Source organism: Brachypodium distachyon, chromosome 4 (assembly GCF_000005505.3).
Source record: "Brachypodium distachyon strain Bd21 chromosome 4, Brachypodium_distachyon_v3.0, whole genome shotgun sequence".
Lineage (NCBI taxonomy): Eukaryota > Viridiplantae > Streptophyta > Magnoliopsida > Poales > Poaceae > Brachypodium > Brachypodium distachyon.
Window position 1 is genome coordinate 15,556,326 of NC_016134.3, and position 69,004 is coordinate 15,625,329.

At 45.5% G+C, this 69,004-nt stretch overlaps 8 protein-coding genes and 3 long non-coding RNA genes across 12 annotated transcripts in view; 6 read left to right on the forward strand and 5 right to left on the reverse strand.

Moving 5' to 3' along the window:
- The first annotated feature begins 3,657 nt into the window (after window positions 1-3,657).
- LOC112272529 lies at window positions 3,658-4,384 on the forward strand. Its single transcript, XR_002966518.1, has 2 exons — window positions 3,658-3,741; window positions 3,897-4,384. It is a non-coding gene; the product is annotated as an uncharacterized LOC112272529 (long non-coding RNA).
- A 7,035-nt stretch (window positions 4,385-11,419) lies between these two features.
- On the reverse strand, window positions 11,420-12,000 carry LOC100827505 (LOB domain-containing protein 29). The gene is given in 3 exon segments (XM_024454559.1): window positions 11,420-11,633; window positions 11,635-11,712; window positions 11,714-12,000. Coding segments are annotated over 3 exon segments (579 nt in total).
- Window positions 12,001-15,176: 3,176 nt separating this feature from the next.
- Window positions 15,177-16,492, reverse strand: LOC100827807. The gene is made up of 2 exons (XM_010240806.1): window positions 16,357-16,492; window positions 15,177-16,270 (listed from the first exon to the last, which is right to left on the reverse strand). The coding sequence occupies exons 1-2, from the start codon at window positions 16,490-16,492 to the stop codon at window positions 15,177-15,179; spliced, it is 1,230 nt and encodes a 409-aa protein (XP_010239108.1).
- Window positions 16,493-18,317: 1,825 nt separating this feature from the next.
- LOC100822894 (CRM-domain containing factor CFM3, chloroplastic/mitochondrial) lies at window positions 18,318-25,569 on the forward strand. Its single transcript, XM_003577356.4, has 9 exons — window positions 18,318-19,069; window positions 20,130-20,613; window positions 20,703-20,833; window positions 23,013-23,360; window positions 23,756-23,912; window positions 24,190-24,482; window positions 24,688-24,747; window positions 24,830-24,919; window positions 25,019-25,569. The coding sequence occupies exons 1-9, from the start codon at window positions 18,353-18,355 to the stop codon at window positions 25,397-25,399; spliced, it is 2,661 nt and encodes an 886-aa protein (XP_003577404.2). The 5' UTR covers window positions 18,318-18,352; the 3' UTR covers window positions 25,400-25,569.
- Window positions 25,570-26,930: 1,361 nt separating this feature from the next.
- On the forward strand, window positions 26,931-31,327 carry LOC100828117 (probable galacturonosyltransferase 6). Its single transcript, XM_003575866.4, has 7 exons — window positions 26,931-27,254; window positions 27,438-27,478; window positions 27,585-27,632; window positions 28,149-28,384; window positions 28,477-28,834; window positions 29,419-29,937; window positions 30,764-31,327. The coding sequence occupies exons 1-7, from the start codon at window positions 27,122-27,124 to the stop codon at window positions 31,037-31,039; spliced, it is 1,611 nt and encodes a 536-aa protein (XP_003575914.1). The 5' UTR covers window positions 26,931-27,121; the 3' UTR covers window positions 31,040-31,327.
- Window positions 31,328-32,451: 1,124 nt separating this feature from the next.
- Window positions 32,452-33,201, reverse strand: LOC100823201 (barwin). The gene has a single exon (XM_003577357.3). It carries the CDS (start codon window positions 33,085-33,087, stop codon window positions 32,632-32,634), a length of 456 nt encoding a protein of 151 aa, XP_003577405.1. The 5' UTR covers window positions 33,088-33,201; the 3' UTR covers window positions 32,452-32,631.
- Window positions 33,202-37,968: 4,767 nt separating this feature from the next.
- Window positions 37,969-38,855, reverse strand: LOC100823510 (pathogenesis-related protein PR-4). The gene has a single exon (XM_003577358.3). The coding sequence runs from the start codon at window positions 38,753-38,755 to the stop codon at window positions 38,312-38,314; it is 444 nt and encodes a 147-aa protein (XP_003577406.1). The 5' UTR covers window positions 38,756-38,855; the 3' UTR covers window positions 37,969-38,311.
- Window positions 38,856-45,529: 6,674 nt separating this feature from the next.
- On the forward strand, window positions 45,530-46,837 carry LOC112272530. The gene is made up of 3 exons (XR_002966520.1): window positions 45,530-45,625; window positions 45,723-46,190; window positions 46,577-46,837. It is a non-coding gene; the product is annotated as an uncharacterized LOC112272530 (long non-coding RNA).
- A 1,217-nt stretch (window positions 46,838-48,054) lies between these two features.
- Window positions 48,055-51,786, forward strand: LOC100823814 (3-ketoacyl-CoA synthase 20). The gene is made up of 2 exons (XM_003577359.4): window positions 48,055-49,075; window positions 50,701-51,786. Exons 1-2 carry the CDS (start codon window positions 48,329-48,331, stop codon window positions 51,496-51,498), a joined length of 1,545 nt encoding a protein of 514 aa, XP_003577407.1. The 5' UTR covers window positions 48,055-48,328; the 3' UTR covers window positions 51,499-51,786.
- Window positions 51,787-60,771: 8,985 nt separating this feature from the next.
- LOC100824332 (GDP-mannose 3,5-epimerase 2) lies at window positions 60,772-65,868 on the forward strand. Of its 2 annotated transcripts, XM_024463624.1 has the most exons (8): window positions 60,848-60,930; window positions 61,095-61,145; window positions 61,938-62,333; window positions 63,501-63,594; window positions 63,693-63,822; window positions 63,916-64,048; window positions 65,122-65,329; window positions 65,438-65,868. In XM_024463624.1, the coding sequence occupies exons 3-8, from the start codon at window positions 61,939-61,941 to the stop codon at window positions 65,591-65,593; spliced, it is 1,116 nt and encodes a 371-aa protein (XP_024319392.1). In that variant the 5' UTR covers window positions 60,848-60,930; window positions 61,095-61,145; window position 61,938; the 3' UTR covers window positions 65,594-65,868. The 2 variants fall into 2 exon arrangements, with proteins under 2 accessions (XP_010237587.1, XP_024319392.1); XM_010239285.3 differs by lacking the exon at window positions 61,095-61,145 and having other exon boundaries at window positions 60,772-60,930.
- A 755-nt stretch (window positions 65,869-66,623) lies between these two features.
- The window catches only part of LOC100828417, a 3,892-nt gene continuing 1,511 nt past the window's right edge, over window positions 66,624-69,004 (reverse strand). The window contains exons 4-5 of the long non-coding RNA XR_002966521.1: window positions 67,444-67,760; window positions 66,624-66,883 (exon numbers count right to left, since the gene is read on the reverse strand). This is a non-coding gene — a long non-coding RNA (uncharacterized LOC100828417). The remainder of the gene's footprint in view (window positions 66,884-67,443; window positions 67,761-69,004) is intronic.

Here is a 69,004-nt window from a genome sequence, read left to right on the forward strand (position 1 = left end):
ACCTAGATATAATTTCATTGGTGGACAAATTAAGCATCTAGCCTGGATATGCATACCCACATAGGGAAATGACGGCCAATTCCTTCCACCTTTCTACCTAACCAGAATAAAGCACAGCATCTATGGAACCAAAGGTACCATTAGCTAGCATGAGCTTGCTACATGGCTAGCACCCTCTCAACAATTAATGGTCACTAGCTTGACTCGCAAGGAAGAAAGGACCAAACAGGATACGGTGGCAAATCCCAGGACCCATCTAGCTACTTGATGACTGATCTGATATGTAACTTCTGTTCAACTCAAGATTAGGCAACACCAGACAACAAATTGCATCGGTTTGTAGCTAGTGAGTGCACCTGGTGTGTTGACCACTGCTGATTGAGCTTAATTCTGGGGCTAATACCTGTGCCTAGGATGGGGTGTGGCACATGCTTTACGATTCGTGTGCAAATTAATCGATCTAGGCCACGGTTGGTTCAAAAGAGCATTCTCTGCTTTCTGTAGCAAAATGAAGATTCACGTGAAAATTCACAAATTCCCGTGAAATTTACTACTGTCAATGCACAGTTTTCAATTTCAGTTTTGGAAATATTTCGGCCACAACTGAAATTGAAGAAATTCGTTGATTTTCAGTGATTAACACAACTGATTAATAATTTCATTGATTTCAGTTTTCATTTTGGCCAAAATAACCGAAATTGATTGAATTCAACCAAAAGTTAAGAAAAAAAAATTACATGTTTTCTGAAAATTATTTGAACTTGTCTGTACTACTAAAATGATTGAAATATTTTCACTTAAAGGCGATTGTTTCAGCATCCTATGAAACGGCCAAAATTTAACGAAAGTGAGAACCATGTCGACCAGTGGCAAGCAACCAAGCATACATGCAAAAGGGTGAGATCAATAGAACAAGAATAAGCCAGGAGCAATGCAAGGAGGAAGAGGTAGGGATACGACATGTTCATTGAACTCTGGAACCCCTTGGGGCTGACCGGCAGACTAAACAATAGTAGCAACAATGCAATAATATGATCGTAATCATGCTACAAATGATTGATTAGCCTTCAACAACAAATCAAACGCATGGTGTACCACCCGGACACACAAAATAGCACCCAAATGCACGTGTGTATGTGTGATCATTGCAGTGGTCATACACGCCACACACCACATACATGTACTTTCAGAATCAAGAACAAAAAATAAACACATGTACTCCAGCACGCCAGTCTTTGTTTGCCCACAAAAGGAATCCACAAAATAATTATAGGCCGGAGAAATCAGAAGAAAATAGTTCTATATCGACTAGAAATCGCTTGCAATGACTTAATTGGACGCGCTAATAAATACATGCATCATGTATTATGCATCGTACTAATTGGTCGCCACCTACTGACGAGATCAGTGAGTAAGATCCTGGCCAAACGTATAAACAGTGGTTGGTTGGTTGCAAGTACTCTTGTACTCCACTAATTAATCCCCGGCCCGGCAAAACCTTGCCGCGACAAGCTACCAAACTGCTCCATTCCATAAGAATTTTATCATCACACACGGCTCGATCATGAGCTAATAATTTTGCGTACGAGTTGACGTCTCCGATCGATCCTTCTAATTTATTTTTGACGGATCAGATTGATTTTGATGGAGTGATTAATTCTGACGAAAGGGAGAGGCCCCAATGGATCGGATGAACAGTTCCATCGCCGAAAGCTCCAAACGATCTGCATGTACAGGGACAAATCCTTGTTCAACACTCGAAATTTCTTTCTTTTCTTTATTGGACCTCGTGTAACAGTCCAGCTACATGTGTGTATGTAGACGTGGAACCTTTTTTGTTTATTTTGGGGGATTAGTTAGTTAAGTTGGCTTTGGCGAATTGAATGGTGAGGATGACGCGTAGATAATGGACTAATTGGAGTGATGATGATTTTAGGGGAATTTGTTTAAAGGGGAACTAGGAGTTAGGACCGGCCCAAGTGCACTATCTACTTAAAAAAAATAGATTCAAGCATTACATGGGCCTCAAAATCAGACGAAACCACAAAAACAGACGTTCACTGCCACAGACGCATGGGGCTGAAAACGAAGTGAAAACAGAAGAAACTAAATGACATAGCATTGTTTCTGCTCTATCTGATTTGAACTAAAACCACGATAAGAATTTAGAAACGGAACGAGTATATTTTTTCAGCGGAAGAGCCAATGAATATGAAAACAGCGAGAAGGAACGTAAAAGTAGGTCTGAACACAGAACTATAACAATAATGACACAAAGATGGGAGCGAATGTTTGTTGGAATACAAAAATCAAGGGGCATAGGACGTTAGAGCGCTGGAGGATGGGCGGATGATGAAGAACGTGTGTGTTGCCCGCTGGCTATGAGGCGCGTTGGTCGAGTGGTCGGTCACTATGATTACACTAAAATGTCGAGTGGCTGAGACACTCTGCAGAGGGACGAAACCCCTCATACGTCAAAGGGCATGCCGAGTGCGGTATCCGGTAACTAACGCGGGTGTAATATCCCATGGAGAATGAGGATTGAGGTACCATGGGGGCATGAAGGCGAGGGGATCGTAAGATGGTCATTAATGGGTTTTGGGAAAGGCATTAGGTATTTATGTTTAATTATCGAGGATTGATAATTGATATGGATAGGCGGCTTAGGTTCGGCGGAACTAAGTTAGGCGCCCCGCAAAAAAAACAATGAACTAAGTTAGGCTACACAGTAAGATAACGAAAGACAGAAAATCTTACTCGACATGTTTCATTCCCTTTCCTATTTCATGGGTAAGATTTTCTTTCCTTTTCCATTCTGCAAAACTCTGTTTCCGATTTCTGCGGAACAGAGAGATCTCAAATTCTCTTCGTGATACATTTTTTGAAGACGTTGAAAACCCGACAGAAACATAGAAAAATCAGTCGGCCGTGCGTGGAATAGACGCACGTACCAGGCCTGACTGTGGATCGAGCTAAACTAGGCAATGCGGTAGTCTGTTTGTTAAAGGCTGCTTCGCCGGTGCCGGCCGGCCTTGCGCGACGAGTCATCTTGGCCATTGACTGACCCAAGCGAATAAGAATGCATACAATGCACGTGCCAGCGCACGCACGTACGTGTGAAAATCGCGCCTTTTAGTTTCTTGATGATCATGCAATGCAAAGTTTTAAGTTTTCGGCTGACAACAGGGGCGTACGTACGTACGTGCTCGGTCGATAACGTCCAAAGCGTGCGCACCACGTATGTACCTACGACCTTATCGATCCAGGGGGTTCGTGGACCGACGACGGCGATGCCCCATCGGCCGGCCCCGGCCCAAGAACGCGCGGTTGCGGCGCTTCTTTCAACGGAGGGATCCCACCACGGAACCGTACTACTACGTGCATACTTGTACCGGCCGGCGGCAGGAGAAAAGACGAGCGAGAGAGACGTGCCCGCTCGACTCTTGTGGCCGGAGAGTCGACGGTCGATCGACGTTGATGGAACGAAGATGGGGCCAAACGTCCCGGTACAGCCCCCCTCCTATGTACTCCACACGTGCTCTTCCCTCTCAGCGTCCCAGGTCTAACTCCACACAGTCGTGTCGTGTTCAAGCGTTCATGCGCATCCGGCACAGCCATATAAGTAAAGAGTTCTTCTCATCCCAAAAGCCCGGACTGATGAGAGAGTGGCTACTCTTCCTTATATGCTGGTCATAACCTCTTCCCACTAGTGAGGTGGGACTAAAGTCACTGCAACGCTTGGTACCTAACATCCCCCACATTTTCTTAATCCTCTCACATGCATGATTAGCAGATGGCTCCTCCCTCTCATATCTCTCAGCGCGTTTCTCTGCCCTCTCTCTCACGTCTCCCACTCTCTCTCTCTCACCCCTGCTCACCCCCACTTCTGGATCCAGCCCCAGGACGCCGCCGGCAGCCACCACGCGTCATGATTAGCAGATTGCTCCCCCGACGTCTGCCGACCCTGTTGTCCCCATCTGCAGCCTCTCGGCTTCCACTCCGACGCTGTCCCGGGCTCCGCCACCACCGCCGTCATCCCGGCTGCCCCCATCGTGCGGATCTTGGTATTGATTTGATTTGTGTATCCCCATCGAAGGACATGGATAAAGGTACATGAGGTATTGTTTTGATTTTTGTATCCCCATTGTGGGCTGTGGACAGTGGATGTTGTTCTCTTGATTTTGATTTTGGATCTCGTGGTTATCTTCGAATGAGAGGTACATGTACTTTGATTGATCCATGAGGTACTTTGGTTGATGAGGTACTGTGATTGATGAGATATTTAGGAAGGTAATGTGATTTTTGAGTGTACCATCATGTACCATGGATACATGAGGAGGTAATAGTTTTTTATGAACGTTTGTGCTGTGATTTTGTCTTGGTACATGATGTACATAATTTGATCTGACGAGGTACCTAGAAACTGTTAAGATACATGTGATGTACCGATGTATTCGTATCATAAGCTAATGTACACGAGGTACATAAAAACCTATAAGATAGACGTCGTATCATAATGTACTTAAAATATGACAAGATACAATTCATATCCATAATGTATTAAATATGTACTTCAAAACGAGAGAGAAACAAAAATTATCAGGTAGTCACGGTGTTAATTCCCACCACTAATTTAATTCAGCCTATGTAGATCGAAAGAGAGAGGGGAAGGGAGAGGATAGCAAATATGTTGATATGACGGGCGCGTAAATCACGGGGTTGACAGCCTCCGCGTTAGGAAGATGGGCTTGGGCGTCGAGAGCGACGTAGCACGCGCTCCTTCCTTTTTGCCGCCGCGGAACGGCGGAAAGCGTGTTCTGGGGCGGGCGCGGTACGGCTGTGCGTCGGGTGTTGGCTCATTGGCTGCCTCGTTAGTAGTTGCGTTGGGGAGCAAAATGGGCGCCCAGGGAGGGCCTGAGGTGGGGCCAGTGGGGCACGCACGTACGTACGGCGTCGGCGCGTATCTTTTAACTGTGGGAGACGCACGTACGTACTAGTACTGGACGCGGATTTAAGCGTACGTACGTAACGTACCCGCGGTCGATGTTGATCGATACTTGCAATTAACTTGCGTTCATGCGTTGCAATGTAGCCAGGGGCATACTGCGCAGTACTCTTTTCGGAAGAAAAAAAACTAGGGGCAGTACCGGCTACGTACTCTGACGTGGCGTGTTGGGAGAGCCGGCGGCCCCATGCGTGTGGCACGAGTATTGGTCAACTGCTACAAGACAGGTTATATGCGACCCCTTTAAAATCAGTCATCGGTGACAGTTCTTCTAAAACCCGCCACTAGTGACTCCTATCAATGACCACGTTGTCAATCGCTGTTTTTATCTCCACGCTATTAGGGTTCTAGGTAAAACCCGTCACTCATGACTCCTCCAAAAACCGTTTAAACTTGAAAAATTCATAACTAATTCATAAAGAATCAGAAAAATGTGATTTTTTTTTTGAAAAAGTTAGATCTTGCCATTCCAAACAATGTCGCCAAATGAGCCATACCGCCGACTCCACCTCTGGTCCACGCCGCCGCCGCCGACTAGATCTATTGAGTCCCCAATGCCTTGCCCTTCGTTACGGTCATGCCGGTGACCGACGAGCCGCCCATTCCAGCGATGTTTTTTTTGAGAAACAGAGGGCTCTCCCTCGGGTTTCATTAAAACCATATGTCTTTTACATAAATAGTCTTGCAGTTAACACAAAAGGAAAGCAACATGATTACATCAAAACTTAGTTGAGCAACCCACACTATCACAGGCAGCAACAAACACACCGTTGCTCCTCCTAGTTTTGTCGACAAGCTCTTATTGCTACAGCACTCACAGCGAGCTCATATCCCCTCAGGCAATTAACCTCAACATTTGTCGGCGCCCATCCTTGCGACCTGCGGAAGGCCTCACCCGTTGCTTGCCACAGCCGCTAAGAATAGCCCTGCAGCAGCTCTTGGGATGATTTTTCCTGCAAGCCGGCCCACGAGCCAATGGTCGAACAAATAACAAACATCACAACAGTAGGGTCATTTGGCCAAATATTACGAAAACAAGCATCGTTTTCGTGTTTTCCAAATTGACCACAGAACAGCAGACACACCAACAAAAACCAAAACAAATTCCTTCCTACAGAAGCACAGCCAGAGATCAAATAAGTCCTGAACGGACACAGGAGCAGACTGAAATCCAAAGCTGGAAAGCACAACTCGCCAGACACACCTAGCAAGCGAGCACGGGAAGAACAGGTGATCAATACTCTCCTTTCTTGCACATAAAAGGCAAAGATCATTCCGGCGATGTGGCATGTCTTTTTCTTAATTCATGAAATTTCTATCTATGTCGGGTGTTTTGTGTCACCCCATCACTGGCGGTACTTTATTTCATCCGCCATTGATGGGCCTTTATGTACTACTCCCTCTGTCCCTGATTAATTGGTGCCGGCTTTTTGCAAAAAAAAACTTGTAAATTTTCAAAATAAACCTGCAGTCCATAATTTCAATTAACCGTGGACTGCGCGTTAATTTCAAAAATTTATAAGGGCTGTTTCGCAAAAGTTCTAATAGAACGTGGACTGCAGGTTTATTTCGCAGATTTACAGAGGTTTCTTTGAAAAAAAAAACGGCACCAATTAATTAGGAATGGAGGGTGTAGTAGTGATTTAGGGACAGATGAATTATTAAGCCAGATCATTCCGGCCATAAAACAAATGAAACCCCCGTATCTCGTGGTCTTGCACAATGTTGATTGCGGCGTGTACGTACGCGCTGACCTAGGATGATCTGAGTGGTCGCGTTCGTCCGCAGAATCACGCGTGCCGTCCGGGCCGTTTGACGTGCGAGGCTGGCGATTCGGATGTCCCGCAACGCGCAGGCAGGAAGCATATGCTTGCCCTTTGCATGACGCATATACTTTATGTACTGTGTTTATTTTCTGTATCACTACTGGTCGGAATCGGATCGTATCACCGCCGCGTTGCTAGAGCAGAGCAGCTACCAACGAACGTACGATCGAGAGAGGAGAGACGACCTTTTCCGGCATCGTATATCTTATCGTATCGTACTACATGATGAGACGTTCCAACGTACGTACGCGGTGGTCTCCTGTTTACCGACCATGCATGCAAATGCAAGTTCGATCGCGTGCCAAAACCGCTGGCTATGAATGAATTTTGGCTGTTGCATGCGAGTGATTTATCCTCCGGGGAGACACGTACGTGCTCAATTTGCCGTGCATGTACAATGCTAATGTTGGCCATTTTGATCAACGAGTTTTCCAAACCATGGGTTGCTTTTTCTTGGTTAGTGCGAATTAGGAGTCATCCCTTACAAACTGACAGGGAGGGGAGAACTCCGATATGTACATTGCTCGATCCAGAATTCCAGACCGTTCATCTCAAAATCAACGGTGGTGGCCATAAATCTCACCTTTGTGTTTCTTTAATCAAGCATTTGTTCTCTATGATTTAGTCGATGAGGTTCATAACTAATGCCGTTGGTTTTGAGATGAGTTGTCTGAATTGAATAATTGAAACCGTGAATTTGCATACCAACCCAGTACGTACTGACAGAGAGAGAGAGGAAGTAGGACCAGACATGAGATTATTCTGTGATTTATGTTCTTTCCTCTCGTTTAAGTGTTGTTTCTTTCTCGAGAATCCTCTTGACAACTATTTCTTGTTTTCCAGAAACAGAACTTTTTCTTGAGATGCAGCTTTTTTTTAGGGGGAGATGCAGCTCCGATTGCCGTTTGGGTCTCGCGTTGTGAAGACCGTCGCATCCAAAGGCCCAACGAAAACCTTTGTGTCTAGCCCAAGTTAGATCAGTTGGCCCAACCTGTGTTTCTTGCCTGGAAATACGGAGTTTGTGTTCAGCAATTGTTTGGGTCTGGCCCAACTGAAACTCGGCCGACCAACGGAAATCACTGATTCCAAACTTGGGCCTGGCCGTAATTTTGGCCCTGGCCCAACTGGTGCCCAGTTCACCGTTGTCCGAGACCGACTCCGACCCGGTTCAGATGTGCCTCCGGACCACCTTTATTAGCCGAGGAACACCATCAATCTCCTTCCCAGATCAAGATTCGAGACCCTCCAGGTACTTTCCAACACGAAAACACTCCAACGGGAAGTCGCGAACCCCCCAAAAGACGAAATCCCATCGCCTCAGCTCTCAGATCGATTAGAATCGCACCAATGGCCGGCAAGCAGGCCCGCAAGACGAGGCCAAGCTCTACCGGCGGCAAGCAGCTGCGCCGCACGCTGGGCAGCCGCCGCACCAACAGAAGGAAGGCGAAGACGGCGAGGTTGACGGTTGTCCGGATCAAGTGCTTCCTGTCAGGTTCGACGATCAAAGAGATCCTCGAACGCAAGAGGCAGCCTTTCTCCCTGGGGGACGACTTCGACGACTTGGAGCCCGAGGAGCAGCGGGTCCTGCTGGAGAAGGCCGCCGAGCACGAGAGGAAGGAGGACGAGCAGGAGGCGTACCAGGCCAAGATCCGCGCCGAGTTCCTCGCCAACGGGTTCGTCTCGCTCCCCGACCAGTATGAGGAGATCTGGGAGTGAGCGTTCTCGGAGATTGGTAGGCCAGTCCAGTCCGGATGAATTCACGGATACGCAGCAGCACGTAGATGTTGATTGCATGCATGTAACGCTGAGATTGTAATTTTAATTACGTGTACTGACTTGTACGGAGTAATTTTTATCCCAAGTCTACGTACCAATAAAATGACATCATGCCAAAAAAATAGTACACTTTTAACAATGTTTCCATATGATTTTATTTTTCCGATTAAACTACTCTAGAAAATGATAAGTAATTATTTTTTACTTAAAAGGTGGTTATTTTAATTCATATTACTCACCATTAATAATAAATTAAACCATAGAAAAACATTAACTCCAAAAGCAAACAGATTATTGCGAAACTTGGTTCGGTATTCAAATTTGGAGATTCACCCGTGAGATTGTCCATCTTATCAAGTATGTACCATTTTAATTTTGTGTATTGACTTGTAATTTTATCCCGAGCTTATATACATATAATTAACATAGCACCGTACCAAGAACTGCACATTTTTAACAAATATTTTGCATTATTTAACTTTTTTTCTATTACTAGCAGAATGCCCGTGCGCTGCCACGGCCCGACAAGCCACTTTTCGATCTTTTTTTTCTCTTTTTTTTTTCCTCTTGGACCACACCCGTTCTCCCTCTTGGGTCAGGTTCCCCAAGAGCGCCCAGCCCATGCCCGGACAAGCGCCCGTGCCCGTCTTCCTCCTCGTGCCAAAAACAGCACACACACGCGTCGGCCGCCGCAATCTCCGCCCTCGACGATGCCTCCTCGGCCCGTGACCCGTCTAGGTGCTCTGAACCGTATCCCATGGCCATTTCCTTCCTTTTCCCCTCCTCAATCATCCCCCATAATCACGGCTGAACCGCTTTAGCGCGCATCGTAGCGGCTCCCGAGTGATCGCCGACGTGGCGAAGACACGAAGTGTGACACTGAGGAGTTTACCCAGGTTCGGGCCACCCAGAGGCTGAGAGAACGAGGTTGTTCCCTTGTTTTCTCTAGAATTAAACAGTGTATGACAAGATGGAGCCTGCATGTCAGAGCCACCGGCTCTCGGATGGAAGGAGGCACCGCATGCTGGACCATATACTGCATCGCAGGATCAATCTACCGTTGCACCTACAGATAACGAGCATCACCAAAGCAGAGAGTAAGGTCGAATGTATGATGAGATATCTTTGGGCTTTTAATTGTGTTTTCTCCGCCGCGTCAGGGGAAGTATTTTTCTTGGATTAGGAAGGGTCTCCTATTGGGGTGCGCCAGGAGAGGGGAGCTCGGCTGTCTGGAGCGGACGAAGGAGTGGTTTGCATGCGGGCGGACGAGGTGGGTCTCAGGGGCTTGACAAAAAAAGGGAGGAAAAAAGGTGAAACTGTCCGTATTTTTTACATTGGTATAGATATAGATATAGATAGATTCAGTGCAGGTAATGGGCCAGCCGGCTTAGTAGGCCTAATATACATACATTTCTAGGGGGCCACAAATTTTATGGGTATATATAGATAGGTTCGATGCAGGTAATGTGCCAGCTGGCTAAATAGGCCTAATATACATGCAATCCTGAGGGCCCACAAATTTTATGAGAAGTTTGACAGACGACGGTGAAAAAAACGGTCCGTATTTTTTAGATAGGTATAGAAAAGCATCTAGAAATTGATAAGTAATTATTTTTACATAAAAGCTGGTGATTTTAATTCATATTATTAATCGCTAACGTCAAATGAATCTCAAGTAAAAAATTTCAACTAAAAACAGATGGTTTACATGATAATTTCAATCAAAAAAGAAATAGGGAAGAAAAGACAAAAACTGAAAAAATTCTTTGTCGTAGGCCAGGCCTACAAAAAATAAAACGGTCAACGTGCTGCCTCGAATCCGCGTCGTCGTGAAGGAATGTCTTGATCATGTCGGTGCTTTCGCACTCCAACGGACAGCGAGCCTCGTGACGGGGCCGCCGACGCCGCCTTCGTCTCCGACGCCGGCGAGTGCGGCCTTAGACGACGAGACAAAGAGGTCGCGCCGGAAGAAGAAGGTGGGGCTATTCTCGTCATAGTATCCTCAAGGTCTAGGGACCTCGTAGACATGAGTCTCGAGGTTGACCGCGCCGGAGGAGGCGAGGAGCGACGGGCGCGAAGTGGAGGGCACAGCAGAGGAGGTTGTCGGGGAGGCCGGAGCGACGGCCTTCAGCGGCGGCCTTGCCGCGCGAGCTCCTGCGAAGCGAGGCGATCCAGAATTCTGGATGGGATCAGAAATTTCGAATCCGGCTGAGGCTGCTGGGCTCGGTGTAATATGATGGGCTTCTCAAAGTCGATTTGGACTTGGATTCGGTGGGCTCGACTAGGCTGGAAAGAGCTTTTATTAGCTTAATTGGGCCTCAAGTCTTTAGCAGAGAATAGATGTTAATTATGCCTTAATTTGGGCTGCTAGATGCAGTAGAACGTCCTTTCTGAAGCACTGAATGTTTTCTCTTTAGGCGAGGCTAGGCGTCGGCTAGGCAGAAGGAGCGCAAGGATCGGCCCCCTCACCAACCGTTCATCACGCCGCATCCCAGACGTTCTATACAGCCTGCATCCTCTCATCTAAACCGAATGAGACTCTGCAACCTAAATCTCTCAGACTTTGTGCCTGATCATTCCACAAGATTGAGTCCACTAGGCTGGTCAGCATCAAGATTACATTTCGAGAAGAATTCTATTGCTCGAAGCTTGCTACTGGTAGTAGTACGTTTTATTTAGCACTAGTACATACTCCATATATATATAACTTGTAGGATCAGAATTAATACTGATAAAAACTTTCAGTACAAGTTTTAATTCCATCTCCTTCCTTCCCATTATCTAGCTTGATCTCTCGTGGCGATCGACTCCATTAGCAGCTAGTAGCCCGAGCCTCGAGAGCATGCAAGTTTGATATCTGTCCTTGTAGATAGATGCCGGAGTAGTTGGAGCTTCTCATCATGGCCTGGGCCAGGTACTGGAGCTCCCCGCCATCCACCTTGCTACAATGCTGCTGCATGGACGACGACATGAGGGAGACGCCGTCGCGGCCCATGAGCTCCGGCAGAGTCGCCGCGCCACCGAAGCTGCTGCCGTTGCAGCGCGCTGATGCTGCTGGCGCTGTCCGGCCACTGGTGCTGCTGCTGGTGGTTGCTCAGGCTAAGAAGAAGTGATTGTGTGTACCTGTTGCTGGAGGGCGAAGATCTGGGCAACGCAGCCGTAGACGGGGTCGCGGAGGCGGGACTGGGCCTCCAAGGTGATGGTGACGACGGCCTCGCGGTGCTCGGCGGCGGGGAGGTGGGCCAGGAGCTTGGCGGCTTTGCTGGCGCCGAACACCTTGTGGATCGCCGCGAACCGAGACTCGCCGTGCTCCGAGCTGAAGTAGGGCGCGACCGCCACGCACCGCCGCCGCAGGAACTTGCAAAGCCACAAAACTGAACGACCGGGCCGCATGAGCCCAATAAAATCCAATTTTTCCGGGCAAGGTTCTCGATTGACATCCCTAACTGGAACACCTAAGTGACCCGATAATCAACGACTGAATTAATTACCGCAGGAGTACTGAGTTCTCGCCAATCACCGTAAAAGAGCTCAAATATGAAATGTCATTTTTCATTTATGCATAAAAAAGCCACATAAATTGCTATTTCTTATTGTAGACAGTCGTGTTTACCTATTGTAAAACAATGTGGCATGTTTGAAAGAAGCATATCAATATTCTCTCTATAGTTCCACAATGCTTGCAGTTGTTTTCCACAGAACATTGATCATCCAATAGAAACTGAAGCTCTGCAAACGACTTGATCTGCAAAAATGGTCAAAGGGGCTCTCCAGTCAACCATTCCTACTTGCATGAATACTTTGCATTATATTTTCAGGTATACAGTTCGGCTAGACAGGAAATACAGTGCATAAGACATATACTTTTGTTGTTTGAGGTGAACCAGCGTCAAGTATATGAAAACCGTAGTACATAGGTATTTTTTAGAAGACTTCCCACAACTGAACAGAGGGGACATTGAACACGCCGAACACCTCATGAGAAATTAATCGACTCACCATTCTCAACTTTCGTACACACCTCACAAGACAGATTGATACAAAATCCTCAATTACAAGCCCACTTGCTATGTAGAGCCACATTTTAATTACTTTTTTCTTTTTCTTTTTTGACCAAACACATGTGAATTACTTTGTTAACCGTGAAGCTGAAACCTCCATAAACCTTTGTGATAATGTATCAGCATTCAGGAAACTCAATTCAAAAAGAAATGTAACGCAAACACTGTCCAGCGGCAGAATTATGAGACTTCAGGACGCGAGCACCGTCCATCCAGACAGGATCTTTAGTGGTACTAAAGCTAAAACGAATTCTAACGGTACAAGATGAAAAGTTGAGATTCAAGATGCAATCAGAATATCAGATCAATCTTTTTTTTCTATTGCTCAAAGTGCATCTTCACTCATATGGAGCTTAAAACATCATGTAAAAGACTGCCAGATGAACAAGTATAAGACCCAGAAGTCCATATGTGTGAGAGAGGATACAGATCTGTGAGAACACCTGAAAAGTTTCCTGGATGCTGTTAAACCAAGATCAGAAGCTGCTTGAATAAATTTTCACATTCCACCAAACATTTGTAACTAGAAGAAAATTCCGCAGAATTTGGTACTTGCCCCAGTCTCCCAGGACATAGCATCACTGACAAGGTGACAACAAGCCACAATAACTGAGCCAGAGGACACTGAAAGAATGAATAATATGTAGCTTCCAGGCAGCCGCAGAATATGCGATGAGATAATAAGTGGACAGACAAAATCATGAACCAAAGAAAGAATACATTTTTCAGAGGATTCTTGTCTGCCTGATGCAGGTTGATTTTGGGTCTTTGTAACTATAGTTCAACACAGCATGAAATTAGGAACAGTAGAAAGTTTTTGCTAACACTTATTACTGAGATTCTTCAAAAATATAGCAAGGTGGAGAATGTGCAACAAGTGTGCACCTTTAGTTCAGTTCTGTACTTTGCTTAGCTGTATTGTCGAAGTGATAAAATACATAAACATGATTGTTATGACTTGTGACGATATGACTGGGGAAATGTTAAATGTGGCAATATGCTTCTTGTACCCAAATTAGGAGGAACACACCTAGGGATGCAAGTGGTAACCGGCATGAAGCCCACATGCATGAATATCTCAAGCCAACCTATACAACGTCCAAGTGAAAAATCACACTATAGGTTGACTTTTCATCTACTAATATGCAGGTGTCCTGAAATGCCGGATTGCTGCCGAAAACACTTTTTGGTTTCTCTAATAGGATATTTAATTGACTACATTTTTCACACAAATCACCAGCACAAAAGTTCGCAGTTGCTGTGTACAGTACTTGCATCTGAATCACATCTAATGCTTCTTCACAGTTTGAGGGCCTCTTTGGATCATAGGAATTGTAAAACATAGGAATAGGAAAAATACAGAAATAGGATGCCATGGCATATTGAAACCTATGGGAATTCAAAAACACAGGAATCGGTAGTACAAGTTGTTTGGTTGCAGCATAGGAAAAATACAGAAATCTTGTATAGACATTAGTGTAAGCCATACTTGTCATAGACACATAGGAATTTTTCCAGGAGGTTAGACCTCTTGCTAAAAATTCCATAGGAATAGGGTGTAGGAAACAAATCCATAGGAAGTACCTGGATACCTATCTCTATTCAATTTGATCATGAAGGTCAGGTCTAGTGAATCTTATGAACCACTTGCTATAGGAAGGATATGTATGGAGGTGTTTTATAGAATGTACAGAACACATTAGTTACAAAGTAACAACTTCTATGGTGATCTCCAAGCAACATAACACTTCAGTTAAAATCTAAAATTTTACCTTATTTATTGAGGAAAAACAATACATCCATAGATATAAAAAAAATAAACCAGAGAATTTCATGTTCCTCAGTAATATCAAGAAAAGAATTTCCTATGTGCCATTGACAAGGAGCCCAGTTCCCTTTATAGTTTAGACCACTGACGAAGGGTTTATTCCCTACATACCCGTGACAACGGTTTTGAGTTCTCTCAAAGCCATTCCGTACCTCCTGTCAGTACAGATCCATCGAGTCACATAAAAGATGTCTTTTTTTTTACATATCAAGAATACCCTTGCCCATACATGTATTATCTGCTGCCCAAACAGAAGAAAATTACTGCCTAACCATTCATATTGGTTCCAAATACTAATTGGTTTAGAGGAAATTATTTTATACTTAGGGGGCACAAAGAGAATTGCATTACAGGTACAATACAAGGGCCAATTGTTCTTTTCATACACTAATGGGGGGTTAATGGAATGGCATTGATAGAACACAACTCAAAACCTTTATCCGATGATGCCTAGGGAACAAACAATTTGTAACACATAAGTGGTCTGACAGAATTTGAACTCCTAAATCACTTATCAGCGGCGCATAGGGAATTCTCAGCCCTATTTTTTTATTTAGTTCATAAATTATTCCTCTGATTTACTTGACAACTCATAAGACAAGGAAAACCTCGAAAACAAGCAGGCCGAGAATGAGGGATGCTGTACCCGCAATAGCATCCTTTACTATAAGCAACTCCCACTAGAAAAGTGAGGGAGTTATCCAAACCGGAGAAGGCCAATTCAACCATGGATGTGGAAGCACGTTGCCATCGAAGCTCTGAAAACTCTCGCTTTTCAGGTCCCAGACACCTATTTCTCGCCAGTTCTGCTCATACATGTTGACATACTCACAAGAGTCATCCGTGATGTTGACGCAGTTCGACTTCAGCATCGGAAAATCGTTGGTAGGAAGACACGTAGTGCCGTTGTAGCCAATAAATAGTGCATGATCCTCCAAGCTTGTCATCTTCACAAGCTTCTGCTGGTCAAGATCGACTTTATATATCTCTATTTCGGTTGTCCTGAGCTCCATAAACTGGAGCATGTCATCTTCATTGTGTCCCTCTGGATCTTCAGGAACCTCCACAGGTGCGGACGAATCATCGTAGTGTCTCCACCTCAATATTTGCAAGATATCACCCCATGGTGCTTGCAGGATATACATGCCGGAAGGGAGAGGGACAGGGACAGACGCGTCCGTTATTCCCTGCATGATCTGTGTCACAACAGGGGATGGCCCGTTGAGATTTAAGGTGAACACAGACCTGCAGTGACAAAGAACGTAGAACAAGCCTTGGTCGTCGTTGTACAGGGCGTCCATGAAGCCCCTGCTGTGGCCGCCCATGCACTGGTGGTCGTCCCGCGAGATCCACGTCCACCGCTCGTCGCCGATTCGGGCGTAGGAGAGCTCGCCAAATGGCATGTGCAAGAGAAGCGAGACGCACGCGCTCCCGGCGGACGGACTGCAGGAGAGGATAGCGCGGTGGTAGATGAAGCCCCGTGCCTCGCGGGGGTTGAAGGGGAGCGGCTCCGGGTCGTCCCTGTCAAAGACGTTGTACATGGGGCGGCCCTCGGCGTCGACGGAGCTCTCGACGTGGTGGAGGGCGGTGATGGGCGGGAGCGCGGCCTGGGCGCCGGTGATGGGGTTGAGGAGGCGGAGGTTGGAGAACTCGTCGGCGGCGGCGAGCCAGCCGTGTCCCGAGCCGACCGTGAAGTAGCGGGTCAGCGGCAGGGGGACTCGGACAGAATCACCGGTGAAGGGGCACCAGAGGCCGGCGGCGTCGGGGGCATAGTCTTTGGATGCGTAGAGCAGGCAGGGGAGCTGCTTCCGGGAGATTGGTAAGGGGAAGCGACGGCGGCGGAAGCAGTATGCCACGTGCTGCAGACAGCGCCGGAGCGGACGAGGTCGGGGATCTCCATCGCCTCCATGAACATCGAGAGCAACTCCTCCGGCAGCCCCGCCCAATCGGGACCGTTACCGATGGCGTCGGCGGCTATTGCGGTAGCATTTGCCATGGTGGGCGGCGGCGGCGATCTACTAGCGCTGGCTGGGCCGTGGCCTCTCAAATAAGCAGGCCTAGAACCGCACCCGAGAAGATGTCCTAAAGATGTCAGCTATGATCCGAGTCCGACTCAACGTGTGAGCACAACCCGGCTCCAACGCCAAGTGGACACTTGTGTTATCTTCCACCTCTACGTACGGCTCTACCGACCAATATTTTTTTTTAGGAACACTTTGTATTTCATTAAGAGGTAACTAGCACACGGCCTCTTAAACACATGCACACAAAATTCATGTTTATGCAAGAGACAAAAATATAATTAGACATTCAGTCAAAAGAACGGAACAATGAGTATTAATCAATCAACACCAGAGTTTATGATTAAACTTGTTGTCATATCAAGTGGATACATCCACATAAGACTAAACCCCAACTTCTACATAGCAAGATATGTAGACACAACCACATATCACCACACGGGCTGAAGTAGAGCAAGAGGAGCGCGTTTGCAACCATGATGTATCTGATGAATTCCTTACTTGTGGCAAGCTCATGCAACTTGATGTATCGGACGAGAGAGGAGTGCGGGACTGCGGCCATGTGAGGGAGGGGTTGCAGCCACGGGAGGAGGAGTGGAGGCAGGGGTAAATCCGTTTTTTGCAGAAAAGTCCAGTTTCGTCCTTAAATAGGACCGCGCATTGATTCTTGAAGTAACGAAGGGCTAAAACGCAAAAAAACATCGACGGACGAAACCCAACGACGGAAACGTTACTCCTTTTATTATTAGTTAGAGACTAGTACAGTGCTCGTGCGTTGCCACGGAACAAGAATGCTCCAATATGTAGCTCAGGTTTTGCAATCATTAAGAAATATCCGAATGGGTCCAACTTAACTATTTATTTTAAGAACTATAGTAGCGAAGCTAATATAAAACATCTATAGCAGGCTCACAAAACAAAAATCATAAATAAAACATCGATTGACTCATGTAAAGCCTTTTATTTAAAACCATAGTTTTTAGGAGGGGCACATGTCATGTGAACAATTTATTTCTTTGATAGCACACTCCTTCCTTGGGAAGTGTTTTATTACAAAAGTACCATGGTTAAAAAGTGTGCTTAATCCAATAAGAGTAATGAACAAGATGGAGCATGGTGGAGAGCAAAACAAAGCCTAAAATTAATCCTTTATCTAAACCTTCAACTACTAGTCCTTTTGCTCGAGGCCTGCCTCTTGGCTAGATCAACATGATGCATCATCGCGTCGAAAAAGTTTATACTAAATCAGCTAAATTAACTTGGATTTGATTAAATAGCATTTTCACAAATGAAACAAGGAATTGGAGGTCAACGTCACGACATTTATCACCGAGATATGTAAGCTCAACATCGAGAACGGTGCGCCCATCACACCGAGCTCGGCACCAAAGCGTGTTTGCATAGTTCGACTTTAAACAACCTTGTTTCAATCTCAGTGTTGTTAAGTTTGACTAAGCTCACATAGCTCAGCGTCACTATGTTTGACGGTGACCTCGAATCTTCACTCGGGATTCAAAAAAAGTTTTCTTTAACGTCGCACGATGTATGGCGTTGACATATAGCCAACCTCGACACCTTGGAGCCTGGCATTAGTAAAAGATTTAGATTAAACTTTTTACAAACGGTATTTTTTTGGTGAATTATATGAAAGAAAAGGGTTAAGTTTTAAATTGTACCTACAGCAAAGATAGCCTTAAAAATTTAGCTCAATAATCCGCATCCATTTCCGATCGGACGCCAGGAGACGACCTGACAAAGATATCCCCAATCCCCTAAACCCCTCCCTCCATTCCCTCCACTCGCCATCATCCACCGGACAGCCACCACCTCCATCCATGGCCACGGCGGCCATGGCCTTCTCCCCGGCCCTCCACCACCCGCCCCGCCTCCGCCACCTTCTCCTCTCCTCCATCTCACTGTCCTCCTCCTCCTGCCCATACCCATGGCTCTCGGCCTGGTCCCGCCCCCGCCGCGGCCTCCGCCCGCCAGCCCCCGCGCTCGACCTCCGCCCAGAGCCCTCCCCCACCTCCGACTCCGACGAAGAGGACTCCGTCGGCACCAGCCGCCACGCCGGCCGCTCCACCATGTCTCTCATCCTCCGCCGCCTCCAGCGCGCGGGCTACTCCCCGGAGCCCCAGGCCGCCCATGCGGCCACCGCCTCCCGGCACCCGCAGCGGGGCTCCGTGGAGGACGTGTTCCGCGCGGACGACGGCGTGCTGCCGAACGCGCGCGGGGGGTTCGACGATGACGCCGAGTCGTCGCTCGTGGACGCGCGGTTCCCGTGGGAGCGGCCCATGCCCCCGCCCGAGGCGGCGGCGCGGGCTACGAAGTCCCCCGTGTGGATGGCGGAGCTCACTCTTCCCGAAGCCGAGCTGCGGCGCCTGCGGCACGCGACGATGAGGATCAAGTCGAGGATCCAGGTGGGTGGTGCTGGGGTCACGCGGGAGATCGTGGCGAAGATCAAGGAGAAGTGGAAGACGGATGAGGTGGTCAGGGTCAAGGTCAGCGGCACGCCTGCGCTCAACATGCGCCTCTTTCATGAGATACTCGAGGTGCGTAGCACATTTCGCCGGAATTGCTTAGCCTGCATCGATTTTGGTCTATTGTAGTAGTTTAGCTTCTTATTGGTGGAAATGCTGGATTCCTGTTACGTTAAGTACCACTTTAGTACTAGTTCACATATACTTGAGGTGTGTTTTGCTGCTTGTATCGATGCCCGCAATGTGAATTAGATTCGGGATGTGATTTTGCGGCTTGTGTGCAGTCTTTCTAAACTTGAGCTGAAGGTTTAGTTGTAAAGTGTGAAACTCAGATGTTTTTCAGTGTACAGTTGTCCCTGAGGAATACTAAGCCTGCTAGATAGCCTCTAAAGCCAATTACTAGGAGTGACAAATTGAAGAATTAATATTGGCATATTGAGAGGGAGTATCATTGTTGATACCTATGATGTTTGTAATTGATACTGTTATCCACTTACCTTAGTTCGTTCCTGTTGTGGAATTGTTTTAAATAGGCACTTGACATCCCTCATTTTAAAATTTAGTCTGGCTGAGTGAAGTCACTAGGAAAAACTTCTTTTAAACTATTGAAAATATTATTTCGGAGAAGGCACAACTAGGACCATTTTTTTTAGCGATTACAGTAATTTTAGTGCACAATAATTGATCTTTGCAGTAATCATGCAGAGCTTGCATAAGCTACCTGAATCTTGAGCTTGTGTAAAACCATTTCTAGAGCTAAGCTGAGTTAAGTGCTCACTTACTAGTTCTAAAGTCGAGTTTGTTTCATGTCCAAATCAAGTCATGGTATTTTGTATGCCATGTACATAGTTTCCTTTTTCTGCAATAATCTAGCTCCCTTTGTTGATTTCATAAAAAATAATCCGTTGACTACCATGTTATTTACCAAACCAAAGGTTAATGTGGACCTTCTAACAAATAAAAGCAAATAAAGTGTACATATTTTTTCAATATGTTTATAAATGACTCATGCCAAAATTAGCTTGTCCGTTCTTTTGTTATCTCTACACAAATCCTGCTAGTTCTAGTCAATATGTTTTTTGGGGTTGTAGTTCTTGCTAATCTATTTTTTTTCTCGGATGATGCTGATTAGAGGAAAACAGGGGGTTTGGTAATATGGAGGTCAGGAACTTCTGTTTCTCTGTACAGGGGAGTAGCCTATGATGTACCTGAGACCACTAAGGGAACAAATAGAAATTGGCAGGCTCTTGGTATGAAGTCCTCAATTAACATCCCACCTATGCCTTCCTCCCTACCTAACGAGAAAGTAAATGGCATGCAAGATAGGGTTGGAGCTTTGGTCGCCGTTACTGAGAATGAGGAAACAGCTGAAACTGTTCCAGAAATCAAATATGAAGAAGAAATCGACAGGCTGTTGGACGAGCTTGGCCCAAGATATAGTGACTGGCCTGGATCAAATCCCTTACCAGTAGATGCAGATTTGCTTCCTGCAACTGTACCAGGTTACAAACCCCCTTTCAGAGTTCTGCCATATGGAGTACGGCGTTCTCTCAGCCGGAAGGACACTACCAATTTACGACGTCTTGGTCGGGGACTACCTCCTCACTTTGCTCTTGGTACCTTCTTATGTTGTTTTAGTCAACTCTTTATTTTCCTTATTAATTTTGTACAGTCTGATGATTTTACCCCTACTGATGAACGTTAGGACGAAGCAGACAACTCCAAGGGTTAGCAGCTGCTATGGTGAAGTTATGGGAGAGAAGTTCCATTGCAAAAATTGCTTTGAAAAGAGGAGTGCAGCTTACCACAAGTGAGAGGATGGCGGAAGATCTCAAAGTAAATATAGAAACTTTCCTTTTAGAGAATTTTTTTACTTGGCGCGCATGGAAAGATTTTTAGATGATAGTTAAAAGTATTCATTAGTCATTGGCAACAGCAGAATACAAATTTATCCATGATGCAATTGAGATGCTTCTGCCTTCTAGACCTTAACTTACACATATGTTACACTCATTTTGTGCACCTTGAAGTTTGCATTTCATTTCTCAGCTTTCATGTTTGAATCTCCTGCTATATTTGTTCTGTCTTAGCTCTTAGGCTCCCAAGTCATATAAAATTTGTCTGAGTTTGCAAGAAGAGAAACCATGGATTTTACCTGAATAGATGAATCATGAACCATGGAATCTGGGATCAAAGTAGAACCAAGCATAGCTTGGGTGGTCAGCCAGCCAGGTGTGCTGGCAGCCCACCAGAGTTCAATCCTCGAAGGTCGCAATTCGGTGTCTCACTTTGTAAAAATTATATATCTATATACTGTCGGACTGCAATCGCGCAGCTCTTACGGTTTAAAGTAAAAAAAGTATTACCATTTCTACTCCAAAAACAATGTCCTAGAATACATGCAATCAACATTTTAAAGTTTTAGCACTTATACAGATAGAGCATAGAAGTGTTCAGGTTTGAGACATGCAAATCACGCCGCACATATATTTTCTTTAGGTGTCAACTGAAAGAATGCGCCTGTAAGTGAAAAGTTACTTGTGAAACACAATACATATTTACATGAAACTCTTCTTATATTTGCTTCAAGATTACCGTGTTTTCTATCTTTCTTAATAAGATTTAAGCCTGCAACTTTGTTCATGTACTAAGTATCACTTCCATTCTAGATTGGTATTGTTAGCAGATGCAGCTGAGAGTCTCTCTTTGAACCTTACAATTGGTGGGATAAGATGCTCTCTTACTGCTTTGGTACATATCTGGATGTGTTTTTAGAATGCACACAGCCTTACTTCATAGTTGAGACGGGGCAGAGAATAATTCTGATTGGGAAATTGAGTTGGTTATGCTTTACTCCAGGTTGAGGGGGTGAAGGTGTTATTTGTGAGGGGGTGTGTGTGTGGGAAGGGTGGGGGGGGGGGGGTATTAATTCCATGTGGTGGTTGGAGGGAAGGCACTACGATGTTGGTTGTGGTCAATGGTGTTACTGCTTTTCTGGTCAGTATGATCACCTTGGTAATGTGAGCAGGAAATGAGGTAGAGTAGGATGAATTATTCTGGTTGCCTAGGTAAAAGTACAGAAGCAACATCAGTACATCACGCATATTTGTCATGATCTGGCTCAAGCTTGGCTTCCTCTACATCAGTGTCGGGGTTTTTTACGAACCTCGTCAAGAGGGCACGGGGTCCTGCATTAATTGGTCTTGTTTAGGAGGAAAACAAGACTGAAAGACCATACACTAACAATGATTTTTTTTAATGGGAACCACGAAAACCCATTAATGCCGCATGAGGACTACTACCAAAAAACAAAACAACAGGGAAGTACCTCGAACAGCAGCAAGCACACATGACAAGCCCTCGCCCCACAGATGGACACAACAGAAACATCCATAGAAAGCTTGTAGATTGTCGAGTGAATACTCACAGCATGTCCCCTCCAATCATCATCATCCCTACTTGGCGCCATCAAACTAGACGACAACCACACTGGCAGGGAGCCTTGCACAAACTGAAAATGAGCAATCATCCAGTTCCTGTGCGACCTTTCCTTTCCCGTTTCCACCCATCCTATTCAACTTCTCTACGTTCTTCACAAGCACGTTGATTGCCTGGATGGATTGCATTGTCAAAGTGTCCTCGGACAACTTCTTGAGCTTGTCACGGGCCTCGTTGTAGACTTTGCCTTAGGGTCGAAGAGGCCCAAGGCACACACAAGCAATCCCGGGGCACAATCTCGGTGCTCCTTGCGACAACTTTCTTCTTCTGTTTCTGCCTCATCCTTGCAGTCTATACAACTTTATGTGTTGTATGTCGGCTCTATACAACTGTACCCCACATCCTGTATATTCGAACCCAAACCTCCAGACAGTTTATCAAATGCAATAGTGCAGTCTCTATTTGATATTAGAGAACCCTCAAGTTCATTAAATTTTTCACCTTCTCAAGTACTTTTTCAAGTCATGTTATGATTTATGACTGATGTATGACCGATGTTTTCTTTGGCCCACACCAGAAATTAACAGGTGGTGTAATGCTTTCAAGGAACAATGACTTTGTAGTGTTCTACAGAGGAAAGGATTTCTTGTCCTCAGAACTTGCTGAGGTGCTACTAGAGAGGGAAAGATCAATGAAGTCTCTACAAGATGAGGAGCAAGCACGGCTAGATAGAACGCCATCTTTCGCTTCCAGCACTGAAGCATTTATAGAGCCCAGTGTTGCTGGCACTCTTGAAGAAACTCTTGAGGCTAATTCTAAATATGGAAATAAAGTGGATGAAAATCACATGGACAAAATGACAAAGACTGTGGAAGCTGCGAAGCATGCTGATGTTGTAAGGAAATTAGAATGGAAGCTCTCACTCGTAAGTGACAAAGACTTTAAATATTAAGATTACTTTGATAGATTTTCTCCTGTGAACAAACCATTTTCTATAACGGGGTATCATTCTTAATCTGCCTATCATAATCTCTTAATGAATTAGATGAGCGCATGTCGTATGGAGTACAGTTGACACTACGACCATGCTACAATTCTATTTCGATAAGATTATAACTTGAAAATTTGTAGTGAAGTCTACTTACATAGCGGACTTGTTTTCTTTTTGCAGAGTGCAGAGCACAATTTTTAGTTGCAGGCCATTTAGTATATATGTATTCAACTAAACTAATGTGATTCAAATGCTTGCAGCACATGAAATGTTCTGAAGATGCAATTTGGTTTGTACAGAAATGGTTTCACCTTATTTCTTCTGTGCAGGCAGAGAAAAGGATAGCAAAAGCTGAAAGAGTGCTTGGAAAAGTCGAAACAGCCTTGAAGCCATCTGAAGATACCAACCCACATGAAACCATAACAGAAGAAGAGAGATTCATGTTTCGGAAACTTGGTTTAAGGATGAAGGCATTTCTGCTCCTTGGTAAAGTCTACTACTCCATCCGGCCGGAATTACTCTAAATCAGTGACAAGTAATTCCGGTCGGAGGGAGTAATATGTTTAGTGCCACTTATTTCCTTTGTTCAGATACTGGAGATATATACTCTTTATTCTAGAACATTATTTTTCCTTGCAATTCCTTTTGTTCTTTTGGGAGGAGTGCTATTTTATTTGCATGAGATCAGTCTGCCCAGATAGTCGTCATATGTATATTTCGACATTATTTAAATCTGTACATCATATTGTCCTACCACTTTCAGGTAGAAGAGGAGTTTTTGATGGTACAATTGAAAATATGCACCTGCACTGGAAATATAGGGAACTGGTGAAAATACTGGTGAAAGTGAAGTCTTTTACAGAGGTCAAGAGAATAGCACTGTCACTTGAAGTTGAGAGTGGAGGTATTTTAGTTTCTGTGGACAAAGTCTCCAAAGGCTATGCCATTGTTGTGTTTCGTGGCAAGGACTATAGACGGCCCTCCATGCTGAGACCTAGGAATCTTTTGTCGAAGAGAAAGGCTTTAGCTCGATCCATTGAGATACAGAGAATGCAGGTACTGTTTTCCTTCTTGTATGGTTGAGGTTGTTTACTAAAATTCAACCTGCATTAGAAAATTAAGTACTCCAGGAAAGAAATTGATTCTTTTAGAACAACTCCCGGTCTTCTGGAAAGCAAAATTTCATCCATTATCCTAAATTGCAGACCTCCATTCATCTCCAATCTTTTCTTCACTAATATGATTCTTCTATTTGTGGCAGGCCCTCAATCGTCATATTGGAAAGCTAAACAGAAGAGTGAATCAGCTCAGATCAGAACTGGTACGTAGAATATCCAACTGATTCAGTTTGAACAAAAAATTCATGTTTCAAATGTGCCATGACAAATATTCATGTCTTGCAGGTCCAAATAGAAGGCGCAAAGGACCAAGGAGACGTGGAGCTATACGCCAAACTAGATTCTGCATATTCGAGCGAAGATGAAGATGTGGAGGTGAGTGCATTACAGGTCCACTACATGCTTGGTTGAACTCACACTTTGTCGATGGCTTCTCGATGGTTTGTAACAAACACCCTCTATGCGATGTACTAGGACGAGGACGATGAGGCTTATCTCAGGAGCTTTGACAGCGCGGTTGGCAGGGACACAACCGATGATGGAAATGAAACCATCCTTCATGACAGCGACTCCAGTTACGAAGATAACGGCGATTACGCTGAAGAAGATGAAGATGACGAATACGAAGAGGACGCAGAAGGTTCTGACTACGAAGATTACGACAATGTGGTCGAAAACAGCGAACCCTCTGTAATTTCTGGTGGTTACATGGATTCGGATTATTCTGCCAGAGATTGCAATAGGCTAGAAGGAGGTAATGAACCAGACGGAGGAAGCAGCGATGCAGATGACAGTAGAAACTCGTCGCCATACAGACACCGGGATCAGCCAGCCAAAGCTGACCAACTCACGTAGCTAGCTAGACGGCCTAGACCGTCCCTGTACAGTCAGTAAATAACCATTCTATTCTATGATCATCCGAGCTGCTTCAATATTGTTCACCCTGCAGCACCGCTCGGTAAGATACGAAAACGGAGATTCCTGTTTTTCTTTTTCTTTTTTGAGAAAAGATTCCTGTTTTGCTGTGGCGCTGGGCCGTATCAAGGGTTAATTACGTCCTGGTCTGACCCAGCGGATCTCTGGGCTGACGGTCTCGTGCTCCGGCGGGCCCTGCCGACGCATCGAAGATCGGAGATCCGGAGGAGCAAGTACGGCGAGGATAAAGGTACTTGAACGAATCGCAGGGTGTCGCCTGCTCCGCGAACCCTGAGCAAATGTGCCCCGGGAAATCTTGCAGGCGTACGCATCTTTTATTATTTTGTTCCGAAAAATACTTCCGTGGTATCCATATCACATTGTGTTTGAAAACATACACGATTTTCTACTCAGGACCTTGTTCACTACACGCCATACACGTGACTCTTGGCTAGCTGCCTAGCTGTGAACCAGAAGAAACGCACCTGCACTTTATCCCATATCTATACCAGCAAACAGACATGGGATAAATCCGGTGGCCGGTGCCCCGCGATACGTCCATCTGTACTTGGCCGGTCCTCACTCACCAGGCTTACTAACTAATGAATCGACCGGCTCTTGACACCCAACGAAAAGGACAAAGAGTGAGGGGGGAAATAGTGCCAGAATCCCAGCGGAATGGCTTCCACGTGACCAACCCACCCAGCGGTGATTTTCCAGCTTCTCGATGGATGGAGCTGCACGTGAGCTGCTCAGACCACAGGGAGCAAAACTCAGTTGAGCAGCTGCAGAGCTAGCTGGACCGTTAAAAATGTCAAACTGGACACTGGAGTACTACATTATCTTTACGATACACAAGACAAACCTGCCACGGTACTTGGATTTTGTAAATACCAAGTTATTATTGTAAAATGATCCCATTTGCTTCTTTTCATACCGAAATTTCTGCCGCTCCATCAAAGGCTGGCAGGGCAGCAACGGTAAGAATCCTACAGTTAGCATCTCTCTCTCAGAATTAGCCCTAGACAACGAAATACAGTATTTGCGTAAACGGCAGAGGCAGCAGGGCACCCATGATGGCTCCACCAAGGAAAGGCGAAACCCATCGCATTCGCCTCGCCAGAAAAGGGCCATCATTTCCAGTCCTCCTCTAGACCACGGTCTGTGAACCTAACAAAGAAACAAAAAGGTGAAAAATGGGGAAGCAGGGAAAAAGAAAAGGATTCTCAGAAGGCGCTTGCTGACAGCTGTCCCTCTCACGAAAGCCACCAGTCGACTCGACTCTGACCGGATCCCCACGCCAAGGTGCCCCACCGTCTGACGCCGACTGTGGGACCAGGTCTCTCTCTCCCGGCCCTTTGCCCCGGCGTGTCAGAGACACGGCGGGCCCTTGGTCTTACGCGCGTCCCCGTACTACTACTCCCGCTGATCTCTCTGCAGACTGCAGTTCTACTCTGGAGTCTGTAGCAGGAGGAGCGGCGCCACTCGCCGCGGCAGTAGGCGAAGCAGCAGCCGAAGTTCCTTCCTTCCAGAGGAGAGCAGAAGACTCGGCAGCCAGCCCCGCTCGGCGGAGCGGTGACCCGCGGCGTGGCGGCGCGGGCGATTCCGCCGCCGCGGGGATCAGGTTTCTCCTCCTCCTCCGCGTCCGCGGGCGCGCCGGCGATGAGGGCTGGCGGCGGCGGAGGGAGGAGGGAGGGGGCGTCGCTGTGGCTGTGGCTGCTGCTGATCGCCACGGCCTGCGGCTTCGTCTTCCTCCTGCTCAACCTCCCCGACCATCGCCACCAGTCTCGCTCCGGTGAGCCGCCCGCCCGCCTGCTCCACCTAATCCCCTCTTCCTGCGGGCCGATAGATGGGATACACGCGTACTGTTCGCGATTCCTGTTGATTGATTCGTCCGCACCCGCGGCCGCTTTCGTCGCTAACAGGGACGGCTTTGTTAGCGGGGCTTCGGTTTAATTGGGTCGTTGGGTGTGTGCAGGTGGGGAGCGGACGGGAGGGGCCCGATTGTCGGCGAATGAAGTGAGTAATCCCAGTCCCCATTCCTAATTCCAGTTCATTTCCTTTTCTGTTCGTTCCGTGCCGTTCTTCCCCAAAAAGTCTTAATTTGTCGTGGGTTTTGTTGCAGAGGCTCCAGATTGGAGAGGTCACGCGGCTAAACGCCCTGCATGAAGAGGTAAATTTGCAAGATATGCTTGCCTGATTGGTTGCATTGGCGTTTTTAGACAACGCTCAAATTGCATTGGTGTGTATAGCAACTAATTAATTTTTGTTTGAATTTGTATACCCACTTAGTTAGGTCGGGTGTGGTTGTAGATTGGGAAGTTTAGTAGTAGCTGATCATTTCACTTCGTGCTGAGGCAGAGTAGGTACAGTGCCAAATTTTCATGCTCTGTGATCTAGCATAACATGAGATGGAAAACAACTGCCCAGGAAACACCTCGGCTTTCGTCAGGCAAAATTAAAGTAGGGGGTATTTTTTTCTGCCTTTTGATAGCTTGGTTGCTTAGGATGTTCCTGTTTGACTCGTTTCTTGGCCCGCGATACAGATATCTCGGTTTTCTTTGATTTGATCCCTTCTGTGAGATAATTGTTCTTCTATGTATGTTTCCGAAATAATTAACGTAGTTTCCTTGACTGGGTTTCAAGTCCAAAATTCCATGTTCTTAAGAGAAATTTACATCTTCTGCAGATAGAAGGGCAAGCCGATGTAATAGCTGCCGAGGAAGATGAAAGAATCTCCAGATCTCCCCCTAGCACTAAAGAGAAGATATGGGTGATGCAAGATCAGCTGATTATGGCCAAGGCTTACTTGCAGTTTGCTTCTTCACATGGCAGCTCCCATTTAGCCCGGGAATTGAAATTGAGGATGAAAGAGATAGAAAGGGCGATAAGTCACTCTAGCGGCAGTTCCCGTGTATCTGGCAGGTAAGCTGGAAAACATCGATTATATGTGCCTTGTAACAATAGTTATGTCAGGTAAGTCATTTATTGTGATTGATATCAAAACCGTTGTGCAGTGCACTGCAGAAAATGAAGGCTATGGAATTTACCTTATCAAAAGCTCAGAAAGCCTACCCACATTGCTCTCAGATGACATCAAAGCTACGTGCAATGACACATAATAGCGAGGAATTGGTCAGAGCTCATCGAACTGAATCTTCATTCCTTGAGCAGGTTGCTGTGAGGACATTACCTAAAGGCCATCACTGCCTAGCAATGCGACTTACCTCAGAATATTTTTCTTTGGATCCTAAGGAACGTGAGTTTCCAGAAAGATTCAGCTTGCCAATGGACGACTTTCATCATTATGCCATATTCTCGGACAATGTACTAGCGAGTGCAGTGGTCATAAACTCTACAATTGCTGCATCCAAGGTGAGCCTTAGATCTTTGGATCATCGTTATGTTACCTTCTTGTTAAGGAATTCGGTGTGTTTCAATTAAGCCCAGGTTTACCCTGTGTTTTAGCATATTGCTTTCCCATGATTTGGCCAAAATTAACTAAGAAACATGGAAAAGAGTAGGAAAAGCGGATGGGCATCCCTATAATTTGGGAACCATCCAAGCAAGGACCAATAATTTTGCCATGGCCAAAAAATTGGTAGGGTAGACTTTTGTTTGGTACGTTAGGCTGGTCCCCGACCAAACATACCCTAGGTTTGGTATGCTTTGCAATTAGTTCGTTCATCCCTTATGTGCAAGAAATGAATTTTGAGGGTAGCTGTTGCTGTGGACAGTTTTCTTCCTATTTTGTAGAAGTTGTTATGACCACATGCTCGTTTTGATGTACGATTTCTCTTTGACAATTCCTTTTATTGATATGGTATGATGAATACGTGCATATGAGGACCATGTGTACAACGACTGCACTATGAATGCTTAGGTGGAACATATTCAATATAATTCATTGCATATTGTGTCCTAATTTTCATTTGATTTGACTTATTTTTCTTTGTCAGGATCCAAAAAGGATAATGTTTCATGTTGTAGCTGATGCGTTGAGTTTCCCTGCAATGATGATGTGGTTTCTGTCAAATCCACCCAGTCCCGCTACAATTCAAATTGAAAACCTGGATGAGTTTAAATGGCTCCCGTCGGATTTCAGTTCTAGATTTAAGCAGAAGGGCATTCGAGATCCAAGATACACTTCTGCACTTAACCACTTACGCTTTTACTTGCCTCAAGTATTTCCTTCTCTGAGCAAGGTTCTACTCTTGGACCATGATGTTGTAGTCCAAAAAGACTTAAGTGGATTGTGGGAGATAGATATGAAGCATAAAGTAAATGGTGCTCTTGAGACATGCACTTCTGGCTATGGATACCTTCGATTAGAGAACTTTGTTAATTTCTCTGATCCAAGTATCTTCAACAAGTTCAATGCAAAGGCTTGCATATATGCATTTGGGATGAATATTTTTGACCTTACGGAATGGCGCAATAAGGGTTTGACTGCAACTTATGATAAATGGTTTCAGATGGTAAGTGTGCTTTTTTTTTATCTCATCAGTATTGCTCTTTTGAAAAAGTTGGTGTCAACCCATTTTAATGGCGTTCCACGCATGCATTTTGTACAGCTAACATGAATTATGCATTAGCATGACTGCATGAGTTTGAATTTTGAACAACCATTAGTTCTAGCATTTCCTAGGCCCTTCTTCGTAATCTCAAATTCTTGGATAAATTGGGCCTACTGTGTTTTATACATTTGGTACAATCAAAATTGAGTTGCAATATTAGAGAACATATGACAGTCACTGGCGAAACTGACTAGTTTCCTTTGTTCAAAACTGACTTGATCCTAGGAGAAACTATCGTTCAAAACTAACTTGTTTCTAGGAAAAGCTATCCATGTTAAGTAGATGTTTCAGGAGTTATGGTCTCTTGATTGGTACTGGTCTATCTCAGTAGTGTGGAAACTTTGATTTTGCTGTGAGGAAAGCAACTAGCTGAGTACTTCGTTAGTCGTTAGCTTGCATTATACTACTTTCGACTTCTTAGCCTGTATAAATATAATACTAAATTTACTGGAAGCTTGAAGCTATTCTTATGCATGTTATCTGGAAGCTGGTACCCAAATACAATATGCATGCCAGAAAACAACTGCATTAGACTTGGCTGAGTTTCTTAGTGGTTTTTATCTAAACTTCCTTTGGTTTCCTCCCTGTACAAAGGTTTAGTTTGTGCAAGTATATTTTTCAATGGGCAACAGTAGTATTTCTAGTCTATTCTATATAAAAAAATGTTGTTCTATACTTCTATTATTGTTTCTCAACGTCTTGTTTCTCTTTAATTGCTGATTTGCAGGGCAAAAGGCGCAGACTTTGGAAGGCAGGAAGCTTGCCACTGGGCCAGCTTGTCTTCTATAACCAAACAGTGCCTCTCGACAATCGGTGGCATGTTCTTGGGCTCGGACGGGATAGCAACATGGAAAGAGAAGAAATCGAGAGTGCCGCTGTCATCCACTACAGCGGGAACCTCAAACCCTGGCTGGAGATCTCCATCCCCAAATACAGAGACTACTGGAACAGGTTCCTTGACTACGACAACACATACTTGCAGCAGTGCAACATCCACGGGTAGAAAAACCAATGGTTAGGCGAGGAGGTTTTTACATGATGGCTCGTGAATACGCAGTTTTTGCTATAGTACTAATAGTAGTATGCAGTAAGCTGACCTTATTCATTCTTTTGTAGATTTGCTCCTAGACGTCCTTTTCTGTAGTTAGGTTTTACATGTCCTTAGCCACTCCTCCAAATGTTGTGCAAAAGTAAGAAAAAATAGACATGGTTAAATAAAAATGGTATGAGTACACCAATAGCGCTGGAGTTTTCAACGAGCTGCTTTCTGACATTGTCGGTTGACAAATTATCCTTCACTTCTGGAAGTTTGGAGTTTGTGTGGTGTTGGTTTGTCCTAGCATTTTTTTTTACAGCAAAGCACCTCTTTATTGCTTAGAAATGCTAGTTACATCTTCGATTAAGAGGGGTACAATGCAAGACAGAGGAGATTCATACAAGGAAGAAACTGGTTAGGATATCTTCATGTTCTTGCGTGTTTGTCCTAGCATTTGTTAGCTGTATTTTGAATGAGGCTTATTCCCTGTTAGGGAAGTGTGGCCTAAGGCTGACACTGGATAAGTTAAGCAGTTATGAGTATGAGGACTGGACTTGATGAAACTGTAAACCGTTACATATTGTGGATGTTACCCCCTCTTAAATCCCCCACACTTATTATGGATCTGAGGGAGTAGTTAATATCTGCAAAGAAATATAGGAGCATTTTTTTGGATAAGAAGAAATATAGGAGCATTCTGGAAGCTACATATGTAGATCGATATATCTTCATTTTTCCTATATTTTTATTCCTCAAGAAAAACGTTTTCCTATAATTTTTTATAATCTGTGATCTCTGCTCAACGGATCTTGTTGCAATCAGAATCAGTATTTTACAGCTGGGGAATCAGCAGGAGGATGTGGACATGTGGTGGTTTCAGACTTCTCAGCGAGCAACGCTTATTCCACTCAGCTGATGTTTGCATTCTCGGCCTGAATGTATGCGACGGGTCGAGATCCACGACGTGTACGCCCGCCGAATTTCCACCGCAATGGCGCAAATCTGGAGGTAGTATGAATGACACCGTGTGAGAGATGCATCCAAGCCGATACGGCGCTACGATACTGAACTGTTGTACTATACATACGCACGCACGTAAGATCACGCCGAGACATTTACGCCATGCCTTGGAATTCCAGCGACAAGGACACCGGCCGTATACGTAGCATGTGCATCCAGAAGGAACTTGAGCTCGGTTTGGCCTTGGATTTTGGATATATATACATACAGGGCGATCGATCGGTTGCAAACGTTGACCCGTACGTCCCCATCGATCGGAGAAGAAAATGACGCGCGTGCGGGTTTCAAGTAAGAAAATTTCAACAGCATCAGTACTCGGTAGCTTATTCAACAGGCACCAGTATTGCAGCTTCTCCCACATGCATCGAACAATCCAAATGCACGTTTATTTACCCACTTTATAGGACTTTATTGCAATCCAAATACACGAATGCATTGCCACAACGTACATTATTGCCAGGATCATATCACATGCCAGCTTTTATTTAGCATCAGTACTTACTCGTCGACGGTATATATATGACTAGCCATTACACGAGCTAGTTATCACCACAGTCGACGAACTCGTAGTTCACATTAAGGTTGCCCCTCTGGTACCCCATCCCATCCGTATCGATCTTGGTGAACACCGTGTCCCAGTCCAGGTCCAGCCCGCCGTTGCTGCACTGGTCCACGATCCTCGCCACGACGTTGGCGCCGGTGCCCGTGTTGGTGACGCGGATGCAGCGGCCGCAGGAGTCCCGCCCGCGTGGCCCCGCGGGGCCACAGAAGGCCGTCCAGCCGTGCCTCGACCGCCACGACAGCGGCTTGCTGGCGTCCCACGTGGCGCAGTAGGCGCTCACCGCGGGGGACCCCAGGTCCCAGTTGTTCTGCGCCGGCCGGTAGTAGTGGTACGTGGCGCGCACGTTGGTCGCCGACTGCGCTGACGTGGCTGCCACCGCGAAGGCGTACACGAGCGCTGCCAGTAGCGCCAGCCGTGCTCCTCCTCCGGCCATCGTGGCGGGCTGAGTTTCTCGGCAGAAGTTCAGTGGAAATTGAAGAAGTGGCTGCCGGCGGCAGGATTTGTGTGTGTGTATTTGGGATGGGAATTGCTTGTCGCCGGGGGCGTTATATAGAGGTGTGGAGGGGATGGGAGGCGGCGCTACGTACACGAGTACGACGGTGGCCGCGGTGGACTTTTCTTTGTCTTGCTCTGTGGAATTGTGTATATCTTTCTATGGATTTTTCCACGGCTGGAATCCGCCGCATGTGCTCGAAGCGTCCACGCAGATTTATTTGTACACCAGAGAAAATGTCCAGTGAAAATGAGCCGGAAAACCAACATTAATGCCGTGGAAGCCATGCAAGTGTATGTTTCAAGAATTTCTCAAAATTGCAGGGGCATAACTTATATGGATGACAATGGGTACCCGATACCCGCATATCCGACGGTTATTTACCTGTTTAAGATACGGGTATGGTAAGAAAAAATATACGTGGATATGTAAATGGTAAAATCCTATAGCCAACGAGTTTGCCGGGTACGGTACGGTATTGGAGTACCCGAACCCATCTACCCGTGTACATGCATATAGCCTAGTACAAGAGGCCCATTAAATCATGCCTAAGGCCCAACCCGACATTTTTCGTATATAACATGGCCCATTAAATCTTGCGTAAGGCCCAACCCAACCTATCCCAGTACAAGAGGTGTTCCAGCGGGTCGAGTAAAAATACCCGCGGCTAACTCGTACCTGTTGCGGGTGGCGGGTATGGTAAAATTTCATACCCGATCACAAGTACGGGTACTAGTAGCGGTTGAGGATTGGATCGTGGTTGAGCTGTATCCGTACCGAACCAGACGAGTGCCATTCCGAGGCATAACATTATTGGGGGGAGCTAATGATGTACAAACATATGAAGCATGTAAAAATGCAAGATCGGATTCTATTTCACACATTCGGCAGGTGTGAGAAAATAGAAAAGGGGACATGAATAATTATTGACGAAAGACAAAACAACAATATTTACGTTGAGTTGGTCTTTTTTCCAGCTTTCATGTGCAACTGATTATTTTTCGAGGAATCGCTTAGGATAAAATCCGCACCTTAATATCATTACTCAAAACATAGAGTATACATTGGTTCCCGGGTCGCGGGGAGAGATATTTACCAACTCGTAAGGTGGTAAGGCCATAACTATGTGTTCTTTTTGGGCAGAAGCTACTTCCATATTCTTTTTCAGCGGTATCTGCTTGTGTATTCTTTTTCGGGTTTTCATATCCATTTCCTCTTTCCGCTAATAAAAGATATGGGAACGAATGTGACAGCACTCGGTTATACGCATTTTAGTCATGTTTGTGTTGGTGCTTCTTCGCACATGCGGTCTTTTTAATCAATGAAAGACATAGCCTCGAGCCCTTGAGCGAGCACCACAGAATCATGCTTCGAATTCAACTTTTCGATAGATAATCGATCTGTTGAATAAGAAGAGGCCAAAATAACTTGAATGTGCATGTTCAAAATTTTAGTAATAGCAATGTGTCATTTATCACCCAAATATCCACAGTTTCAGAAATTTTGAGGCCATTTCGGAAACTTCATTTATTTAGTCAAATTTTGAACCCTACAGCTGTCCATCTACTAGAAGATGTTCTGTACAGTGAGAAAGTGCAGGACTGGGCCTCGGTCAGTTTTGTCAAGCTAAAGTCTAGTCGTGTGCAGCGCAAATTAATCAGGAAGAGGAGCACGTCATGCATGCATGGCTTGTCATTCCTTCCAGGAGGCAGATTAGTTCCAGAAAGTCACTGTACTAGAGTGGAATACAATCATACAACTCTTTTGACCCGGCTATCCATTCGAGGAGTTGAGGGAAAATGTTGCACGTACATATGCGGCCTGATTATAAATTTATCGTTCATGCATGCAAATGAGATCTGTTGATCTGTTCCCGGACGTGGAATTCCAGGGTAAGTTGGTTACAGAACGTGGAAGAACGGCTTAGCTTGGTCTGAGCAGCATGGAAATATTGACCCAGCCAGCCAGCCACCCAGTTCTTACATTTTTTTTCTTAAGCTGGAAAATAGGTTGGGAGGAAGCGTTGATGCTGCCGAATTTTTCTAACGTTTCAAAGTGTTCGCAGCTGAATTTGCTAATTGTCTACATGAAATTCATCACCCTTGCTCACATGCATATAGCAGATGCGTGCGTGCATGCATGTGATCCATTCTTGCTGGTTCGGTTTGCTTCTCCAGAGCCATTGTTGCTGGCGTCTTGGTTCTAGTGCAAGGAAGACTAGAGGCACATTTACGAGGTTTCTTATGGTACTATTCCATGAGCATCAGCAGTATACGGAGTACCACGCAACAAGGGCAAAATTGTACACAGGAATATATAATAATCCCCATCTGACCAGGGCGACTGGGCGAGTTTTAGTAAACCCCCACTGTATGTCTGTATTCATCGCCGGAGACCACCATCTCGCCTTTGGGCACAGGCCCACCTGCGATTTGCAGGATAAAGGTACCAAAAAAACTCTTTTCAAGCATGATAAGCGGTGGTGAAACGCATATGACTCTTTTCGCACCTCTGAATTAGAGACAAGGAAAGAGAGTGAACACCACTCTGGATCACATGACACAACACATAAATATGCTATAGCTGACCTAAAATAATATTTTACTTGTACTTAATTATACTAAGTCCTATAATATCCGAGTTGGTGGCTCCGTTCGCTCCACCATGACTATTCCTCAGATTGCTAACAAATATTCGTAATTTGCATCAATTCTATACGGTATATTGGTATCACTTCTGATTCAATACATTTTTCCTTCTCTTACGAAAAACACAGGACGATCCAAATCACTCCGTACACCTTCATAAAAAAGGGCACGACGTGCATTAAACAATATTTTCTTCTCTCCTTTCCATGTGGCTCCAAACATCACTTGGTGTTTTCGACTTTGCTGGAGACTGCACCGTTGGATCGTCATGAATTTTCACGAGATAGTAGTAGACACAATTCCATCGAAGGGGTCAGCAACAAAATTGGATGTTCGTGCTGTCCTGCACAGACGCGAGAAATCCAAACAGCTCTTAGTGTTTTGAAGTTTTCCGGATATTCCATTGTTGGATCACGATGAAATTTCAAATTGTATTAGTACACAAAATTCCGCATAATCCCACCGAAGGGATCTGGGAAACCATTTTTGAGGCATCGAGAAACATGAGAACAAGTAAGATGTTTGTGCTGTCCCGCACGGTCGCGAGGAATCCAAACAACACTCGGTGTTTTGAAGGTTTCCGAAGATTCCACCGTTGGATCGCAATGAAATTTCACATTGTGGTATTAGACAAATTCTGCACAATCCCTCCAAAGGAATCGTTGAAACATTGATCGAATCAGCGGGAAACATGTGGAGATCGTGCTATCACACGGCTGCAAGAAATACGAACAAGACTCGGTCGTATTTTGGTATTGGCAGGAGGTTTCATCGTTGGATCGCAATGAAATTTCACAATGTCGTAGAAGACATAATTACGAACAATCTCACCAGTGAGATCATCGAAACAGTTGTTGAGGCAGCGGACACCTTGCAAGAGGGAAACGAGGCGGGAGGAAGAAAAGAGTAGGCGATTGGAGAGCAAGAGGAAGAAAGAAGAAAAACATGAAAAGACCATCCTATCCTTCTGAGTTTTGGGAGGGGGGTATATTGAATCAAGCCTCGATTGATATATGTATCATGATATTTAATTTTGATTAAAAATATTTTTGGCGGTGTATCCGGTGAAAACTCTCATTCGGTGCAAACTGAGCAAACTTAATAAAAATCATGTTTAAAAGTTTCAAAAAAATTCTACAAAAATATCATATGTTGGGAGTGTGATGTTCTACACACCTGCAAAATTTCAAGTTCAAAGTCAAAATCACAATGAATAGTGTCAAACATTGAAAGATCACTATTCATGCAGAATTTGTTTTTTCCGCTGCTACCAAACGCCATTGAGTTTGGACTTGAAATTTTACACATATATAAAAAATCACTTTTCTAACATATGTAATTTCTTTGAGATTTTTTTGAATTTTTTTCGATGGAGTTTCCACAGTTTGCACCGTAGAGTTGTTTTTCACCGGATATTTCGCCAATATTTTTGATCTCTCAAATGTCATGAAAGTTTGTTTTGGCTCCTTAACTCTAGAAACATGGAATCTTAGCCTTTCAACTATCAGTACCACATAAATTGCATCCCTCATCCGAACTTAAGTGGTTTCATATATGGCTGGTGTGACAAGTTTTTACAAAAAACTTGCCATGGTGACCAAATATTTAGCATTGGCCAATGCCATCAGATGCCTAGTCAGCTCAATACTAAAAAAGACCTACGAAAAATATGAAAGATGATTCACCCCCATGCGCGAGAAGTGAAATAGAATGGACGTTAGCTACAAAACTTCTTAAGTTAGGGTGAGAACGTAAACTATAGACATTATTTATAGTTGGAGGACTATGTTTTTCTCTGATTTAGTCGAGGGACCAAAACTAGACTTTCGTGGCAGTTCAAGGATGGGATTTTTTTTTTCTGTTTGATATTTTTAATTGTAGTTGATCGAACACATATGTTGAGAGATAATTGTTATATGGCGACGTACCCAATGCAAACCACCGTATAGTGCCAATTTGTAAACTATTCACATAGACCACCATCAGATCTAAAACATGCACAAAACACCCACTTAAACACATTTTTCACATAACCTCCGTATTTATCCCATGCTTGATAACACTCCTTGATTTGGCACCTTTGATTTACAGCACATATGCACGTTTTAGATCTAGTACGGTCCACAGGAATAGTTTGTATGTTCGCGGTGAATGAAGGGTTGCACACTTACACTGATACGTCATCTTGTTACATATATAGCACAAAATTGTGAAACATATGGACACAAGAATTTAAACATACAATACATATCTTCAAGACTTCAATTGTATATATAGCAACATAGTACATGCTATAGTATTTAGCTGGTACAAAGAAATGTACCAAGTTTTGTAGTCGTATAAGATTCTAAACATGTGATGACCGGAGTGTCGAGTCACTCGGGTGTGAATGGATGTCTCCTGGACTTATTATCAAGTCTGTGCTGTATCTTCAACAGCTGTGCACTGCACGCATCACTTATTTATTTTTGGCACGGAGGACCAAAAATCCATCTCGGCTAGCTGCGGGCCGGTTGTCAGTCCTGGCAGCCGACGAACTGGTAGTCGACAACAAGGTGCCCGTTGCCGAGGCCGTGTCCATCAGTGTCGATCTGCCGGAACACGGCGATGTCAAGATCAAGGCCGCCATTGTCGCACTGGTCCACGACCCTGGCCGTGGTCCGCGCCCCCGTGGCCGAGTTCGTCACCTGGAGGCACCTCCCGCAGGCGGCCTCGCCGTGGGCCCCGGCGGGCCCGCAGAACGCCGTCCAGCCGTACCTCTGCCGCCACGCCAGCGGCATGTCGGCGTCCCACGTCGCGCAGTAGACGCCCGCCGTGCGCAGGTCCCAGTTGATCTTCTCCGGGTTGTACAGGTTGTACGTCGCCGCCACGCCGCTCGCCTTCTGCGCCGCCGCGCCGGCGCCGGAGAAGACAACGACCGCGAGAACTAGCACTGCCAATGGGATCCTTGTATTTGCCATCACGGTTGTCTCTTGCCAAACTACTTAACTGGCGCCTAATTGGCTGATTAGATGCTGCTAAATGCTAACACAGTGCCTAAGTAGTAGTAGTAGTGTTCTTTTCGGTGTTTGATTGGCCCATATTTATAGATGCTGATGCCAATAGTGTAGCTTCAAGCGAGCAAGGGGTTGCAATCATCGCCTTAATTAACCTCGTCAAATTTAATCTGAATAATAATTAATAAGCAATTGGAAGTATAGTTTATCTGATGAGACCTATGCCTTAATTGGATATCCAAATTGAAATTTTTAGCTTGTCGCATGCCGAATGAGATTTATTCATAGAAGTACTATCCGTAACGTTGCATCAGCCCTGTCATCATGAGTGTAATTTTGACAATGATACATGCATGCTGCTAATCTTTTGTTTTGGTTGTTTGTGAGACGTGCGGTTGATTCCAAGTTGCTCACTGTGGACAATGGCATTTCAAAGATTTATTTGATGCAGTTATGTGATGAGTATATATGTATAATTTTTGTTTTTTTGCTTGTCTCTTAAGATAAGAGAGGTGTTGTTACATGTAAGTTGTTCATTGGATCGATAATGGTATCGAAGATTTCATGCAGTAAATTCTATGTACTCATTATTGACAGCTACTTCTCTATTTCCTTAATCTGCATCAGTTAATTAGCATTTCCTATTCATTTGGCTCTCAAATGAACCGGTAGGTATTTGTCTATTTGCACCAACTGGTAAGCAGTGAAAGCTGCACATGTGTTTTTCTCTTTATGTTCTTGTTAACATCGGATCAATCTATCGGATGTCTTTACCACAACTAACAATAATGAACTAATTAACTAAATAACAAATATTTCAATATGATTTCGCAATGTTAAGGTTGTAGTTTTATTTTAGTTTTTTTTCCAAACAATTTTACTCTAGTTTTTATATTATTGTCTGTGAAGTTTTCAATCATGGCCTCGGGATGCCACAACATCTATCCAATTAAGAATTGTGTTATCAAGAATGTGGTGCGGTTCTTGGCAGTTTCGACCGTGTAAATGAGCCACATTGTACCAATCCCACTTGAGTAATGCATCATCGATTGTAGTGACGAGGGGTTTCATTGGAACACATTACCAATGATCAATGATGTTAACTCTCCTAATGCATCGATCGTCAGTTCTATTCACTTTTCTATTCAGATATGGTCATTTAGTATCTCCTTAGTACAGTATATAGCCCGTAATAGCCTTCTAAACTCTAATTAGAGCATTAGTTGTGTACTGTTGTCCCTTTATTCGGCACTATCAGCCTTTATGTAAACTCTAATTAAACTTTTTTAGCATGCCGTACGTCTAGCTCCCCCAAATAAGATGCAGATATATCATTACTTCTCATAATGTTGCATCTATGTTGCGGTGAGTGTAATTTTGTGGGGTGAAAGTGTTGGTACATGTGGCGTAGTTTAGTAAATATGACAACACTGTGTCTAAATGATACTCCCTCTGTTCCTAATTAATTGGCACCGAAAATTTAGCATAAAACCCTTGCTATTTCCTGAAATCCACGTGCTACCAAAACTTTTACAAAAAAAACATGTAGTTTTTCAAAATCAACGCGCAATCCACGTTCAATTGAAGATGTGTATTGTAGGTTGATTTCGTAACTTAATAGGGATTTTTTTGCAAAATGTCTGGCGCCACATAAATCAGGAACGGATGGAGTATTGTTTTAACCAGCGGAAAGTTAAAAAGGAATGAAGGCTATCCAGCTTGCTACTCGATCATGTGGTGTCCACTTCATGAAACGGTAATGCATGATTATCTGGATACGTACCGTACAACCAGTTGGAGATAGTAGCGGTAGTTATGCACTCCGTTTGGTTGGCTTAATGGTTCTAAATAATTGTAATAAATATATGATAACACGTAACATTCTAACCGATGTCTACGTGCACGATTTATGCAGAAACCGGAGGGATTTCCTCAAAACAAGAAGAAGAAATTTCAGTTTAAATTTTATCTTTGGAAAAAAGATGTGACCTGTAGTTCATGTTCCGGAGTTCATGTACTGCATGTGCAAGGAAGCCACACGCACACACCGAGATGCCCCGAAGATAGCAACAATCTGCACAACATAATTGGGCCAATGCTTCGGGAGAGAACAAGGTTGGGCCGTCAAAGCATTCTGACCACGCGCCACGGGCCGGTGAGTGAGAGGGCACGGGGGACGGTTCGCCGAGTAGCGGCCTGTTTCTACAATGAGCCAATTGGGCCGCCCAAGGTTACGCGCAGAAAACAGATCAAGGTGCGACCTCGGCACTGGAAGTAAAAAGCACTTGCAAGTAATTGGAACACTGCTCACATCGATCACACAAGCAGCAGCTTCAGAAAGACACCATCCGCTGCACTTCATTTTAGCTAGCTGTGTGTAAATGTGACAGTTTTTTATGGTACTACTACTACTACATAATATAGTCGAGGTAAAAAGGGAGTATATGAGTACTAGTGTCGAAAATTCGAAATGCCTTAACATGGTAACGGGAGGTTCAGAAAGAGATCGAAGATTAAGCCAAGGCAAGAACATGACTGAACATCAGAGCATGGATCACACTATCCATAACAGAAGGTATAGTCTAGAGAACGTACAACCGTATGATGCTTACTACTCTCTCCGTTCCTAAATACTTGTCGTGGTTTTAGTGCAAAACGACAAGTATTTAGCAACGGAGGGAGTAACATTCTTAGCAACCGAGCAATTAATATAAAAAATTATTTCATCTAAACACAAGGTACAGACCGTAGTATCTTCAAAACATTGGAGAGCAGACAGCGGGTACGTGCAAAAAGATCGTCGATGAGCACTGGGCAGAGCAGAGCTCGCATCGATCACATAAGCAGCAGCAGTAGTTTCAGAAAGACAATGTCAAGATGCAGCGCTGCTGGCCATGGAAGAAGCATCTCCTCATATGGATACCTCACGTCTCTGAACGCCTCTGCTCGCATTGCTGAAATGCTTCACTGCACTGACAGAATCACTCCTTGTTCTTATATATATAGCTGCAGAGAGTTCCAGACTTTCAGTGAGTGCTTGTCTGGCAGGCAAGGATCGGCAGAAGGAAGAAACTGAACTGAAGATGGAGAAGACATCATCATGTGATCGGTGAGAACAGTGCAACAATCATCAGTGGGAAAGATATGATGAGCAGTTGTGTGCTTCATAATCTTGCAGTAAGGGGACAGCTAAAGATGCAAAAGCAAATTGAAATGCATGTCAAGAAGAGGAAGAATGGAACATGGCAGCACATGGGAAAAGGAAGTTGGGAGAGAGGAAGCCAAAGAATGACCAGAACTGGACACTGCAGAAGGTTTGGGTAGGAAAGTGAGGAGCTGTAGGGCTAGTTTGTGAATCATGTGCCAGATTCTCATATCTGTGGACACAAGTGAAATCGATCTCATGGTTGTTTCTCAAAACAAAAGGAAATAAAAATTTATGGAGTGATGGTAGCAAGAGTATTAAGCATGCATCTTGCTTAAAACTTGTTTCTGAAAGATCATCTCGATAGTCACAGCATGACAGCAGCTCCGGCGATCTGGTTCTTTCCTTGCGAGAAAAGGTCCAGTCATTTTAGGCCCATAATCGTTAGGCCCTTTGGGCCGGCCTATGCTATACCACGGCCTTTTCCTCAAAGAAAAAAAGAACACCACGTACGGCCAGTTTGCCGAGTATTCCTGGCCAACAACTAATGTTGGTGTCCTCTCCAAATCCATCTGACCTAATCACCTGATACGGAAATTCATCCGATGACAGCTCTATGTATCGGTGATAAAGTTGAGAGCAACTCCGTCCTAAAATAATTAAATCAACAAACTATGCAGATGTTTTGCCCGTATTAATAGTGACACTTCCCTCGGAGGATAAGTATCGCTACCAACCAATTCGATCACACGGAAAGTTGATCAAAATGGTCAGCCTTTCGTTCCCCGTATTCGCTCAACTGTCTAGTTAACCTACCGTGTAGTGCATTCTGTAACCTGTTTTGGGAACCAATTCTGGCTCATCAGCTCTCCTGCGTGTTAATTATGGAGTTATTACTGGTGGGATCGATAGCGAAGGAGAGAGCCGGCGAAGGGAGGTGTTAGCGTTGTGGTGTGTTATTTGTATCAGGAATCAGCTGCTTCATTCGTGTCCGAGTATTTATGTTAATTTGGAATAGTTCGTCTTGATTAATATGCAAAAACAAAGTATAATAAGGAGATAACCAAAAGAGATTGTCGGACGCTAGCTTAACCAAAGCCTGCCCACTTCCTGCGCTAATTAATCTCTCCTGCGTGCACTCCCCGGAAAACAAAATTTTGCGTGCACGTAGACTCGTGCGTGCGTATATAAATACGCTTGCCACGCGGACACGTGTCCTGATCGCATACGCACTTGGAAAAGGTTCACTCATCAGTCAGCGCAAGCAGTTACTCCAAATTGCAGTTGGGAAGGCCGCAGCTAGCGATATCGATCGAGAAGGAAGGAAGAAGCGACGTAGACCAGCTCGCCACTCTCAGCCTCGCCTAGCCGCCCGCCCTATGCTTTGATTGGTTCCCAGTTTTGACTCTGGAACGAAGAACTTGGGATTTGAAAACTCGGGTACAGTACAGGTGGTTCGCCGCGCTGGTGCTGCAGCAGCAAGGGATTTGAAAAGCAGAGTGCTCGCATGCAGGTGCGGCAAAACTTGGGTGTACGTACCGTAGCCAAATGGACCTTTTCTTCTGTTCTCTGCTAGGTGTAGTACTCCAGCTAACTAGATTTGTCGGGTGATCTACGCACAACGGCACAAGTGTATACTAATCTTGACTCCTAAGAATGTTGTTTGGTTGGGTAGATCATCTAATCTAGTTTAGCTTAACAGTACGTATATTATTAGCCACGCCTCTAGCAGCTAGTACGGAGTATATTCGATATCTAATTAAGCTTTGTTAGCAACGCGTGCGTACGTGCACTTGTTTTTTTAAACACGGTACAAACGCAACGCAGACGCTCACAACATGCACGTACACTCACCCCTATGAATGCACATATGCACATCCCTATGAGAACCTATGAAAGACCGAGCGGCAAATCTTGAGAGATTGACGAAGTCATCGCAGGCGCCTCGCTGTTGACGGGTACGTCACCTACCATTGAAAAAATACTGCCGGTTAAATCCTGAAATAATCATGTAAATGTGACATCTGGGTGGGCTGGTTCCACCACAAGGAACCAGACTACCTGAGCAGACGGCACACGCTGAGAATTTTCTTGACTGGTTGCTTCCAGTGCGGCCGCCGGATTTCGATGTTGTGTGGTGGTATGCGGCCCCGATAAAACCCACCCCCTTCATCACACTTGTAGGCATGGATTGGTGGTTTTGGGTTATGTGATCGATGTATTTAATTATATTGTCAGGCTTGTTAAAATAAATAAAATTTGGCTGTGTGCATATTTTGATGCAGAGGCTAGGGGCTTCAACTGTAGGATTTTTGTGTCCTGCAACTTTATTATTTATTGAATTGCTAATACTCGGTTGCCTCATATATGGAATCACGTGATCATGCTTATATGATGCATGGAATATATATACTTGTTGGAAGGTAATTAAATGCACTTATGTGTTTTAAGGAAGCTGGCGATTATCAATGGAATACAATATATCTTGTATGAATATTGGAAAGACTGACCGGGTACGTTGATAGTCGGAAGGAGGTAGGTCATTAATTGGATTACAGCCCTAACGTCGACTTACATGATTAGTGGAATTTAAACATGATCATGGCGCATTGCTAACAAGTGCGTGTTCCAGTGACCCACAACTAGAGTCCCTAACAGATGAAGTATATTGTGGTTGATAGTTTAATCTGGAATCTATCCAAAAGCTAGTTTAAATCTGATGATTTAAAACTAGAACTCTTATCTGTATATGCAGTATAAGAAAGTCCTTATCTCCTGTCCTCAGATTGTGAAATTATGTGCGACACCGCTGAAAAGCACAGAGGAATAGGTGTAGACCACCTGAAATTTCCAACATCAACCTCTTTTTCGAAAAGGAAAAAAAGTTCACGCGTACGTACGTGCACTTGTTGTTCGCCGGACGATCATCCCGTGCATGCCAGTATGCCGTGTTAACGATCGGTTTCCCCTCTCGACCGAGGCAGCCGGAGACTGTTGGTGTCAACGCTGGGTCCAGCCTAGCTAATTCCCTTGTCGAAAAAGGAGAAGATCTAGGACGTAGACTCGTTAGGGAGTCAGGGAGGCCCCACGGCCCCGTACGTCTCTGTACGTGCGTGCGTACACGTCTCGATCTCGTTTGCTCGGAGGGCGGCCGCGTCGACGACGCCGGAAAGGCCCCGGCTTGAATGCGGTTGGTTGCCACGTTATTGTCTCCGGGGACTATACTTTAGCTAGTACTATCTCGCTGCTGACCGGATACAGTAGAATGCTGATCCCTGGTATTATTGGTAGCTCGTCGAGTGGTACTCAAAATTATCTTCTTCCTTTTTGGAACTTTCCAGCGAAAACCGTCTATTTTCGTATCGTGTCTTCGTGTGCCTGCTGTGCTCTGGATCCAACCGTCAAACAGAAAGAAAGCAACCCAAGTAGGAGTACGTACCAACAAGCGCCGTCGACCACAGACAGCATAGGTCCGGACTCCGGGCGGTCCGGAAGCCAGTCCCGTCATATGAAAGCATTGTTTTTTCTTTGTTGCAGAGGTCAGTCCCGTCATATAAAGCTGCTGCTTAATTTGCGTCATGTCTGCAGAGTCTGCATTGCACTTGGAGCGGGAAATCCCCTGTTCTAGGGCGGGCAAACGGCAAAGGAGCACGACCCGGCCGGTCTAGCTAGATCTGCCGCCCGCATGGGTTGCTCTTAATTCCTCGCGGCTAGCTCCATACAAGTTATCCACCAAATCCTCTCTTCAATTGCCTCCTAATATTACCTTTCCTTTTTCGTTTCCAGGCACGAATTATTGGCGGACGCCAAACAGTGCTTGTATGACTCGTGTCCAGCCTATATGTGCCCATATCCCGGCAGAAGCATCTAGACTGGTGCGACAGGGGTTCGACGGTGGCCATCTCGTTCCGTGCAGATCAGCAGCACGTCGATCTGCACGTGCCAAGCACACGATCGAGTTTAAGGCCCCATCTGTTGTGTTTGTGGTGTTGGTGTCTCTCCTGTGTTCTGTGGCCTACGCCCCCGTTGACGCACCTCGCGGACTTCAATTCAGTTGGCTGGTTCGCGGGCAGAGCCAGAGCAGCAAAGAGCTGGAGTATAGATTGGGTGTCTTCTCCAGGACAGAAAAGAAAATGGTCTTCTAGATTGGACGAACGAGCCACGTGCGCCTGCTGTGCGGGAGTCGTCGGGGCAGTGGTGCTACTGCTCCTTTCGTGCATGGGCGTTTGCTTATCTTCGATTCGGCTTGACTTGGTAAGAGCATCCCATCCAACCTTCCTGATTTCATATTTTTCACCGAGGAACTCTAGCATTTTTTTTCTTTTACATCTCCAAAATAGTAGCACCCTTAAAATTCCACTCCACTCCATGAAGTCCGCTACGAATTATTTTAATATGCTGTAACTAACACCATATTTGTAACACAACTTAAACATGGCAATGATATTGACCCATTTTGAAAACATCAATTAACATGATATTTTGAGTAACTGCAAGAAAAAAAAAAGACCTGATAAAAATGATCAGTAGCAAATTTCTTTCACAAGAACATTTTTTAAGCGGGTGATGGAAAGATGGTATGAACTGGAAGGACGATATGTATGATATTTAACCATGTTCCTTGGTTGGATATCGAGCAGATAATTAAGATGGTTCATTTTGAAGACAATCAAGAAGTGAACCTTGCTATACAAACAGCAAGATGGTTCCACGTACCGCGGCCGTCAGATGGACGAATTGAAGCTCCTTAATTTACCCCCGGCCCGTCGTCCTCCGGTCGCCACTTGAACCACTGGCCCTCACTCACGGCTTCTTTCGCGTCCGTTCCCACGTACTAAACACACGCGTTTACTCCGAATTGAAGAAGCTCTGGCTGACTGGCTCATTTACTCCGATCGCTGCCCGGCCGGCCAAGTTGCCTTCTTCCCGATGGAGGGAGGCATGCGCCCGTAGGTGTATGCCAACACTGCATGCACCGGTGGTGATGCACCCAGCGCCGTATCCTATCCCTGCGAGGCCGTGGTTACGTTGGTACAGCAGGACACATGGATCAGAGCCGGCCCCGCATGCCAGTCGTCCCCGGTGCGTTGACGCGGCGCAGAGGGAGAAAAAAGAAAGAAAAGAAAAGCAAAGCAAAGCTCGGACTGCTTGGACCCCATCGGACGCGGCTCCCAGCACCGGTGAAGGAAAGGGGGTGCACGTTGACGGACGCGCGAGCTGCTCCCGTGCACCGGCGCCTCATCTAGGCACAGAAGCGCGCGCGACCATCCCATGCACACGTACGTACTTGCATGCATGCATCTGCATGTTTCAGTCCTCGGCCCTGCTGCATGCATGCATGCATGCGGCGTGTGTCCGGTTCGATCGATTCGCGCATGGGTCGGGAAGGCAGCTGTTGGCCTGCAGGTGCCGGTGGTTGGGCGAATGGGTGAGCGAACGCCCGGAAAAATGTGTTCCCACGCGATTGCTTCACTTCACTAGCTCCCGCGTGTGCAAATGTCCTGATCGAGAGTGCTTCTTCTCTCACGAAAACAAAGCGGATTTGCTATGTTTCGCCGTCGTCTGAGGAACCTTTTCCCTTCCAAGTCCAACAATCGTACGTACGCCTGCGTGTCCGATCCGCGTTGCGTCGGCCTGCCTGCATGCATGGGCCCTTGCCGAAAATTAGACCATCGATCACACTATATCCGTAAAACGCACCCCCGACACGCGCACACACGAAAATTAGAGGAGACACAAGCTAGAGCCGCACGGCCGGACAGACACCGTACGATGTACGTGCCATAAAGAAGAAAAGAGCCGCCAAACCTACTCTACTCACGCGTGTAGGTATACGGTACGATACCGAAGCGCGTACCTACGTACACCGCCGGCCTGCACCCCAACTCCGACTCCAACCCAACCCAAACCGTAATTCATTTACTCCAGCCGACCGATACCCACACCGATACGAAGCCGACCACGGTTCCACGCCGAGCCACACGCAGCAGAACAGAACAGAGCTCTCCAACTCTCCGGGAGTCGAGACAGCCAAGCCAGCGCCAAGTTGGCCACCCCGCGCGCGCGTACGTCTCCGGTCTCTTCTCCGCATTAAATACCTGGAAACCGATCCCCCCGCGCTCCCCCAACCCCCTTCCCTCTTCGCTCACCTCCGTCTTATTAATGGTCGCTCCGGTGGTTGCACCCACCTAGCTCGATCGACTCCCCCCTTATATCTTCTTCTTCCCCAACCCCTATATATCCATCCCCGCTTCCCCTCCCCTCCCGGCCAACCCAAATCAAACCAAACTCACCCGCCGCGACCAACCTCCGGCGATCCCCCTCGCCACCATCATCCCAACGCATCTGCGCAAGACACTAGCTTAGCAGCTGGCCGGCTAGTACAACACACCATGAGCAGCGCCGCCGCGGGCATCAAGCCGCAGCAGCACAAGGCACCCCACCGCCCTCCGCGGCCGGGCTACATCAAGCTGCTCTACCACAAAGCAATCTCCAACGCGCTCTATTTCCTCCTCGCCCCGATCCTCTCCTTCTTCTCCCTCCGCCTCTCCCGCCTCACCGCCGCCGACCTCGCCATGGCGAGCGATTACCTCCTCGCCGACTCCACCCTCCCTTTAGCCCTCTCCCTCCTCTCCGTCGCCGTCGCGCTCATCGCCGCCTACCTCTCGCGCCGGCCCAGGCCCGTCTACCTCCTGGACTTCGCCTGCTACAAGCCGGGCCCATCCCACACCGTCACCCGCGAGACCTTTATGGCCCAGTCCACGGCCGCGGGCGTCTTCACCGACGACAACCTCGCCTTCCAGCGGAAGATCCTCGAGCGGTCGGGGCTCGGCCAGGGGACCTACTTCCCGGCGGCGGTCCTCAACTCGCCGCCCAACCCTTGCATGGCTGAGGCCCGCCGGGAGGCCGAGGCCGTCATGTTCGGCGCCATCGATGCCCTGTTACACAAGACCGGGGTCCGGGCCAGGGATATCGGGGTTGTCGTTGTGAACTGCAGCCTGTTTAACCCGACCCCGTCGCTGTCCGCCATGGTTGTGAATCATTATAAGCTGAGGGGGAACGTGGCGAGCTATAATCTGGGCGGCATGGGGTGTAGCGCTGGGCTCATCTCCATCGACCTCGCCAAGCAGCTGCTCCAGGTAATTGATTGATCAATCTCCCAGTGTTCAGCGTTTCAGTTTGAGTGGTGGGTTTAATTAGGGCGGTTCAGCGACCGCGGGGTACCCGTTGGTTCGGAAACGGACGGTTTAGATCGAAGTAGTACTAGTTGTGAGCGGGTGGAAGCGTTGACTTTGTTTGACTTTGCATGGCTAAGCGCATAGACGTACTCTAAACTCTACGTAGCTGTTCCATCGATCTTGCGGTTTATTCAAAGACTAGCTTGACCCGAATCATCTTAAGAAATTTAATTAAGCTCCACACAAAAAAAAAAGTTGGTGTCGATCTGGATCAGGTGCAGCGGCGCCAAGCTAGATTTCCATCGACCTCTCACCAGTCTCACCAGCAGCTGATCCAGGTAATCAGCACCCACCAAGTATTAATTCCGTGGTCGGTTGGAGTGGGTCGTTTGGGCGGTCCAGCGACCGCAGCGTAACCGTTGGATCGGAACTGGACGACCAAGATTTAACCTAGTGAGATGTTGGGGAGGGCAGGAAACTTTGACTTGGTTTGACTTAATTTGCATGCATGTATGGCCATAGGGTCATCTCCTCAGCTCCGCACACGGTAACTTATTTTGAGACCATAGGTTGATCCAGAGAAGGTGTATGAAAAGAATGGATCATCACGGTAATTCTGAGTATATGGTTTTCAGTTTATTATAATTTATGTGTCGTACGGAGTATATGCTAAAAGCTATACGAAACTATTTTATAACATTATCATGTAGAAAATCATGCGGTGTTTCTACTACTTTTCTCACTTTATCCGTGATGTCACTGTCAAACCATCGCTGCGCTGCTATATGCGTGTTGGATTGCACGATTACAACATCTGCGTAGGAGATGGCGACGTAGATATCCTGTAATATATGTGCATTACGATTTATAGCTGTTCGGTGTATGTAGATTTGACTAGTTCACTTTCAAAAGATTGACTAGTTCATTGCAGTAATTAATAGACATGATTTTATATCGCCCATAAAAATGAAATGGCTACAGTCCACATATTTAACTAGAAATTCCAGTAACAAATTGCCAAACTAAATTGCCAGGTTCCAGTAACATCTGGCCTGCATGCCTGACGTACTTTTGGCGTGTTGTTATTGAGCTGATAACGTCCCATTAACTTATCACCCAACCGGTGCTCTCGTGATATCGTTCAGTACTCCACCGATCAACGCCTGTGGTAGCTGTCCGAAATGGTCCATGCAGCGAGCTGAGCCAGTGTCCCCCCCCCCAGGTTGAGTGGTTGGGCACATCCATCTACTAGACCGTTGACGTGTGCGACAATGGCTCGATCGACCAGTAGCTAGCCAGTACGTTTTTCAACAAGTCTCCTAATCGCCATTGATGAGGTCAGGGCAGCTAGCTGGCTGGCTGACAGAAAGCTCCTCCAATAAATCCGGCATTAAACCCCCGTCTTGGTCTTGTCTCGCAAGTAGCCCCAATAATTCGTCGAAAATAGCTGTCGCCGATGCCGATGCACGGGTCAATCAGACCGACGACTAGTAGTAGTGATTAGTACTGTAATCTGGTAATAATGATGGCCATGGTATTTAACTGAGTACTCAATTTAACTTGATGCAATGGTGCTTTACCTGCAGGTGCACAGGAACTCGTACGCGCTGGTGGTGAGCATGGAGAACATCACCTTAAACTGGTACTGGGGCAACGACCGCTCCATGCTCATGTCCAACTGCCTCTTCCGGATGGGCGGCGCGGCGATCCTCCTCAGCAACCGGCGCGCCGACCGGCGCATCTCCAAGTACCAGCTAGTCCACACGGTGCGCACGCACCACGGCGCCGACGACCGCGCCTACCGCTGCGTGTTCCAGGAGGAAGACAAGGCCGGGCGCGTCGGTGTCGCGCTGTCAAAGGACCTCATGGCCGTGGCCGGCGAGGCGCTCAAGACCAACATCACGACGCTCGGCCCGCTCGTGCTCCCCATGTCGGAGCAGGTGCTCTTCCTGGCGTCGCTCATCGGGAAGAAGATCTTCGGCCTCAAGATCCGGCCCTACATCCCGGACTTCAAGATGGCGTTCGAGCACTTCTGCATCCACGCCGGTGGGAGGGCGGTTCTGGACACGATCGAGAAGAACCTGGAGCTCAGCGAGTGGCACATGGAGCCGTCCCGGATGACGCTCAACCGGTGGGGCAATACGTCGAGCAGCTCGCTGTGGTACGAGTTGGCGTACACGGAGGCCAAAGGGCGCGTCCGGCGCGGGCATCGCGCGTGGCAGATCGCGTTCGGGTCCGGGTTCAAGTGTAACAGCGCCGTGTGGAGGGCGCTCCGGGACATTGTGCCGGAGCAGGAAGCTGGGAGTAACCCGTGGGTGGAGGAGATTGACAGGTTTCCTGTGGAAGTGCCCAAGGTGGAGAGCGTTCTTGTCTCGTCGTCGTGATTTTAGGCCCGTTGAAGATCAGAGATTCAGAGTACTTATTACTGCTCCTCCCAAGGGTTGTTAAAGGAAAAGAATAGTGGTAATTATTCTTTTGGAAGGTGAAAGACCGAGCGAGATTGGCCGGGATTATATTTGTATCGTTTGACGTTTGTGATGTAAACATCCATCCATCCATCCATCCAGGTTAATTTGTGTTGAGCTTGTAGCTGAACTGATTTGGGACTTCTATTCGTTGGGACAAACCTGACGTGGTACTACTGTAGATCTTATCACGTGGTTGGGCTTTTATGTTCACTTGTACAATAGTACTCGGCCTGGTTTTTTTTTTAAACGATCACATGATCGGACTCCGTTGTCAGAAGATAACGGAATACACCCAGTTCGCCAACATATGTCCATACATACTTGCCGCCATAGGCTAGCAAGAACACACACAAAAAGTGTTTTAAGAGCAACCAAACAAGTATCAAACATAACATACACTAGCAACAAGGGCATGCAGATTATTCTTTCTTGTCAGGAGACTCCAGCTCCTAGCTGCCCAACATTCTTTCCAGCATCTTCCCCCTTGATCATTGCGTTCCATCATCTTCAGCCTTCCGCTTGCCCTTCCTGTCAACTTGTTCATCCTGGTGCGACGCCCGTTCGTTATCCATATCCAAGCACGCCTGTCTGTCATGGTGTCGCAGCGCCTCTGCCTGTAGAGCTGCAGCACCCGCTAGAAGGTTAGTTTTGTCCGCCTCTTTTTGAAGATCTGCCCAATAACGCAGAAAAGCACAAGCATAGCAAATGATTTCAGAAGGGGATCGAATGAGTTTTTGTTCTCCAAAGGAAGCTCTATTCCGTAGTTTCCACAACGCCCAGCAAATAGCTGCGACGCCTACAATTTGCAGGTTCCTAGAAATCGGGATATGTTGTGTGATCCACCGGAAGTATTGCGAGAAACATGCAGGTCTAGTCTGAGCTCCAATAGTCATACTAACTATGCCCCAAGTATATTTGGCCGCCCCACATCCAAAAAACAAGTGGTGAATCGTTTCAGGGTCTGAGCAAAACCTACAAGTGGTGTCCCCAACCCAATTGCGGTTAGTTATATTATCTTTTGTTGCTATGGCATTGTGCCAGATCAGCCAAAGCCAGACTCTAATCTTAAGAGGAATCTTGGCTTTCCAGAGATGTCTAAAGGAATGATCCCTACCCCCCCAAGCAAGGTTATCATATAAGGATTTGACAGAGTATACCCCAGACTTAGTCCACTTTCATTTAGGTCTGTCAGGTTCCTCATTGAGAGCCACCCCCCGACAACCTGTCATGTAGGACATTCAGTTCCATCTGTAGTACAGGGTCCAACCATCTCCTAAACGTTATGTTGGGGAACGCGGTAGGCTACGCTAGCACAAAATAAAAATTCTACCGATTCCGTCCGGATCAATGATGTAGATAATGGATCATGAGATTACCACTAGACGCGCAGACCCGTAGCGGAAGTAGAGTCGATGATGCGTGTCGATGCTAAGTAGTCGTTCGGCCTGCTCCTCCTCGCCGATCGCACGAGCAGTTCGTCCAAGCGCCGCAGGTACAGCGCCTCCGAGGTATCCACACGTACAGGGAGGAACTCCGTGCGGCGAACTGCTAGATCCGATCACAAGGTTTTGGGCGTGGAGGTGTGATGGCCGAGTATAACTCGCGTCTGGACTGGTGTAACCCTAGCCGGGTTGGTCTCCTCCACTTATATAGACGTCCCTAGTGGGCTCAACACTTGACGCCCGTTAGGAGTCTAAGCCCGATACGAGTTGGATCCGATCCAACTCGGTTCCCACCCCTTAAGCGTGTGACCCTTCAGGTTCGCGGTCAGTCGGACATGACTACGAGCTCGGACTGCGGGCCCGAGTAACACCTTACCCGTCCACTGGCACCGACTCAAGTCGATAGTTGGTAGCGGCGCCTAGCAACACGTGCCAACTCCCGAGTGACCACAAGGTATATTGACGAACCATACAATGTGTCATATGCAACATTCCTTTTGCCTCACGATATGTGTGTCGAGCTCAAGGCGAGTGCTTGTCATCCTTGTGGATAGCTCGACTCTGTTCTCATTCCTGTGATATAGATTCCCGAACTGGTTAAAACTTAACCCAAGTCGCATCGCCATGCTTTCCGAATCTGATCACTCGAGAGGGCCCAGAGATATCATCCGAATAGGAGGGGCAAATCCCATCTTGATCAATCATGACTCGCAGCATGCTTCTCAGCAAATCCGAAAGCTACCTTTATAACCACCCAGTTACGGAGTAGCGTTTGACAACCCCTAAGTAGGCCGATTCACATCCCAAGCTCATGCGATGACCTCAGGTCTAGGACTGACATATACATCGTACTTGAGACTAACAAATGACAATCATCTCGTTGTGTCTCAGTGCGGGTTTGTCCGACTCAACAATCTCATTGTCGAGTCCATGCTATCAGTCGGCAACACCTTGCCCTATGACTTGTGAAATATAGTTATCATACTGATTCACATTGCTAGTCTAGATTATGTGTCCGCATAACCTCAATGACCAGGGACCATTAGAACAACATCATAGAATACATAGTCTCACAAACAAATCACGTATTTATTGATACATATCAGTGATGATGTTCAAGGACAATAACAATAACTCATGAATGCATAGGAAATAACATCATCACATGATTGCCTCTAGGGCATATCTCCAACACGTTAAGTGTCAGCGTCGTTCATACATTTCCCTCACACTAAGCCCTAGTTCCTGGTTAATCGCCGCCAGGTTAGGGAACATCTGGCAAAAGGGAGTGTGTCCACACCAAGCGTCCTCCCAAAAATCAGTAGTTCTTCCATCCCCAATCACCACACATATGCCCTGCAGATAAACCTGTCTGAGATGTAACAGGTCCCCCCAACAAGCAGAGTCACCAGGCCTACACTTAGCATAGAAAATCCCTTGCCCCCTCATATATTTGGCTTTCACAATATCTTGCCACATGCCAGATTGATGTTCTAGTTTCCACCACCATTTCCCCATGAGAGCAAAATTAAACCTGAGCAGATACTTGACCCCCAGACCACCTTTCTTTTTAGGGGAGCAGACTAATTTCCATTTAACTAAATGATACTTCTTCTTCTGCTGGCCCCCTTGCCAAAGGAATCTCCTTCGAGTCTTGTCAAGTTTCTCAATAGTACTTTTGGGCAGAATGTACATGGACATGTGATAAGTAGGAGTGTTGGTAAGACAAGCATTCAACAGTGTAACTCTTCCACAAATAGATAAAGCACTTTCTTTCCAACCATCAAGCCTTTTCAGGAAGTATCTTCCAATCAGCCACCATTAATCTATCAGGACTAACAGGCATTCCTAAGTACTTCATAGGCCACCCCCCAGTCTGGCAATTGAACAGCTCGGCATAAGTCTGAGCTTTCTGATCATCTCAGATTATTAATTAAAGTAAGTTCAATTTTTAGAAAGTTTATCTTCAAACCAGACATAGATTCAAAAAGATACAACACCAGTTTCAAATTACTGGCCATTTCCAAGTCATCCTCCAATAGAATGATAGTGTCATCCGCATACTGTAGTATAGCCACCACTTTGTCAATCAGATGAGAAATCAGGCCCACAAAGACCCCATTCTGCTGACCAGACTTTATCATTTTATACAAGCATTCAGCTGCCAGCTGTCTAACACCTTTGAAGCTGCCAAAATACTTCCCCATGGTATCATTCACCTTTACACATAAAGTTCCATTTTGTATAACTGTATGGAAGCATTGTTGCCATAGTGGACTGAAGTTCTTCATCTGAATGCAATGGAAAAGGAACTGCCAGTTGACCCTGTCATATGCCTTTTCAAAGTCAAGTTTTAGAATAACACCTTGTTGTTTCCTGTATTTTGTTTCCCTGATAACTTCCTGCAAGGACATCACCCCATCCATAATGTTCCTGCCTTTAATGAAAGCATTCTTATCAGGGGCTATCAGTTTAGGCATCACAGGGCCCAATCTAATAACCATTCCTTTTGTAAAGATCTTAAAAAGCACTTTAAGTAAACAGATGGCCATGTATTTTTGGATGACATCATCATTGTCCCCCTTAGGTAACAGAGTAATGACACCATAGTTAACCTTGCTTAAATCCAACCTGTCCTGATGAAAATCATGAAAAGCAGATTTAATGATCTCCTAGCATTGTTGATAGAATTCAATAGGAATCCCATCAGAACCAACAGTCTTGTTTTTATTCATACTATCAACAATGAATTTCACCTCTTCCTCTGTGAAAGGTTGATCTGGGATCTCATTATCAAAATCAGTAAGCTTCTCATCTTCAGTCCACATATTTAAGTGTAGCCTACAACCAAACCCTAGGGCAGGCCCAAAAAGCTGTTTGTAATAAGCAGTGGCATGATCCAAAAGATTCTCAGTCCCCTGTATGGTTGTGTCCCCATCTTGCAGAGAAAAAATCATACTCTTCTTTTTCCTCCCATTGGCAATTCTATGAAAATAAGTAGTGTTTTCATCACCTTTGTGTAACCAGTTAGTACTAGATCTCTGGTGCCAGTAATCCTCTTCACCAGCATATAGTCCCATCAATTGTGAGTTTATAGCACCTCTTCTGGCCAGCTGTTCGTAGGACAGTGGCTGAATTTCTTCCAAACCTTCGAGATCCTGCAGTTCCTCAGATAGCTCCCTTTTCTGTTTAATAGCGCCCCCCCCCCCCCCCCCCGTGATATTGATACCCCAACCTTTGAAGACCTTAGCTATTTTTTTAAAATTTTAACTTTATCTAGGAAGGCAGGATGTTTGTGCCAACTAGTACCAAACTAAAAGCAGGCACTTTCCTGTCATTCCTTTCCATAGTATTCCAGAGAAGAGGATTATGATCAGAAAGTTTCCTAACCAATTTTTTACCACAGTAAGGGGAAAAGCAGTTTCCCAGGTACTCAGCCTATTTATGGTTTTCGAATTTGTGTTCTATCAAAATCGGTTGGGCCGGACGCTTTGGCGTCAGTTCTAGTACTTAGAGCATCTCCAGCCGGGCCCCCTAAAGGCCCCTAAAAGGGCTTGGGGGCGCCGGCGCATAAAATCCGACCCAGGCGGCCTCCCCAAATTGTTTTTTTAGCCGGCGCGGCCCAAAACGTTAGCCGGCGCCCCCAGGCCGACCCAACCCACGGGGGCGAGCGGGGGTGCCGGCGAATTGTTTTATTGCTGCGGGCCCACCTTGTCAGCTCCATTTATCGCCCTCACCAGCTTCCGCATTAATCGCCACAGGCTTCGCCTCGGCTTCCCACGCGAGTAATGACGGTCACCGGGTCAAACCACCGTCCTGTCCCGTCGGCTTCCACGCGGCGCGTCCCCACGCATTCCCAACGCCCGTTTCTCGCCTTGTTCACACCCTCAGCGGGTTAACTTCGGCGCCCATAAAAGGCAGCGCCGGCCCGGAAGCTCACCATTCGCCTTCTCGGCCTTCTCCTCCTTCGCCGACCTCGCCCTCCTCTTTGCCCCCATCTCCTCCTTGCCATGGCCGGCAACTGGCAAGACCGCCACTGGCTCCGCCTCGATGAGGCCGAGGCGTTGCCGCCTTCCCCACGGATGGGTGCTCAGCCTGGGCGGCAGGCCCGTGCCGCCGCCGCCGATGGGAGCGCGCCGGCGAGAGAGAATCGCCGAGCACTTCTTCCGCAACCTCACACCGGAGGAGCAGGTGATGCCGGAGTGGGACAGCCACACCGCCAGCGCCTGGAGCCCTTCTTCGAGGAGGGGCGCGACCGGCGAGTCCACAATCTTCCGCACCCGACGGTGCGGAACAACATCGCGGGCCGCCGCGCATTCTGGCAGCAGCCAAGGCGGTCCCTCGACCCCGTCCTGGCCCACATCGCCGCCGGCAACGAGCCGAGGCTCGACGGCGGGGCTGCTCCTCCACCAGCACCGGCCGGACGCCACCGCTACCTGGGCAGTGGCGCCGGCTCCTCTTCGGCTTCCTCGACGGCTCGCTCCTCCTCCCGAGCGCGAAGGAGGAGAAAGCCGAGAAGGCGAATGGCGAGCTTCCGAGCCGGCGCTACCTTTTATGGGCGCCGAAGTTAACCCGCCGAGGGCGTGAACACGGCGAGAAACGGGTGTTGGAAACGCGTGGGGACGCGCCGCGTGGAAGCCGACGGGACAGGACGGCGGTGTGACCCGGTGACCGCCATCCTTGATGAGCCGGGCTCCTCCTCCCGAGCGCGGCGGGCCGCGTCACCTCCGCGTGGCCACCTCCGCCTCGTCTGGTCGAAGCCGGAGCCGGAGTGGACGCCGACACCGGACTACGAGCAGGCCACCTGGAGATAGACACAGAAGAATACGAAAAATGTTGTACTTTAAGGTGGGGGTAGAATTGTCTAAAAAAATGTTGTAAATTTCAGAACTTTCACAACATTGGTTCTTCCCAAACCATTGACCAGTTCCTCCCGCACGGATCCCATCACGAGTACCCTTTTCTATGTGCCTAGCTGCCGGAGCAAGCAGAGCATCCCTATGCGTATCATTAATACTGATCCGTGATTATTCAACTGGCCAGCGTGTCAGTGTGCACGCAGCTGCTCAGACTACGATGCGTTTTTTTTTTTGAGAGAGAGATCAAACTACGATGAGTTGATTCGACAGATCCAGATTCAAGGCCGATGCACATGGAACGAATAATGAAATAACTTAAGCTCGATCGATCGGTCGTCTTGTTGCAGACAAACGCTCGCTTGTTTTGGACTCGAGCGTGCCGTAGAAATGCAAAATGGGCCGCTTAACCTTGAGTGCACCTCGGTTTGAGTAAATCCTCCTCAAAGGAGCTTCGCCGGCTAGCTACTGCCTAGTAACTCCAAGGCGACGAACGATGGAGGTCCTTATCTTGACTTGATTATCAGTCTCGTGAGAGGGAGCAAAGGCAAAAAAACAACGCACAAAACAAGATCTGAACAAAAGTGTGAATATGTCTAGTCATGCATGATTTGGGATGCCCATGGGCTATTGTATATGTTTGTTACTCCGAGCAAAGAGTACCAATTGTGTTTTAGTAAAGTAAAGAAATGCGGAAAATACACGAGCTTGATTCCTTGAGTTATTACCGTTTTGTTTTTAAAAATCTCGACGTGTCAGACTGTTATTCTTAGAGAGTGCACATGAACAGCTTGCAAACATTGGATCTGGATCCACCGTTGGACATCCGAGGCACAACAAGTACTGCGACACAAGCATTCTTTTTTAGCGAGAGTACGATGTAACCCAATACATTAATTTCTTTTCATTTTCTCTTGAGATGTGTTTTTTCTTTCAGATTGCAGATCTTGAGATGGCCGAAGTCATTCACTTGACATACATGATATATGTTTTTTCTTTGAGACTGTAGATCTTGAGATTGACGAATACGTCATTACAACTCCAGTTAAACTTAGTTTTTTTTTAAACGGAGGGAAAAGTTTTGCCTCATCTCATTAATTATGAGGATGTTTTACAGAAAATAGTATTTACAAAGCTGCAAAGTGGCACAGTATAAAAAGAGCCTAATCTCCGGGCATTACACAACCCAAATGATGAGCGCCCGCAGTCGTCCAATTTGTTGCCTCTATTTTGATTTATCCATGATAATCATTGGCATGGTTGCCTCATTGCAAAAAACACTCGCGTTTCTTTCTTTCCAAAGCCCCAAGCGACAAGCATGACCAGTGATGCGATGACCTTCTTTCGAGGCCACGGGCAAGGATGATGCTTGTCCACCACTGCTCAACCGACCGCATATGCGCCCAAGTCGCTGGCTCGATCTTCGTCAACCCATCCAATCTTTGATCATGTTCCAAATACGGGTTGAGAATCTACAGCGAAATAGCATGTGAGCGAGAGAGCCCACAGTTTGGCCAACCTCTTTTTAATTCAAGGCGATCCGTTGTTCACACCCTATTGTTGATAAATGAGCCACATGAAAAGTTTGCACTTTGGAGGCGCCCAATTATTCCAAACCATCGGCTTCATTTGAGTCCGTGTGAGCCTCTCGAACTGTATCCGGTAAGCGGATGCCGCAGTTTAGGCACCAAAAATTAAGAATTTCCAAGCAATGCCATCCGGGATCCCTCGGTGTAGGTTAAACCTAGTGATGTGCGTAAATACGACAACTCATGTCAAGTGTGAGGCTTGAATCTCGGTAGGTTGGGTCCACCACAAAGAACCACCCACTTGAGCATGAGCTCACCGCACTCTCTCGCTATATGTTTTTTTAGGCAATGGGGGGGGGGGGGGGGTTTGATATATTACTTCAAGTGCAGAATGAATCATAACATACATACATGTGTAAAAAAAAGGTACTTTTTTAAACATAAACCTATGTCTCAACATAAAATAGTCCATAATACTGATTAAATTAAATATGTAAAATTTAATGAAATCCACGGGGTCTAGATCCATGTGTTCTCGGCCCATCTGAGAGCATGAGCCACAACATAAAATAAAAATCCATGCAAATGAAGACCTCCATCCATATCTATGAATGTTTACCGTGAATTGTCGCATGAGCATGCGAAAAGCTGGCGCGACTTGCCATTGTCTCGACATATATTACACGGAGAAAATATGCTATAGTTCCATGAGAACAAAGTTGACGTGCGGACCTTCAACGCGCCACGTCGTCCAGTCAATTGCTCTTGATCCAGCTTAGGAGCGCACAAATTTTGAACCTAAACGTGTAGTTTCATAATCATGGGAGTAACTTGACACTTAATATCAAATAAAAAAGGTAAGACCGACGGTGTATCTTACTCTAATAACAAGATCTAAAAAGACATGTCATGATTCAGACTAGGCAAAAACCCGGTACTCGAAGTCTGGACCTCAAAAACCCGAATCCGAAAAGAATTTTCGGGTGGCAACTGTAAAAACAGGAAATTATTTCAGGCAATTCTGGTTTAACCTGAATATTCTGTTTTGCATAGAAGAACATAGCATCCCGATGTAGGATTTTGGGCCAAACCCAACTCTCCAACGAATTCCTTAGCCGTACACTGCTCTCCAACTAACTCCCATTCTCTCTCAAATTGCCCGACACACTGAGCACCAAGGAGATTTATGTTGCCGTTGTGTGAATCCAATTTTTTGGAAACCCAAATAACCCGAACTGAAATTTCGGGCTAACCCGAACGCCCAGTTATTTGTCGGTCGCCGATTCGAAATCCCGTGGTTTTACCCGATTCAAGTCAAACCCTCTCAGGCCTCTAACCAAAAAATCACACCTTTCCCAGGGGTCAGTGCGCAAAAGATGCCAGCCACTCAAACTCCATCTCGTCTCAAAACCCTGACCTCTATTTAAGCAAGACGGAGGGGCAGGGGATGTGGTAGGCCGCCCACGAGTCTTCCTTCCTCTTTGCCTGCTCCCAAATCTCGCGCCCCACGACTTCTTTCAGGTAATGATTGTACGATTCCTCCAAGCAAGCTTGTACTCTTTACTTTGCTAGTCGAATCATCTAAGGAGTTAGGGCAGATTGGGTACTGGGTTTCTCCATATATTGTTTTTGGCATCCCTGAATCTCAGTGTTCATGTGTTTTTTGATTCTGCCGAGCGACCCAGTCCCCTCGCTCCTGGATCTTCTTCCTCCTCGCACGAGCGCCTCCACCGCAGGTTGATCCCCCCTTCGATTCTCTCGCTCCCGACCGTTTCTCCTCCCATCACACCACGAACGGATTCCGCCCTTTAGCTCCCCGTTTCATAATCTTCCCCAATCCGTAACTGAGGCAAAAATCACGCCCTACTGGGTCCTCCGCCCATGCTGGATTTGTCCAGTTGAGTCGATTATTTACTGTATCTTCGTGCCGTGGTGATTCACTCACTGGAGCATATCGCGTCCCCAAAGGGGGTCTTTTTTGTTAGGCGAGGGAACAGGGCGTCCAATTTTCTTTGTTTGTCTCTTCTTAGAATGAAGGGGATCTGCACGTGGGGTCTATTATTGTTTTCGTTAAGCAGCCTGCAGGCTATTGATCTATTTTTGCTACGCCCTCCGATCCTTTCAGTGCAAAAATTTGCACTCAAACAACGACAACAATTTAGGATCGGAGGGAGTATTTGTTAAGCAGTCTGCTGGTCATGGATGAACTATGTTTGGTAACATTAATGCTGTATGCTTATTGGAGATTTTGTATGGTTGAAGTTGATTTCATCACGTGGTCTGTCAATCTGTGCAATTATTAAAAAGTTGGCTGATTTGGTCGGTTAGCTGATTTGTCTTATTTTGAATAGAACATGATTAGATCTCATGGTATGAGTAGTTACTTGCATCTTGTACCAAACATGTCCTGATTTTGTGCCTTTTCAAAGTAGGCTGTTTGATATAATAAGATGGTACTCCTACAATCATATGCATCTGGTATTCTGGTTATCATATTAATACTTGAACTTGCATTTTTGTTGGTTCAGAATGGCACTCAACAAGGAGTATACGTATGCGGATCTGGAGAAGGAACCATACTGGCCATTTGAGAAGCTGCGGATCTCGATTACGGGAGCTGGCGGGTTCATAGCCTCCCACATCGCGAGGCGCCTGAAGGGCGAGGGGCACTACATTATCGCCTCTGACTGGAAGAAGAATGAGCACATGGAGGAGGATATGTTCTGTCATGAGTTCCATCTTGCTGATCTGAGGGTGATGGACAACTGCCTCAAGGTGACCACTGGGGTCGATCATGTTTTCAACCTTGCAGCTGATATGGGAGGGATGGGCTTCATCCAGTCTAACCACTCCGTGATCATGTACAACAACACTATGATCAGCTTTAACATGCTTGAGGCTGCTAGAATCAATGGCATCAAAAGGTAACATTTCATATGGTATTCCAGTACTAGCTTTTGCGCTTAATGTTCTTTTACCTGCTTGTCCAATGAAAAACCTTGCATGCACTGTCACATACTCTATGCACCAGACAGAAGTACGTTACCTTATTTTCTTTGATCAATAAAGGGGATAATATCAATAGGTTCGTTGAATTTGTACATTTGGAGAAATGAATGTTGGGCATTAATTATGGTATTATGGAAAGTGGTGCAATTGGTATTTGTGCATGGCATTCATGTTTGCTGTCATGAAGCGTTTGGCTCGGTCCACATAGGGGAATTCCTTATTGGGGTCTTTCCGCTAGTAGAGAAATTGATTGCACCAACTGAGAGCGTGGTGAGTGTGCAATTGGCCATTTGCAGGGCGGTGCATGTGCATCATGTAACGACTTCTTGTTCATCGGCGTGAAATGTTTGGATGCAGTGGTTGCCTGGTGGGGCATTTCTGCTGGGAAATGAGTCGACAACTTGCCACTACGTTTTTTCTTGCAAAGTCCAGCTACAAAATAAAGTTTTGAATTTTGCAACTGTACAAAAGTTTTGTAAATAGTGTGTGTGCATTATTTTGCTGACATAAAGAGTTCAGGTTGCCCCATATAGTGCAAGTTTTTATTGGATATTTCTGCTACGCGATTCCTTGGTGATAATACTAATAGTGTCGGAAAGTTAATTGTTAGGAGTTGAAACGATAGCAACTTTATGTTATGTTACATTGAGGTAAAGGCTCGTGCTGGTCCATGGTTGGTAAGCATATATTGATGTGGCTTTTCTGCTGGGTGATGTGTTCATCCGTGTTCTTGAGATCCAGATTCCAGAATATTGAATTCCTTGAACATTGTCTCATCTGCCAGTACTACTTACCAAAAGATTCAGTTACATGATTAAGCATCAACTTCAGCAAATTTATATAGGTTCACAAATAATGTGTGATCCTTCAGAACATTATGTTTGACTTGCTACAAGAAACAAAATCATGTGTCTAACCACAATATATATTTACCTAATTTATAGATACATTTCTGTGTAGTTATGTAGATGGAAAGAAGTAAAAGGCGACACACAAAGAAAACAAAACAATAACCTTAGCAGCAAACTCAGAAGAATATGTTATCATCAAGTTGTGACTGAACTTCAATCTATTTTCTGCAGGTTCTTTTATGCCTCAAGTGCTTGCATCTACCCTGAATTTAAGCAGCTGGAAACTGTAGTTAGCTTGAAGGAGGCAGATGCTTGGCCTGCTGAGGTTTCAAAACTTTCCCATTGATATATGTTTCTTTACAAACTGACACCTTAATTATTATGATGATAAAATAGCACTAACTTGAACGATTACTGAATTAGCCTCAAGACGCTTATGGCTTGGAGAAACTTGCTACTGAGGAACTGTGCAAGCATTACACAAAGGACTTTGGCATTGAGTGCAGGGTTGGTCGCTTTCACAATATATATGGTCCATATGGAACATGGAAGGGTAAGTTTTCTGGTACTAATTAGTAATATCTATGTGATGTTCTTAATGCATTTGTTGCTAACTTCTGATGTTTGAAATTACTTGGCTACATAGGTGGAAGGGAGAAGGCACCTGCTGCTTTCTGCAGAAAGGCTCAGACCTCCACTGATCGCTTTGAGATGTGGGGAGATGGTCTGCAGACTAGATCCTTCACATTTATTGATGAATGTGTAGAGGGTGTCCTCAGGTAAAAAATGTCATCAACTTATGTTCTGTACAATCCAGTGCTTTTTTTTCCTAACAAATCTAGTACTTCTTTGCCTTAATTTTTTATTTAGATGAAAATATGCCTTAAATTAACGTATAAGTTTAACCAATCTGCTCTTGAAAGTTGTGCTGGATAATTAAGACAGTTTTTGCTGAGATTGTAATTGAAGGGTTACAATTTTAGTTCTAAGAGAAGCGCTAGTTTTTTTAGATTTCCTAAGACTTTAAATTGAACGGTTACAATTTTAGTTCTAAGAGAAGCATGGTTGTTCAAGTTTGGGTTCCAAGAGAAGCATTAGTTGTTTTAGCTTTCCTAAGACTTTAAATTGAAAAGGTTACAATTTTAGTTCTAAGAGAAGCATGGTTGTTCAAGTTTGGGTTCCAAGAGAAGCATTAGTTGTTTTAGCTTTCCTAAGACTTTAAATTGAAAAGGTTACAATTTTAGTCCTAAGAGAAGAATGGTTGTTCAAGTTTGGATTCCAGGAGAAGCATTATAGTTGTTTCTCAAGTTTTCAGATGAAATGTTAATTTTTGGTGAACATGATTTGCAGTTTGAGAAACACCTCCTTATAGTACAGTTTCTAGTTGCCCTGGAAGCAATTCCATCTCAGATTACAAACTTAGCCTGTACTTAGTGCCAAAAGGTCGTGTACAGTACAGAGGACACAGTTTCTAGTTGATCGTTATGGGCCCTGCAAGCAATTCCATCTCAGCTTAAACTTAGCCTGTACATAGTGCCAAAAGGTGCACAGACTGGTAGAGCAGTGATTTCATTTTAATGTGGATTTCTTTTAGGAAACTTACAATGTTTAGTTGCAATTCTATGTGGATGCAAAGGCTATTCTTATCAAAATAATAGGCATGTCTTGCTTATGATTTATCATTTAAGCTGGTGAATCTTTGTTCCTGTCTTGCCATTGTTTTTCACTTTCACACATTCTCTGTAAAAGGACGTTGTAAATTCTGTGGTTCTCTACTTTGCTCATGGTCAGCTAAACAAAATGTTCTCCCCATAAATAAAACTAAACAGAATGTTTTTCCAAATGTCTTCAGGCTAACGAAGTCTGATTTCCGTGAGCCTGTAAACATCGGAAGCGATGAAATGGTGAGCATGAATGAGATGGCTGAGATAGTCCTCGGCTTTGAGAACAAGCAGCTGCCCATCCACCACATCCCAGGCCCTGAGGGTGTTCGTGGCCGGAACTCCGACAACACTCTCATCAAGGAGAAGCTTGGCTGGGCTCCAACCATGAGGCTGAAGGTACCCTTCCAGTTCTCCATGACAATTTTCTGTTCTGTTAAGCCACCCAAACACGCACACGCACAAATGCTCACGGCTTATCAAACTGAATTGAAATTCTACCTGCAGGATGGGCTGAGGATCACATACTTCTGGATCAAGGAGCAGCTAGAGAAGGAAAGGGCGGAAGGCGGCGACGTTTCAGCCTATGGATCATCCAAGGTCTGCACCACGCAGGCGCCAGTCCAGCTCGGCTCCCTCCGCGCTGCAGATGGCAAGGAGTGAACACTCATCCTGGGCAAGAAGACCATGTCATGATATGCTGCTGGTCTCAGATTTCTTTCACGGTCCTATTGTTTGTTAGTTGCAACACCATCTGTGCCATTTCTTGATTCAGTTTGGAATTTCACATACTGCTTTTTGTTGTTGTTGTAAACGAGAATAACTGCTATGATTAAAAAGAGGATGTCAGTGTTATAGGCCACAATATTATACATGTAACATGATGTTGGTTCATCTTCACGACAAACCATGAAATAAAACTTCTTAGTTACCTTCGAGACATTTGTTCACAATTCTATAACAGCTCGTTTGGCACCTAGGATTTCATTTCATTTGGTAGAAATGAAATGAATTCAAATTTTCCACGGGATTTCATTTGGTTGAAATGAATTCCAAATTCAAAAATCATGTTTGGCTACCACATGAATTCATAAAATGAAATGAATTCCATCCCCTGTTTGGCTGCCATTTCCAACGTGACTTTTGCAATATTGATTTGCCCTGTTTGGCTGCCATTTTCAACTTGAACTTTGCAATATTAAAAATTCAGGCCTTTATTATGCTTAGTCGCAGCACATAAACTTGAACTCATAACACAAAATGCAATAACACAAAATGCAATATTCAGATTTATATAACTCCAGAGGCTACCAAGATTGTTAAGTTCCCAACTTGCTCATACATAGAAAGTAGTTGGTTCACAAGTGAGATATGAAAGACAAGAGGCTACAACTTCACAAAACACAATCAAGTTTCACAAACAACCAAGTATCATAAAGATTGAATCTTTGCTTCGGTTCAACAAGGAAGATCCTACGGATTGACTTGCTTCAAGATCCACTTCTTTTTCATTCCATCAGGCAAGGCTTGAAGGGACTTGAACTTGCGGTCATTGGAAACAAGAATATCGTAAGCTGCTAGCACATCATCCTCACCCAATCCTGGTATTGCATCAAGAGCAGCTAGGATTTCTTCAGGGGATGCAGGTTTTGGAGGGGGCTCGCACACATCAGCTTGAAAAGCATCAGTGAAGTTGTCCAGTTTCTCACCAAGCATGGAAGCAATAGTCTCATCTGATCTATACCTTTTCTTCTTTCGATCTCCATCGACTTGAGTGGATGAGGTAGCGTCAGTGTCCTTGCTGTTGTCACCATTCTCCGCAGCCATTTCTACTACACTTTCAGCCGCAGTCCTAGCTCCAGCTCCGTTAGCACGATTCTTCGAGTAGACTAAGCTAATCATGTCCCAAAACCTAATAGTCTTGTGTCGATATGAAGTTGCATCTTCGTTTGCCTGAAAATAACAACAAATGAAGCATATGATAAGAAGATGCTGCTGCAAGTATGATGCGGTCAAAATAAAATGAAAACATGAATTTGGCCGATATTTGACCAGAAAATTCTTTAAATAAATCCACAAAGTTATAAATGACTAATCATGAGATCTGGGAAAGTTTCATGTCATTTGGTTCAGTATTTTGAAAAATATGAGCTTTTGAAGGTTCAGCCCTGATTTGGCCGAAATTTGACAGTTTTTTGAAACTTTCCAGAAAATTCTGAAAAAAAAATCCACAAAGTTATAAATGACTAATCATGAGATCTGGGAAAGTTTCAGCTCATTTGGTTCAGTATTTTGAAAAATATGAGCTTTTGAAGGTTCAGCCCTGATTTGACCGAAATTTGACAGTTTTTTCTAACTTTCTAGATAATTCAGAAAAAAATCCACAAAGTTATAAATGACTAATCATGAGATCTCGGAAAGTTTCATGTCATTTGGTTCAGTATTTTGAAAAATATGAGCTCGTGAAGGTTCAGCCCTGAATATGGGGAAGATGGATCGTGAAGAAATGTTACCTGGACATAAGTATTCCATACATCATCACTGTCAACAGAGATCTTGTTGTTGTCCCAGTCCCAACCAAAACCACTCCGAGAGAGCATCTTGCTTATGATTGCATGGTACTTGTCAAAAGTTTTGCTCCTTGATATAATATTCTCCTTCGTAATATTTCACATTTCTCTCTCACATTCTTGACAGCAGCTGTGTACACATGAGGTTTCCATCCATTCTGAGCATGATCTCCTTTCAACAAAGACATCCAACAAAGCTTTGTCCATTGAATCCAACAAGTTAGGTAGCCTCTACCTCCTTTTTTCCCAGACTCCCATACCTACAACAGCAAGAATATCATGAGATTTAGTGGCAGCAACTAAGAAAGAGAGAGAATAACTAAATTTGACAGATATGAAACATACCAAGTATATATTTTAAAAAAAAGACTGTACAACAATCAATCAAAGTCAAGCATTTGCTCTCCTAGCTTGATAATCTACCCACATCTGATTAGCTAAGGTATCTCTAAAATTGTTCCACACGGTAGTTGACTCAACATGCCTAATCATATCATGCTCGTCTTGGTCTTCGATGGCAGCATTGTTTATCTCATTGTCCACTTGCTGTAACATTATGTAATCCATCTCTCTTTGTCTACCAGCTAGGAAGTTATGCAAGATGCAACAAGCATTGATGACACGAATCTGCCATGAAGTTAGTATGGTATGTTAACACAAGAACAAAAGAACCCAACAAAAAGATAAAATTAACTACATGATACCTAATTTCTTATTCCAAAGAAGGAACTAGTCCTCACAAAAGCCCATCTCATCTTTATAAAAGCAAAAATCCTTTCAACTACATTCCTAGCAGATGCATGCCGTAGGTTATATAGCTCTCTTGGAGTTTGTGGATTATTTCCATTGGCAGCCCACTCTTTCAAGTGATACCGCACAGACCTGTATGGAGCAAGAAAGCCTGGAACATTTGTGTATCCAGCATCTACTAGATAGTATTTCCCTAATGTTTATGAAAATTAGCCCATATTAGATTTCAGTTGAAATATCTAGTTGAAAGTTGTATCATACAAAGATAGAAAATTACCACTTGGAACTTTAAAAGCATCTTGCCTTAACATTGCATCTCGCAACACTCGTGAATCTGATGCTGAACCTTCATATCCAGCTAATACATACACAAACTTCATGCTTCGGTCACAAACACCCAGCACATTTGTGGTTATCTGATGCTTCATATTCCTATATCTACCTTGCTTGCGAGCTGCAACACGGACCCTGACATGTGTGCCATCTAAAGTTCCAAGCCCATCTGGGAACCACTTCCAAATATTGTCCTGGGGTAATTCAGTAGCAGGGTCCGGCAACTTGATGAATTCACGAGATAGGGAAAGGATAGCTCCTAACACCTCATTGAAGTGTCTACTAATTGTCTCAAGTGTCCACCTATAGGTGCTACGGATTAACCTATACTTCATGCCATGGCCAACAACAAGGAAGAAAATGGTTAAGGCTTCTTCAACGGACACATGGAAGATGTCTCTCAAGCCAGCCTTTTCACGCA

What these genes read in the sequence shown, in the direction of transcription:
- LOC100827807 (XM_010240806.1), bottom strand. Translation starts at nt 16,492, where the DNA reads ATGGCAAATGCTACCGCAATAGCCGCCGACGCCATCGGTAACGGTCCC. An exon ending in CCGCTCCGGCGCTGTCTGCA is followed by an intron (nt 16,271 to 16,356) that starts GCACGTGGCATA and finishes ACGCATCCAAAG; the next exon opens with ACTATGCCCCCGACGCCGCC.
- LOC100822894 (XM_003577356.4), top strand. Translation starts at nt 18,353, where the DNA reads ATGGCCACGGCGGCCATGGCCTTCTCCCCGGCCCTCCACCACCCGCCC. An exon ending in ATCAGCTCAGATCAGAACTG is followed by an intron (nt 24,748 to 24,829) that starts GTACGTAGAATA and finishes CATGTCTTGCAG; the next exon opens with GTCCAAATAGAAGGCGCAAA. An exon ending in GCGAAGATGAAGATGTGGAG is followed by an intron (nt 24,920 to 25,018) that starts GTGAGTGCATTA and finishes GCGATGTACTAG; the next exon opens with GACGAGGACGATGAGGCTTA.
- LOC100828117 (XM_003575866.4), top strand. Translation starts at nt 27,122, where the DNA reads ATGAGGGCTGGCGGCGGCGGAGGGAGGAGGGAGGGGGCGTCGCTGTGG. An exon ending in TCGCCACCAGTCTCGCTCCG is followed by an intron (nt 27,255 to 27,437) that starts GTGAGCCGCCCG and finishes GGGTGTGTGCAG; the next exon opens with GTGGGGAGCGGACGGGAGGG. An exon ending in AGTTCCCGTGTATCTGGCAG is followed by an intron (nt 28,385 to 28,476) that starts GTAAGCTGGAAA and finishes ACCGTTGTGCAG; the next exon opens with TGCACTGCAGAAAATGAAGG.
- LOC100823201 (XM_003577357.3), bottom strand. Translation starts at nt 33,087, where the DNA reads ATGGCCGGAGGAGGAGCACGGCTGGCGCTACTGGCAGCGCTCGTGTAC.
- LOC100823510 (XM_003577358.3), bottom strand. Translation starts at nt 38,755, where the DNA reads ATGGCAAATACAAGGATCCCATTGGCAGTGCTAGTTCTCGCGGTCGTT.
- LOC100823814 (XM_003577359.4), top strand. Translation starts at nt 48,329, where the DNA reads ATGAGCAGCGCCGCCGCGGGCATCAAGCCGCAGCAGCACAAGGCACCC. An exon ending in TCGCCAAGCAGCTGCTCCAG is followed by an intron (nt 49,076 to 50,700) that starts GTAATTGATTGA and finishes CTTTACCTGCAG; the next exon opens with GTGCACAGGAACTCGTACGC.
- LOC100824332 (XM_010239285.3), top strand. Translation starts at nt 61,939, where the DNA reads ATGGCACTCAACAAGGAGTATACGTATGCGGATCTGGAGAAGGAACCA. An exon ending in CAGATGCTTGGCCTGCTGAG is followed by an intron (nt 63,595 to 63,692) that starts GTTTCAAAACTT and finishes TTACTGAATTAG; the next exon opens with CCTCAAGACGCTTATGGCTT. An exon ending in CTCCAACCATGAGGCTGAAG is followed by an intron (nt 65,330 to 65,437) that starts GTACCCTTCCAG and finishes TTCTACCTGCAG; the next exon opens with GATGGGCTGAGGATCACATA.